Genomic DNA, 70,496 nt, shown 5'->3' with positions numbered 1-70,496 from the left:
ATTACAGCAGGTTTTTTGTGTATGTATGTGTGTTCACATATTGTACCAGGAAGTACAGTAACTGTGTTTTTCTGACATTTGTAGCATGTAGTCAGTAAATATTTGGTTTGATTCTCTCATATACAACAACACTGTGCTATCACAGCAGTTAGATTGTTGTGTATGTATAGGTGGCGGTCCAAATTACATCCACATTTCCTGCGATCAATAAAACATCCCTGTGTGTGTGTGTGTTTCAGAATCAGAGACTCCACTGAGTGACCTGCCAGAGCAGTTCATAGATTCAGGACTGATTTCCCTGTTGAGAGCGGAGCTGGGCTTATCGTCCTCTGACCTCTTTTCCATGACCGTAACGGACTACGACATGAAACCTGATGTGAGAACTTTTTCTGTCCTTTTACTTGAACATAGCTTAGCATTCTGCTCCTTTTCAGCACCATTTTTAAACATGCTCACATCTGGAAGCTGTATAGTTTTATAGGTGCAGAATTTTCACCTCCTCTGCAAAGACTGTTCAAACTATTCTTTCACATGAGTGTGATTAAAGTCAAAGCCAGAGCCAGTACCATCCTTAAATTGTGAGCAACTACAGCGTCATTGAATCCAAACGAGATTGTATTTTGTATTATTTTTACCAAATAATTAAATAAAATAATGAATTGATCCCCATTCTAAACATTTTATATTCCATTGTCTATCCTTTCCAGCGGGGTGATAGGTGCTCAATGTGTCTCTTCCCCTCTTTTCACTTATATCTCTCCCTTTAAATTGTCTAACTATTTATCTTCCCCCAGAGAGTATTTGAAGCTCCTCCATCAAGCCCTGCACTGTTTGAATACATAGACAACTTTCCCTCAAGGCTCTCAGAAAAAGAAAAAGAGAGGAAGAGTCCTGGAGTCTGCTCCAAAGACAAACAGCCTGGAGCTGAGAATTCCCTGCTCAGGTAAAGCACTGCAATTCAGTGCTCATTATTATCTAGTGTCCTTGAGGCAACACTGTCTGGAGCCTTTCTTGCTAATATGAAATCAAAACAGCACTGTTGACTAAAAGTAAACATTTATCATTCTGATTTATTTATGTGTGTATGCTATCGGCACACACAAAAAGTTTTACCATAAAAAGTGCCTATAGGTAAATTTGAATGCTTGAATGTTATTGGTCTTCTACCATGTGAGACATGTAGAGAAAATGTCTGACTGAAAGGCATGAGTTTGACTGACTTACACCAAAATTCAATCGTGAATCACCTTTCTTATGGATGTTTAGGTTCATGTCTAAAAGGAGACTGCTGCTCATCTCTGCTCCCTCTGAGGATGACTACTCTTTCCAACAGCAGCTCTCTGCACTCAGTGGACAAGAGTGTCACCTGGGTAAGTAGCACGCCACACAAACAAAGTACTTTCTGTCTGCTCTGGAGGTTTTGGTAAAATATGCAAAAGTTTCAACAGAGGCAGGCTTCCCCTCTCACCTGGCTGGGAAAGGAAACCCAAGTAAATGTTATATCATTATATAATGAATGTCTAAAGAGGTGATACATGTACTTAATGTACTGTAAATAATTGTAGAATGCTGTCTTTCAATTCAAACATTTTACAGTGTTTTAGTTAGTGATGGTGATGATTTTTGATTATTTGAATCCATGAGCTGGTTGATGTTCTATTCGAAGCTCTTACTGCTACAATACACATATTTGGGTCTTTCCTCAGGTATTCGTCACTTTGCTATGTTAAAGCTGATTGGAACCGGAGACAAAGCCTCAGGAACTGTTGAGTTATTTCCGCTAAATGGTGAGTCACAGTAACGAGGGGCAGTCCAGGTACATGGGGCAGTACTGGAACCAGTAACTAGGAAGTTATTGTCAATGCCTCTGCTGTGGTTTGTTAAATGCGCTGCTTAGTTTTCACTCTGTCATCCCTCTTCCAGGTCGAAGTCAGAGTGAAGTCGAGCCATTACCCCGCGACATGGTCAACAATCTGAGAGAACAGTTGAAGATCAGTAAGGACTACTTCAGCATGTTAGTTGTGGGGAAGGACAGCGATGTCAAGGCATGGTTTCCCTCACCTATGTGGTCCCTGGATAACATCTATGACCTGGTGGACTCCATGGAGCTTCGCCTCCAGGAAGAGAAGCTGCAGAAGAGACTGGGCATCCACTGCCCTGAAGACAAAGGAAGAGGAGGCAGTGAGGAAGGACACTATCATGGCTATGACGACGACAGAGTGGAGGAGACATACTTATATCACCAATCAGAGGAATGATGATAAGGAAAAAGGAAGAGGAAAGAGCAGTGGAGTGAGGAAGACCTACTTAAATTGTTGAGATGAGAGAGAACTACCTGAACACATGGACCTAAAATACTAATCTACAGGACTTACAGCATTCAATGTATAAATTCTAAATAACTGATGAAGATATATCTGTTGGATACCACAATAATAAGCTGGATATTTTTTTGTTTGCAAGTAATAAATTTGAAATGTGGTGCAGAAAATAGTTGAATCGTTTCATTCAAGAGTCTTAATGAAAGCATATGGGCACTCCTAAGTAAGTTGGTGGTCTGTTATTATTTTGCTGATTGCTGCAACAGTGGAAGAGGAAGAATGTCCATTCAAGGCCGAGCAGATTGTGCTTTTTGGCAACACTTCTGTCATCATCAATCATTTTCAAAAACATCCAGTCTGTAGTACAAATATACTATGAATGGAAAGTTCCTGGTTAAGAGACAGTGAAATCGAAAACTATTTCAACAAAACAAATGTTTTTTATTTTATTTTATTTTTACTCTGAGCTAAACATCTGTTTTTAAAGGGCTGCAGTCTGTAGACACCTCAGGGTCAGTTAAACAATGAGTTATTGATGCCAGACTCTGTGTGGCCAAGGACACTCTTTTATAATATTTCTTTGAACAATGTGATTTAACTTGTCTCCAAAGTTTTGCAGTTGTTAGAAAAGCATATCTTGAATGTATGAAAGAATGGTACCAGAATATCTAAGGTTACTTTAATTTAACTGTGCTACGGCTGCAACGATTAGAAAACAGGAGAGAGTGATTTATCTAATCTAGCCTTCATTTGGTTAAAAAATATACACATTTCTAACACAAGAACTTAAATCCTTTTAAAAGACATCGATGTAGTTCTTGACCAGTCCAGATTCCAGGAAAAAGATTATCACTGACATATCAACACAGGAAATATCCTGATGCAAAGATAAATTTTGAATAAACAATATGATAAGGCATGCAGACTTCTATAGAAGTTTATCTCAATCAGAACTAATACACGCCATATATACATAAATAAGGATGTTAGTTTCGGCAAGTTCAGCAGCATCTTACAATAAGAAAGAGGGAAGTAGAGTTTTGAGAAGTTTGTAAAATGCAAAAATAGAATTTTTTTAAGCATATTTTCATAGACTATTTATACATAATAATGGCAAATGCAGGTAAATATCATATGGCAAAGTGACAGACTGAAGATCTGGCATCCTACATTAATAACAGTAACACTGTTGTGAGGAATGTGAAGGTAAGTCAGTGAAAACCTGACCTAGAGTAAATCTTTACAGCAGAGGGTGAAAGAACTGAGGCAAAGGAGGAACGGGAATATAAATATGAAATATGGCAACATAACAGGCTTCAAATTTCTGGAAAAAGAGAAAAATAACACATGTTCTCTGAATAACTTGTGATTTAGTGCATGGGATGCCTCAGTATGTGTCTACCGTAAATTCTGCATTCAATGGTCTAAACTACATAGAAAAGAAACAAGAGAGGCAAAGAAGAAGTAAAAAAATAAATAAGAAGAAGTGGGGAGTTGGAGTGAAACACAAAGTTGGCTCTAACTTTCTCTATGTGAGAAATTTGCACATTTGTTTGTGTAAGGTACCTCCCACAGTTTAGCAGTCAGGTGGATTAGAGACTTCAGACTGTGTCATGTTAAGGATGATGGATGGATCCCAGTGCATCCTGGGAGAGTGTGCATGCCACAGTTTCCTGCGACCCTTAGTACGTTTGTGGGTAAATAAGTCAGTGTTACTTGTCTACACACCTTCTCTCATAAACCCTAAACTATACTTTAAAATCCTGTCATAATGGCAAAAAACAGATAATCAAAAGTTTCCTTCAGCTACATTCAGACAAAACTGAGATCTGTGTTAACAGTCCTGAAAACTAAGAACTCAAGAAAAAAGTTAGCAATGTTTATACTTTTACCAAAAAAAAAATCTGCTCCAGACTTGGACTTTGCAGAACTGCAAAAATTTGTCATTTTAGGTTTGTTTCTTATCAGCTTAGCATGTATATGTACATCCTCTTTTCCTCACTTATCTCTTGTAGTTGAGAAATGGTGGCATAGCTAAAAATCTATACTTGTTATGTCTTTGTTGGATACTTTTTTTATTTTTGCTAATTAGGCCTCAGCTTTGTAAATGTAATAGCAGCACCTTTCAACCCCCTACCAGGTGCAGCACAGGTCATCAGTCTGGAGTCTACAATGATGAAAGTCTCTTGACCTTTGCTGCCAGTGCCAGAGGGTCTTAGGCTGGTTTGCAACTACAAACCATTATCTCACCTATTCTTAAACTGTGCAACAACCTACAAGCTCTGAATGTTGAAGTTAAAGTAAGAATAGCTGTAACCATTTTAATATAATTGAGAAGTATAAAGTAAAGAGTTTGCTTTGATTTGTCAATAAATTTTGCATCTTTCCCTTACACCATTTGTTTTATCATACAGAGATAATACTAGGACAGCCATGACATCCACCAGGGGGACTGTTCATCTATCTTAAGGTCAAATGAGACACAAAAGGTAGAGACAGTTAGCCTTCACAAAGAAAGCACCTGTGACACCTCCTCTGCTGTGATCTGTGTCTTTCTCATCAGTCAGGGTGATCAAGGGTGAGACATGTGTCTAATGTGGCCTCAGCACAGTCAGAAAACCCACCTGAAGGTTCAGCCAAATATGGCAGTTGTATACATACAGTACATGGTCATGAGCTGGCTCACTGTGCTCACAAAGGTGATTGTGCCAACAGTCAACCACAAACACTTTAACCAAGCTGACTGCTGTGCCTGGCACAGTATAAATATATCATTAAGGCTTTATGGCTGAATATTTGTGCATGGCCCTCGATAATCTAATAAATAATTAACACATTTTAAAGTCTGATCTCGAGTCATTTGCAATTGAGTGTTTGCTTAATTTTTTCTTAATAGATTGTGGCTCTGTGAATGGCAATGTTGATCTGTCAATCACCCATGTGGTGGTGTCAGTCAGCCCAACACTTAAGTTCAGACTGAAATATCTGTTTGATTGATTACCATGAAATTTTGTACAGATGCTGATGCTTCCCAATGAAATTCAACATCAGCTATATTTTATGTTTGGTGGTAATTAGTAAATGTTATTATGTTAACATGTTAAACTAAGATGGTGAACATGGCAAACATTATATCTGTTAAAAATCAGCATGCTAACATTGTCACTGTTAGCATGTTGGCATTCTAGCATTAGCATTTAGCATTTATTTAAGTACATCCACAGAACTGATAGTATGGCTATAGATTCTTAGTCTTATTGTAATGCAGTACACACAGCTGTTGCTCATTCTGGCTGTAGCTTTTAGCATTGTCACATTATCACTGCCACAATATTCTTATAGCGTCGTATACAGTTGCTAAGAAACAACTCTTATCATAGTTTTTCTGTTGACCTGACACAAAGTGAGTGAGCATCAAGAGGGAAACTGCAGAGAGTTTGCCAGGGATAGGCAAATCCATGTGATCAAAGCACACAGATAACAGAGGCTATGAGACTCACACACACACAAAACACCTACTACTAAGAGAGGAAGTAGTCAGTTGTAGACATATGCTTATTTCAGCGACAGAACTGGAGTATACATCCTCCCACATACAAACACAGACTCACACACTCAATGTTTTGTCACACTCTTCGTCATTCACTGCGTCTAAGTATCACTCTCTCTCAGCGACAGAGGCAGAAACTCACACAGAGACACTGAACAAACACTCTCTACCAGTTTATCCACTAACCATTTGGACATAGCAGAGACCTCTGGGATTGTTGTCCTCAATATGGTGAGTACAATTCAATAATCAAACTAAAACTATTTCAAAATAATCACCTTCTAAATATTAGGATTACTGTATCATGCCCTGGAAAGATTCAGTGAAAGAAAGCTGCTACTGGAAATCTTTGTAACGGACATTTTTGAAGACTTCTTATTATCTTTGTTATTATGAATATTTCTTTTAAAAACTTCAATTCATACTTGCACACATGATTCTGACAACACCATGATTAGAGTAGAGAAGCTGTTATATTTTAATTGTAACCATGACTTCAACAGAACTCGGACAACAAAGTCACTTTAGTGATTTGTGGGCTTTTACTTATCCTAATACAGTATTTGAGACCCATAGGGCTATATTAGATAGTTTTGCGTCCGATTTTCAAGGCATGTTTTGCATTTCTTCATACATATTGTGTAAAAACAGAAGTAGCCACCATTAGGGTAGATATTTTTTGTTTTTTTGTCAACTAGATTGAGCAAGGCAACTCTGGCCTCCTCTTTACAACACAATGGAAAGAGAAATTGTGGTTCCTCTTTGCAGAAGAGTTTTCTCTGTCCTGTCTCAGCAGGTCATTAGGCTTTAAATGTACTTGTGCTTAATGACGGCAGACAATGGCATTTTTATTTTCATTTGCACTAACACCCAGAATATACACACAGTTGCCAGTTTATCAGGTATAACTAAAGCACTACATTAATCCTAAATTCATGAAGGTTGTAATGTTACAAAGTGCTGATTCATGTTTATAGCTATTTTGAAATGTGTAGTTAATGGTGTTGTTGAATTGTAGGCTGAAGCTGTAGGTTTTTACAAAATTGCAACTGCAAGAATCTTTAGAGAAGCAGTAATTGCAACTATCTGGTACAGGACATATTGAGTAATTTTTAGGTTACTGCTGGTGAAAAAACAGAAGCACAATGAGGGAACTTTCTTTCCTCTGTTTCTTTTCCTCTAATTTCATATTCAGGCACATTTCACACTTCGTTATGCCACCTCTGAAAAATGTTACTGCCACCTTTTAAGTGTCACTCCACCCAAAATATATCTCTTGAGCTCCAAAGACACAGTCTACCATTCACATAATTCCAGAGCAGATAGATTTGCCCCAGTAAGTAGGTACAAAGACTGGCTACCTGTCCAGGGTGTCTCAACTTACAAGTTCCAAAAAGATCATCATTCTGGCAAAATATTGAAGTGACACAATATAAAACATCTTTACTTTTACAACCTTTACTTTACTTTTAGAAACCAAAATCACAATCATTTCCTACAACATCTAATACAAGAGCACTTTATGGACATTTTCAGCGAATGTAATGCAGATTGCAACAGCATGTCCTTCAAAACATATAAGCCAAAAACAATTAGGTGTCTACAAACATAATTTTTAGGAGAGGGGGTTGGTAAAAGATAAGAATCTTGATTTATATGTAAATCAGTTTTTTTAACCTGTCTTAAACAGTAGACCGCATAAGACTATACAAATGAGCGTGACTTGGTTTTAACATCACTCAGCATACTGAAAATATCTTAATTACAATAACACACATGGTAGCTTCTTTTTTAAAACTGCCATTTGCATGATATGGCATACGCAATACTGTTTTTTTTTTTTTATCATTTTCAAACTGGGTTTTACTGTGTACAACATATATTAGATCTGATGTTCATTCTGGTTCAACTTCCCATTTAGTGTCATACTGCTGTACTTTCTGTTGCACAGTTTCCCCTTGCTTTTACTGCTCTGCTGTGGGAATAGCAGTGACTGTGTGTCCTCATGCCCTTATCTCCACTTCCTGGTATGGTGTCGTTGACTCCAGTCAAACCAGCCTCATTAAAATAGGTGTGGCTGCTATTTGATCACTCTGTTGTGACATTTTGTCAAACACCTGAGGTGCTGATACCGGACCAAACCTGCTATTTTGGGGCACATTTAGGGTGCAGCTTGTGGCTCGTGATGCATCTCCCCTAACATTTGATCATTGCCGATCATAGCCAAAGCAACACTATGATCATTTTTTCAGTGTGATAAATAATTAAACTGCAATACACTATAAACCATTTTGTTTCTAAGGCTATTTCAAGCTCAAAAGAAACATATTGCTGATTATCCACCTCCAGAAAAGTATCTTTTGTTTACCTACAGTTTGACATTTGCACATGGTACATAATTAACTAACAACAAAGATAAGCCAGGAAGTATATACAACCTTGGTCTGACAAGTAATAAAGTTCTTAATATACCCTTCACCTACAATGAACACTGTTAGTCAACAATTGCTCATTAGCAAATATTTTCGCACATTGTAATGTGCGAATATATTTGTATAAGTGTCATTTCATTTTATGTATCTGCACAGAAAACATGCTCTTTTCAAATTCCACATCTGCTTTTCATTTATACATTTTAATTTGTGAATTAAACCAGATACACGTGAAACTACAAACACAACAGTTTCCATATCAGAGGAAAGAGCATTTCATTTGCTAAATGCTTATTAAGTGATGAAAGAGAATTTTGTCATGCTTTACAAAAGTATTATGAGGAGCTCATAGTTTATGCAGTCTATTACTTACTGTTAAAACCAAAGAGAATGACCAAGATAGAATTAATTCATTTATTAATTTATTTTAGGACAGAGGCTAATTTGGTGTAAAGACCTAACAATTAATAACAATGTGATGGTGACACACATACACACACAGATACCAATGGCTGGCCCTGTCCTTGTCACAATGATTAATTAGGGTTCATGTGGTTTGTGTGTATGAGTGGTGTGTGACTTGCCTCGGGAAAAGGGTGAAACAAACAGATCAAAGTAACTAAAGTGAAAGCAGGAATTTCCCTGATTGGATAAAAAGTTCGGAAATAAGAGAGGGAAGTGTATTGGCAGGAAATAAGGTATTTTTGAAGTTTTGCAACTTTCTGTTCCTATGCGAACCCTTTATGTCAGGCAAGTGTGGATCTTTCATTCCTCTTTTGCTTTGTCTAGTAGTTTCTGTTTTTAGCACTTATGTTTTCTGTAGTCATTTCATATTCTAGCATGAACAGCACATCACAATATTATTTTCACTTAGTTTCTTCTTTACAGTGTAATTCTGAATCAGTTTGAAGTTTTGTATTTTGGTCATTAACACTACCTCTGATCCTCTTACATTCACTCCAGGAAAACAAGTCAGATGTAAAGGCCATCATGGCCCGCTTCCAATCGACTGGGTGGAGCACTGATGAGACGTCCTCTACACCAACTGGACGTCCCAAACAACCCCTGCATCCCACCCTCTCCTCCGGCCCAGCCATACCAACAAAGAAACCTGTCTTGGAGAGCCTCTCGGGCAGTGCAATAAATGTTCCTCCTAAACCACCTTTCCTGAAAAATACAGTATCCACTAAAAGTGACACAGAGGCACATGAGCCAAGCAAAACTAAAGCCCTGGCTAGCAGGTTTGGCAACACACAAGATGACACCACCAGCAAACCCGCAATTGGTAATAAACAGCAGATACCCTTGAAGCCACCTCTTTCACAGCCTCCTGAGTCTAAAGGCCCTGGACAGAGACCACCTTTCAACAAGCCCCCCCTTAGCTCCACCCTGTCCGATTCCAAACCTGCCTTTCTCAAACCGTCCCCAGCAGTTGGCTCTAAGCCGAGTTGGGTAAAAGAAGACAGCGGTGGGGGTGTCACATCAACTACCAGCTCCACACCCAAAATACCTCCTTTACAACAAAAACCAAGCAGCAGCATTATAAAATTACGGCAGCAAAATGAAGAACAGACAGCAGCTAGCACGGACACCGTGAACAAACCCTCACCTCTGACAAATACCACCGTTAAGTCAGCCTCCTCTAATTTTAGGACTGCTCAGAATATGTTCAACAAGGACAAGAACGAGCAGCCAGATAGCGGTGGAGCCACCAAACCACCTCTTACTGCTACTAACTCAGTCACTCCTCCCAAACCTCCAGCCAATAAAAAACCTAGCTTGAAGAAGCCGTCCAAACCCTCTCCTAAGCCCAACAGCGTTAACGGTGATGCCACTTCAGGCCCCAAGCGTAACCCCCTTCCCAACAGTTTGGCTTTGGGTCCTGCGCCTGCTAAACCTAACCGACCACCCAAAGTCAACCTGGAGAACTTTAAAAGAGCAGCTGAGGCCTCTGATGATGGTAAGTTTGACTTGGAGTTACAGCTCTGTTGATTTAACAGTGACACCTCTGATATAATGAACATAGAATGATTATGACCACAATCTGGTCAGTGAATATCACTTACTAGAATTATTATCATACAGAATAAAAGTTGCTTGTATACTAAAGTTTAGTTAGAGGCACCACAAAAATAGTTAAACCTAAACATGCAGCATATCAAAGATGTGTGATCACACGTCTGCAGTTAGGCTCAAGCATGCATTCTTCATTTAGACTAAACAGAAAGTTCTCACTTACATTTGTGCAGGCTGTAAAGAGCTCTGTTACTGACTAGTCCAGAATAGTCCCAGCATCATAAAATTCTATTCAAAACCACCGCCTTATGAATTAGTAAAAGTATTTCCACCTTTAAATTTAAGACATATAATATATAACAAATATTTACAAACTAACTGATGTTTCAACTATGGAAAAAAAAATATATTGCATTATCATAGTTAAAGACACTAAAGTTGCTGTGACTGTGACTATGCAACTAGTGGTGACTTCTTATGTGACTAAACAGGGCTACAGCCATTAGCTATTGAGGACACAGATACCATGTCCTCAATGTTGTCTTTCTACGGTGTTAAGAGAGAGAGTTTACATTGTACAGTTTCTCACTAGTCAAACATATTGGTTTTTATGCTAATTCAGGTATTTTTATAGTCAACATCCTAGACCTGGCTATTTTTTCAACCATAGCAAAAAAGGAAGTAAAGGGACTGATGTCTCCACCAGAATTATATTCCTAGCACTGTGGGGAAACAGCATGTAGAAATTTGTGTACGTACAGGGAGATTAGAGTTTGTTCCTCATCAAAATATCTTGCATCAGGGTATACATGTGGACTCATGTATTTCTAAAAATCATAGTTACAGTCACGGTCACTAACTCTTGCTGTGATGATGTGGATATGTAATGTGTTCCCATGTCTCTCTTGCAAAAGTAAGACGGTAAGACAGATAAGGAGCATTTCAAAGAGAAACATCAGGCAACCAGTAGGGTCACACATGTGGCCCCACAGGCAGGGTACCGCATTTACATAATTTGTCATGTATTTGGTGTGATAGTTTTGCTTCCCTTCTCCCAATCAGTGTGCAATAAATATAATGCATCACTTCAATTAAACAAGCCACAGCATTTTAGCTGATCTTCCTATCAGGAGGATTGAATGTTGCAAGGTAGATAACTGTTTGCATGTCTCGTGACAAAAAAGATAAAAACACAGAAGGGGTTCCTCTTATTTGGCTGTCAAGTGCATTTCCTCTCTATCACTAGTGGAGCTACTTTTGGACAGACTTTATGAACACACTTCAGAAGTGTGACAAAGGACTTGCTTCACACATTCGCAGTGTGGTTTTAGCAATGTGTAGCCTACAGTTGTTGAGTCTACTTTGGGTTATCTGACCAAACAGCAAAGCCAACAACCTTTGTTTCGTATCACAGCATTAAAAATAAGTTATTATTTCCATTTTCAATGTGTTTATGCAGTATCTGATATCATCTTTTGTACATCCTATACAAAATTGTTGCAAGGTACACAGAGGCAGCTAGACAAATGTTCAGAGCACAAGATAAGAGACCAAAGTCACAAACACTCTTGGTTCCTCTATTTCCCCCAGCCAAGTTCCCTGTCCAGTTTCTCCTTTCTCCTCCCCCTCGCTCTCCGCTCTGACAGCTCAGTTTGTTTCACCACATGAGGAAGTAAGTTCTAGCAAGCAGGGACAGTTTCATGTGAGAGGCTGTGTTTTTAGAAAACACACCTGATCTGAATTTATTTCAGAGTCAGAAGTAAAGGATGTCTGTTGGATGGTATTCATAATAAAAATGGGTACTAGGCAGACAGAAGGCAATGGCTCCACAAACTATGAATCCACTTTCACAAAAGTTGCTCTCTATACAATGTGCTCTCTCTTTGTTCCTTATTATGATTATTATGCTATCCTTTATTTTAATACTTGCCTGAAAAAATATTAAATTATTATATGAACACATGTCAGGTTTTAAGGTTTAATTTCATATATATTGCCTACTTTATTGGTTTTGCATTCTGGGAGCGTCACTCACAGTTGGCCTTTTACTCAAGACTAAGTTATTAGTTCCACGTCAGCCAACTACAACAGTAAAAAGTTGCTTACACACTGATACAATAATAATAATAATAATAATGCAATAATATAAGATGTTACACTGACAGGAGCCATTCTCTCCATAATGAGTACTTTCACTTACATTTAAGGAACATTTTTTACCATCATGTGTTTTTGTTACAGGTCCCAGCACATTTAAGAAACCCATCATCCCTACTCCTCAGTCCTCTCACACCAGTAACCACAGCAACCATGTAACCCCTCCTCCACCCCCTCAGTCTGCAGTCCCCAGTCTGCCCCCACGACACCCTGGATCCATGTAAGTGACACATTCCTGCAAGTACCCAAACACAAATACACCTGAAAATATATACTGTATATACTTTCTGGATGAATCTACTCCAGTTAACAAAAAGTAAATTCTGACTGTGCTTTTCAGGGTCCAGCAAGAGGACTTCTATGATGATGTTGATGAACTGACCAGCTCTCCTCCACCTCCACCACCCACAGGTTAAGTAATGGTCCTATTTGATCAAATGTAATGCATTAATGCCGCAAATACCACGAATACCACACTGCAAGACGCTGATGTTTTTAGCACCACAGAAAGACAGAACAGTACTATGTGATGCTGACCATCACACACATAAAAAAAAACTATATTTATCATTACTGATTATCATGCTGGTCTGTCTTACTGCAACCAATGTCTAACTTTGTGGTGGTTAATTTGGTTGTTTGCATATGATACCTGACTAAAACTGTAGTTCCTCTCCTTAGTGGTCTAGACAGTCTAGCTTGGTTATATTCATACGAAACTGAACACATTACTGTTGTTTTACATGCTGCGGTTCTGAAAAAAATCATGATTCATTGTTTCTCTGCAGGTCACCCGAGTCAGAAGGCAAAGGTGAGACACGCTGAATTTCATTTACATAAATATAGATTTGCCTGCACAGCACAGTGTGCAGGTACAGACACACACACACACACACAAACACAGAAAAGGACAAGGATGTGTGCACTTAAAGACACATGACTAATAAACCTGGTGGAATACGGACACTATAGTGAGTTATAGGTAAACTGAGAAGAGAAAAGTGCAGTCAATTAGTGTCACTTTAATAAGTTAAAGTGTATTTATAGACCAAGTGTATATTAGATTGAGCTCAGAACACAGTAAAAATGATGTGAATCAGATGAAAAAAGTAAGGATTAGTGCATTTATGTCCTCAGTAGTCCCAGCAAAATTAAGAATGCAGACTATTGTGAATATCCATGAATATGTTTTTACTTGGGCCTAGGTGGATCAGAGGTGTACACTATGTATTGTATGACAGACACACACTGAACTAATACCAGGTTTTCATTGCTGTTTTTGACTTCTGCCTTCCCTGTTCAGGAGGAAATCGATGATGATGATGGAGAGATGTATGAGGATCTTGATGAACGATGGTGAGAGAATGTTCCAGATCAAAACTTTGACAGTTTAATTTTTTATGTTTGAGTCTGATCAGGGACTTTGCATGTCTCTGCTTAGCTGAAAACATGATTTGCTCTTCTCTGATTTTAACTTTGTAAATGTGTATACAAATGTGTCACTTCAGTATTGGCCTCAGTCCCAGTACAGCTGTTTCTAACTTTACTAGTACAACCCTCTGGTGGTTGTTTTGCAATACTACAAGAAGTTATTCAATCTCACTCTGATGTAGATAAACAGATAAACTTCCATTTATGAGCAGCTATGTTTGTTCTGTCACGCCAAAATGTTTTAGGGAAGGTCAGGTATGCAGTCAATTTTTTTTGTTTTGAGTACAGTTTAAGTTTTAGTTTTTTATAAAAGTCTCATGACATCTATTGTGAATAAACTTTACAGGCTAAAATGCTATGTGGCGTTAACAAAAACATCAATAAACATCAATTAATTTACTTTTATGCTAGTACTGCATTTGAATTTTTTCATTTTGTAATCTTATGAGCGTCCAAGTAAGCCATACTCTCACTTGCAAGTGCAACCTCAACCTCAATGCTCTCTCTCTCTCTCTCTTTCAAAAGGGAAGCGGCTGAACAAAAACAAGAAAAGAAGAGAGAGAAAGATGAGAAGGAGGAGAAAAAACGACTGGAGGCTGAGAAGAAGGAGCAGAAAGAACGTGAGAAGAAGGAACAAGATGCCAGAAAGAAATTCAAAGTGAGTGGAGCGAGACAGGAGCTCCCCTGTTCCCAGTCTTCATGCTAAGCTAAGCTAAACTAAGCTAACCGTATAAAAAGAATACACCTCTCTGCTCTTAAAACCATGTCACAAATAAATGTCATATTTTACAGGGTTTTTTCTGTGTACACTTTCACATTTTGTTTGTGTGTTGCTTGTGTGTGTTAGTTGGTTGGCCCCCTAGAGGTCATCCACCAGGGGAAGGCTTGTGTGGACTGCAAAAGCAGTAAAACTGACCTTGGTCTGAAGCAGGGAGATCCTTTGGACATCATCCGTGTGCAGGGCAACCCGGAGGGCAAATGGTTGGGACGGACGCAGGATGGATCCAGTACGTTCACCTATTTATCCCTCCTTTGTCTCATTTCCAACATCTTTACCTCGGCTTATTATCTTCCACCTGTCTTCTGTCTTGTCTGCCTTGACATCCCTGTAGCCCCAACTGGAAAGACAGGATAAAACACTTAAATCAATATTTCATTCTGCTCTTTGTTTCCAACAGTTGGTTATGTAAAGACCACTTCAGTGGAAATTGACTTTAACACCCTAAAGAATCGTCAGCCTCAGCAGGCATACGAGCCTGAGGTCTACGATGACATTGATGTCGTCTCTTCAGATAACAGGTACCAGGAATGTGAAATTATATACTCTAACTCCACATCTGTTAGTTGCACTTTTGTAAAAATGTCATTTGTCATGACATTTGTTGTTAAAATTTCACTATTGTTATTGACAACTTCTGTCAGTTTGATATACTGCATATTTCCCAAAATGTTGAACTACTCCCTTGAGCTGAACTAATTTAACAAGTTCAATTTAACTGCACCATTACCAGCAGATTTAAAAGCTGAATTAGTACCACTCTTAGCTAGTCTTTAATATCTATATTACCAATTCTTCTCTCTCTACAGTGGGATTAAAGGACCAGGAGGTATGCTTATAATCTTACAATAATATCATTAATTTCATTATATTGCTTCATAAGCTGTGCATGTAATTCATGTCTAGGTTGTTTTACTGCAAGAAAATATGTCACCAATTAAAATATATTTTTGTCTTTTGTAGTTGTCCTACCTCCACTACCAGGAGAGGGAGGAGAAATATATGATGATGTTGTTGATCCAAACCTGGAAGTCAGGTGGGAACCAATTTACTGATACACAAGTAATGGGTAGAATAACTGTTCCAGCAGTAGAATCTACATAAACCTTTGAAGCTAAAAGGAAAAAAGTACACCATAGAGATTCAAAAATGACACAGAAAAAGAAATGCAAGTTTTTTCATCCTTGGTCGAATCTCTAGTCCCCTGGACACCAGGTCTTCTCTTTCGAAGCCACTTAACTTCCTGCGGATGTTTGACCGGAACAGACGTCCTGCCAGCTCTAAAGTGTAAAATACACTAAGTAGTAAGACTGATCACAGATCTTCTGTCCACTGTTGTCCCTAATCTTTCAGGCATAACTCTCCTTTTAACAGCTGAGCAGTTCCCCTTGGACGAAGTCGCCTTTGAATGTTGATTTTTCTCAGCAGATCAGCATCAGATCAACAACTTCACCTCTGTCTGAATAACACTGAAGGACACTAATTTACAAATTGCATGACCAGTCTGGGTGTTTCCGTGATTATAGTGTCATTGATTATCTGTGATTTTACTAATCCTCTCAAGTTATTTGCATGCCTTTAACTGACCTTTAACTTGACTGTTGACATAATCAGAAAATCAAGGCATCATCTGCTAACACTGTCAAAAGCATGTTTAACAAATATACTAATTCAAATAATGTATTGTAATTCGTGGATACTATTATTAATTTGCTTTGAATAATATTAATCTACTATTAATTGATAATATTTTGATATAAATTATGTAACATTTTAATATATTTCTTTTTGTCTTTTGTGCCAGAGTGCCTCCACCCAGTCAGTTTACTGCAGAGGGGAATTCAGGTATCACTCACTGTAATTATACTACCATGTTTTATGTGGATATTTGATGAAAAAAGATACTTGTCTCTTAATATTCTTCCTTCTTTGGCATTGCTTTGGACGTCTAAATTGAAAGTAGAGATGTGCTGGTTTGAAAGGTACTCTTGAGCAAGGTCCACATTTGGCCATACACAAACAAGTTTTACAGCTTTGGCCTAATTCAGTTTTGTACGACCACGAGCTCATAGACTCGTGTTTGCTAATGTTAACAAAGTTTAGATAGATATTGTTGTAAAATTACAATTACTGAGTCACTTTGACTCTATGACTCTCTTTCTCTTATGTTTCTGTTACATTACATTTTAATATTCACCATTACACTGTCATTGTAGCATGTGGCTACAGTGACTGGTATTCAGCAAAAGTCCCATAGTGTCACGTTAAAGAGCACGCCCTTGACAAATTACTAATGTCTAACAATTAACGTTTGTACTGGTCTAATTTTATTTATGGCTTTAATATGCATCTGAGCATAAACTACTGGTGTAAAGTTCCCCACACTTCCTCTGTATATTCTTTACAACTGACAATCTATTTTTTGTTATTTGTAGTCTGCCTTTGAATGAATGATAATGTCAGGTGCATGTTGTAATTTAACGTCATTGACTTTTTCCACATATTACCACAGATCAGTCAGGAGGAGCAATTGATGAGGAGATATACGATGATGTTGACTCTCAAAATGTGTCTTTACCGCCTCCCAGCAGGTACAATTACATCAGTCTCAGAACATAATAATGTCCGTCCATTTAGATTCAGGAATATATTTTACTGAAGTTTTTACCATTTTGGTTTTGTCTTCTCACTTATTTTCTTTCGGTACAGCTTTTCAATCCTAAAAGGCAAAAGCAAGACTGAGGAGATGGATCCAAAGAAACAGAAAAAGTTTGAGAAAGAGGAGAAGGACTTCAGGAAAAAGTTTAAAGTCTGTCTCTCTATTATGTTTTTAAGCATGCTTATCAATCTAGTCCTCTAACCACTGCTAGGATCATACCTACTGAAAAACCTCCTAATGTGAATTTATTGATTTCATTGGAATATTAGTGTGACAAAGTTAAACTTAAACCCTTAAATTGATTTTTGTTTTCCATATATTTATAGACCTAACGTGCTATTCAAAGTCACAAACTTAAAAATTGAGAACATCATGCTCAATCTCTTTCAGTATGATGGCGAGATTCAGGTGCTATACCAGGTGACCATCGTCCACACACTTACTAATAAGAAGTGGAGTGGGAAAGAGCTGCCAATCAAAGCAGGGGAGATGCTTGACGTCATTGTCAAAGACACGGACAACAAACTGATCTGTCGGAATGAGGAGGGCAAGTGTGAGTATCTGCTGTTTGTTTGTTTGTGTTTGATACCACAAAGATAATGAATGAGTACATGTAGGGTTTCCACACTGCTGCTTTTTCATTTTTTTCACTTCTAAACCTATATCATCCATGTGTAAACTCTTTATTTCTGTTTCTAACAGTTGGTTATGTGTCAACCAGCCACATTGTTATGGAGTAAGTACCACAAACATTCACACAGTCATACACACACAGACTAACAACATGCTGTCTGTACTGATCGTTTTGTTTTTGTTTACAGTGATGCTGATATCTACGATGACATTGGAGATGGTAGGTTCAGGTCATCTTTATTATAAATGAACAGATTTCTGCACAGTAAAATATTTGTATAATTTTTTATCAATATTATTTTTTCTTTCAGATTGCATCTATGACAACGATTGAGAAACATCCTACACTGAGTTTACTGTTTTACACTGATATTGTTCATGTTATTTATTATGTTTATCACTGGGAGTTGCTTTGAGTTGATAATCAGACTGAATTGTCATTTCATTTTCACTTCATTATTTATTAATTAATATTTGAATTACTGAAAATAAATTGGCCATGTGGGCAGCAATTCAGAGACCAAAAAAACACAACTTTTCTATGTGGTTGTGGTACTTGCAACATCTCAGAAAATTGGGAACTTGTTGAATTTGTTGGATTAACAGTATTTGCATTATTTCTGTTTTTATATTTTTGTCTGTTTTTTTTTCCTCTCTTCCACTGCCTTTGACTTTTTGCAATATTACAAGAACAGTAGCATGTTTAAATGAAAGTTTGAAAACTTGAAACATTACATGCTATTTTGCTGTCAATTGTCCATGATATGATACTGATCATAACTCTGGTTTCTTTGTCTCAGGTTTCAACATGTAGACTTAACAAATCTTTTAGTGCCAAAGTGATTTTGACATACAGTACATAAAGTTATGTTATACAAACAAATTTCCAAAAAAAAGGAGTGTTTTTGATTTGTCTTAACACCTCTTTTTTGTTCTATCTGCTATGATGGGACACATTAGTTAAGCACGTCTATCCCCAACATGCAAAATAAAGTGTTACATGATGCCTGGAAACTTGATATGTGTGCAGGTGTGTGATGCATACTCGGCTAAATGAGAACTTTCTTGACTGACTTTTTCCAAGTCAAGAAATCAGCAAATGACCACCCTTTTTTTGTGCAAGAGGGGAAGCAGTAACATCTAGTGGCAGCCATTAGGAAATACAACAAAAGCAAACCAGACCAAGATTGGGATTGCTGTCAGCTTTACATAGTACAAAATAGATCAGATCAAAGGCTGTACTGAATGACAATGTTTGGCATATCGTCCGAAGTATACTTATTTAAAACTTACTTGTTTCCACCAAAATGACACAGGAGAGGCGATGCCACAGGTGAGGTGTGAGCCATATTACAATTCATCCTCTAGACTGGAAGCAGAAAACATTGACTAAATTAGTGACATGAACATGACATGGTGAATTAATTCAGTTTTTTTCAGTATTTTCACCACAATATTCTAACTAAATAGATAATTATGACTACATATTTAGTTTTCCCTTAATTTAGCTAATTACACATTTATTTGCCAGCTGTGTAAGTATCATTACCTCGTAAAGTTTTCTGTTTCCTCGGTCCTTAGTTTGCAGGTTGAAAAGAGAGAGAGAGAGACGAAAGAAAATTTTTAAATTAAATTTAAAAGTTTAGTGGTGTAAAATTTACACCGGGACCCCCAAAGGATAGACAGTATAGCTAATGGTACAAGGGAGATTCTAGCTACACTGCTTTTGACAAAAAAAGAAGAAGAAAAAAAAATACTTCCGCTCTGGCCGGAAGTCACTCCCTCGCTTCACCATGGTTCCTCCAGTCGCAGTTTCGCCGCTCATCAAGGTAATGATACTCATTATTTGACCTGGAGATCTTTATAAATATGAATTTGTACGTCTAGAGGAAAGAGAGTAAAATAAAACTCCAGCTGCCATCTCAAGATGAGCATTTATCGGCCATCTGGTCGTCAGTGTTAGTTGTTGGGTTAGCATGTTAGCTAGTGTTTGCTAGCGGTGACATTGAGAGCCTTTACAGGTGAATCGCACTCCGCATAAACAGCTGTAAAACCTGGATCCTCCACGTCTGTCTGATGCGAAATTCGTCATCATAATGACAAAGTGTAGGGATACAATAAACCCAGTGTGTCATTTCAGGATATAGTTGCACAGCGTTAAACCACTCAGACAGAAAGGTCAAAGAAAAACTGAACTTCGCCCCAGTCACTGCTAACTGACAGTGGTTTGTGTTCAGTTATCTGGCGTAGTGTGGTCTCTCAGACGGTGACCACAGCCTGAGTTAAAATCAGAACTGCAGAAAAATCAGAAATGTTGCTCGCTCTCAGGAATCATTTTTTATAGATTTTTTAAAGTCATTATAGTGAAGTGACGCAGTGGAAATCTTCTGCACTGTTAAAGAAAACATAACCATCTATATCTCACCTTACTGGCAAGTCCCAGCTCACGCAGGTAGCTGATGACTCATAGCTGATTTACCAAGTAACACGTGTTAATCTTTTTTATTTCAGACGGCCAGGTGGTCTGCTCTGCTGCTTGGTGTCTTCTATGGCAAACAGAGGTTTGGTAAGTTGTCAGTGTGTTACTGTTAATGTCTGACCTTCTAGAGCAGTTTTGCAAAGGAATCAGTTCCCTGAACAGACACATCCACCCATATCATGAGATTCTTTAACATATAGCATATGTGGGCATGTAAGAGTAGGAAAAACACAAGGGTAAATGATAAAATTAATGTTGACTGGATTCTGGTAAGCTGCTTTGATTTCACGGTCCTTGTACTGTACACGTTGGCTCACTGTTACTCAGTAATGTTACTGGCAACACTTGTGCCTTTTCTACTGAGGCAGGTCAAAATATCTCCTGTGAAAAATGCCTCTTTTAAAGTTGCAGTGCTGTAATGCAACACACAACAAACTGTGAGAACTTCCTATATCTTGTTTTTCTGGCGAATAACCAAAAGCCAGCTCATTTTTAAAATAAAAGCTATCATCCAAAGAAATACATTACAAGCCATTGAATAGTCCTCATATCACTAAACAAACATAAAAAATAAGGAGAAGACAGTGCATCAGGACTGCACTATTCTTAAACATTTTCATTTTATTTTTGAAATGACTGGTAATATTTTCTCATGGGGTAACTCACATTTAATTGTGTGATATTGATGTGTAGCTGCTTGGATTGAGTGGATAACATAGACCTGCTCTGATCTATAAAACATATATTAATCTATAAGTATATTATCAATCCACTTACTTCTACCTGTAAGGTGTGCACATGATACTCAATGACACAGCTGTCATTAGGACATTTTCACACTTCATCAAGCTAAAATAAAAATGTTCACTGTTTGTTTTGAAATCATGACTTACTGTGGTGTTATTCTTGTTCAGACTACTTAAAGCCCATTGCTGAGGAGGAGAGGAGGGTTGAGGAGGCAGAGAAGAAGGCCAGAGAGGAGCAGGAGCGTATCTACAAACAACTGTCTGAAGGTAATACACACACACCCTCTCTTTGTTCCTGAATCTACACCCCGTCTGTCAAATAATGTCTTATTTACATATTTTCCCTCTTGTTCTCTCTTCCCTTTAGCAAATTCAGAAACCATCCTGAAATGAACAATATCTGGACCTGAGTGATGTTTCAACCTCAATAAAAACAGAAATAATTTTTCATGTAACAAGGGGTCATGTGTTACTTATTTTCTTTATCATAAAATGAAAAAAATAAACATTAAACCATTTAATATCACCTAAATATTTTTTTTTTTTTGTTGCTTGCAGTGCAAAGAACAAACAACTATAGAACACACATTTTGTGTGTGTGTGTGTGTGTGTGTGTGTGTGTGTGTGTCTGTGTGTGTGTGTACACCTGTCCTTCAGTAGGAGATGAGCCTGGGGAAAGAGCATGGTTGTAATCCTAGCCTAGTTTAGCTGCAATCCAAGGATTGGGGTCAGGGACCAGTTGTAGAAAGTGCAGTGTGGACAGAAGTGTTCCCTCAATACGCTTTTGTGTTGTGTAATGTTGTAACCTTCATTATGAACTCTGCACTGCAGTGTAGCATTACTGTATATAGTACATGCACTGCAGTATAGCATTATTATTGTGATGGCTAAGAAAATCCCAATCAGAGATGACTACATTTCAAGTTGCTGCAGGGGACTAAAACAAGATATATCTTTATTTTTAGAACGTTAAGGTCATATATATTTTATAGGAGTCAATTCCGGACTGAGTCAGTGAATAGTGAGTTATTGAACCATCACAGATGATTAATTCACTCAGATATCTCATAAAAATACATTTGCTTTATTTGGGTCATTATCGTACATGTGGAGCACAGGAAGAGGCAAGCTTTAAAATACCGACCAAGGTAAATAAAGTCTATTTAAAAATTATATTGGATATGTCCGCAGCATATTAGATACATGTATTGCCTAATACAAGTTGGTTATCTCTGATACACCCAAGCTTTTTTAACATGTGGAATACTTGTACATCAGAGAAATGAGGCAAGCGTAATAACAGTTCAATAAACGGGAAAACAAAATTACTTGACTCATTTTGCCAGTGCTTGCAAATATCTCTAACTTCCTGATTAAAAAATGAGCATCTACATTTTAACTAGAAAAATATTTTTTTAATTATATATTTACAGCGAGGGAGGAAATATGTACATGTTTTTACAAGAAGTTGAGTTACTCCCTTGTGCTGTGTCAAACAGCTCAGGTCTCTGACCTGATCCTTTTTTGTGTGAAGTTTGCATTTTCCTCCATATTTGTATTTAGTTTCCTCTCACATGAGAACACATCATTGTTACATATTATGAATGTTACGATGGCCTCAGAGGTGGAGTTAGTCCTCAGGTGGTGCATTCTGGCTGCTCTTTTTAAAGAATCCCATTAGGGTTCAAAGAGTATGAACTTCATGTAGCAGCTGGAGAAAGAAAGTTTCTCCAGCTACTGTTTAATGCTTCAAAACTTAATTCTTAACTTCATAATAACATTAATCTTATCTGGGACCAACTCATTTCCAGAGTAGTAACTGGGTTTCACTGTCCTCTATTTTGTTAAGACATTTGTAAATTTATATTCACGAAACATGGTAACATTCTCAGCTACTCTCTCATATATATGTACAGTAAGAAGGCATCATGAGTAAGCAACTACAGGCTTGTTTGCAGGCAGTAAAGTTATATTCCTATGCCATATAGTCTTCACAAATATGCATCTTTTCCTGCAGCAGCCCTGAACTCATCATCTACCATCTTTGGCTCTCTGCAGACAAGGTAAACAAACTCTCATTTGTAAATGTTTAGTGACTGGAAGAAGTGAAAATGAAATTCTCATTCTGGAATAGTGGAATATATGTACAACTGTTCAATAATATTTCTATCTACCCATTATCTAAATTTACATTCTGAAACACTAAATGATTATTGCAGTAATGTACAATATACAGTATGTTTGAAAGCATTGCTCCAAACATGATATACAATCTACAGTGATTTGGACTTAGCAGCAAATAATTACTTGTATAGAACATTCACTGTACAGTATGAGGATGAATGAAAACCAGAGATTCAAAAATCACCTTGGCTGTTGATTCATATATAAACACAAATAATATTAAGACAGGGATGGGTACTTTTGTCTTACATGTAAGCAAGTGTTACATAGAAGCAGTACTCATGACTAGCAGTTTATATTTCTGCTGCATTTTGAATTCTTTTTTATTTTTGAAATGTCTTTAATTTTTAAGCTCACCTGGTTAGTGTCCCTTCAAGATAAAACATTGATTGTCTCTCCTTGTTCGGCTTTTTCTTTTTTCATATGAACCAGTATTTCTTAAGAAATACTCTGGGGCTTTGCATTCTTTCATGTATCCATCTTCCTGACATCATTGCATTTTTATTTTTTATTTTTTGCCCTTGGCAGTGAGACTCACTGACTGGCTGTGATTCTGAAGGTAACTCTGAAGTCAGTCTGTTATGATCTCGTCCATATGCACTCCAATCATTTGCACAGCTTTTTGATCCTCTAGCATATCGAGCAGGTCTTGGAGCCAGAGCCTCCACCACCGGAATTGTTTGCAGGAGCTGGTGGGGGAAGAAGAAGAAGAAGAAATGATATATTTGTAAATCAGGAAGCAAGAACATCTTGGAATTAAAGTTAAATGTTTTTGTGCTGCGGTCAATTAATAACAAACTAATAACAAAATGGATACACAGCTTTCCAGCAATTCATTGTAGCTGTGTAATTATTCCATAGAATTACTGCACCTTTATTGCCTGTAGCCGCCTCTTTAGCAGCCTTCTCCTCCTCTAAAGCTTTGAGTTTAGCTTCATACTCCTCTTTTTTAGCATTCCACTCCTTCCTGTTATTGAGGATGCCATCAAGCATGGGCTGGATTTGTGGGTGGAAGCGAGAGAACTCCTGAACAGAAAAGGGTCAGAAACAATAAAACACTGTTAGTGGGAACTACATAATGTATTGGCCCTTATTTTTTCAGGGCCACCTTTTAAAATGGACCAGGTACCTCCCAGAAACACATTAACTAATGATTAACATTAGATAAACTAAAAAAAAAAAAAAAAAAAAAAAAAAAAAATTTGTTGCTGTCAATGTGAAACATTACCTTGTAGACAAACGTGCAGACAAAGTCAATGAAACCACATTGTAGCTTTGGAAGCTCAGCTGCCTTGGTCCTGTCCATCATGGGCTGGTGGGAGGAACAAAAACTGTTAAATCAGTGATAACTGCTACTGCTGAAGTGATTGGGAGTAGTAGAACTTGCTTCTGGCTTTGTAGCTTTGTAAAGTGCGTCTACATCTGTACCATTGCAATACAACTTTCAGCTACCACTGGCAGCATTCAAACGAGCAAGGGAGGAGGAAATTAAGCACCATCTTGAATTTTTTTGTCAATATCTGACATAAACCATTTTCTCCCAACACGTTACAAAGAGGTTCACATTCTTGAGTGAATCATTGCCCAAAATGGTAGAGTCACTAGGACTTAATCAAAACTTGGTATTTGTGTAGCTGTATGCTGGTTGAAGATACTATGACACAAATGTACTGGGTTCTGTCTTTACAGACCCACAAAAAAATGTATCACTCTGTCCATACTCCTTGCTACTGGATATGTTGATAAGGCTCAGGCCACAATCTGAAGCTACTAATTTACAACTCTACTAATTTGCAGCACAACAACAAAAATACCACATAATTAAGCAAAGAAATGAATATAAAACAATGAACATAAGCTGCAATATCCCATAGATTTCCTATAGGTTTTTGAAGTATTAGTACAAGACATTGAATGACATCACTAAGGACTCTTAGGACATGTGATGGATATTTATACTATTTTCTGACATTTAATAGACCAAATAATTGATCAAGAAAATATTTGGCAGATTATTGGATAATGAAAACTTAATTGCAGCCTACACAGTTATTTACTGACATTAATGTGCACATTTTCATACAGATACACATATTTATTCCAACAGTTTGTAAACTCACAATGGGTTGCTGTTCCAGTACTGTCCTCTCCAGATCACCCTGCTCCCAAAACTCTGCTGCTACAGACAAGGCAACCTGAAAGATGCAAACACAGCTATCTTCAGAGAAGACTCTCAGAAACACTCAGTGAATCTCTGATTTATTAATTTTTTTGTGTTCCTCACCTTGCTCTGTACCTCCCAAGGCTTGGTGATAGCAGACAAGTCACAGGCTGTCATCATCATAGCCCTGAAGTGGAAAAGAGAGATTTTGAAGAATCAGGGAAATGTCAAGGAAATAAGAACTTTGTGTATGTTCGCTGTACTCACATGACGATCTCTTTCCTGGTTGTTTCTAGCGACATGAAATCTACCCACTTCTTTTCATCCTCATATGTGTGTGAAAGGTCCACAATCTTCTGGAACATGGTTCTTTTCCTAGCAAGGTACAAGGAGAGGACCTTTTTCACAGGTGTCACTTTACTGTGTAGGCATGAAGGCAAAATGAAGCAATAAACAAGTAGGCAGAGTGAGTAAATGAGAGACTGTACTGACTTGAAATAAAGAGCCAGGTCAGTGGCGATGATGGCAATGTCCATGAGATGAATGACATGGTCGACTTGTCGCCTGTTGAGGTTCTGGTAGATATTCAGTGACTGCAGGTGGGGTGAAAGGAGAGAGGCAGGCATCAGTCAGACTTAGTGACCGGGGGACATGCCTAGGAAGAGGTTTCAGTAATGTACGAGACTGCCTCTTCATTCTCACCTCGTCAGACAAGAGGAACTTTCCAAACTCTAGATGGTGTCGTTCCAGGATGGAGGAGCCGTGCAACTTGGCCAGAGGGTTACCGGATCTGTTGGTGTGAATCAAATTCCGCAGAAATCAGCAGGATTAAAGATGAGCTAAACAACAGTTGCCATCCGTTTCAAGTGTTGACATTTTAAGTATTTTTTCTTCCAGGTAGCAACTGATTTTAGTCACAACTGAATAAAATCTGCCTGTAAAGACATCTATTACAATGAACCTCAAACCTTATTCTATTGGTGTCAAAGCTGCATTATCAGTGCATTGTCATGCTGTTGAAAGAATTAAGATGCATTAGAAAAGGTTTAAAAACAAAACTATGAGACATTTTAAAAACCCTTTAAGAAAAAAAAGCTCTTAAACAGTGCTCAGACACAGCAGTTTGATTTTTGTGCAATCACAACTGTTTTACATGGGGGCTGCACTTACTTGACTTGGTACAAGTTGTTTGTCCCTCTGTGATCGATATCATGCAGGAAGCCTGCAGTTATCATGGCCATTACCTCCAAGTCAGTGTAGTATCGCTTCAGCATTCCCGTCTGAGCACACAGAAACACACACAAAGTCGTCCAGTAAAGAAAAGTCCAGAACACAGTACAGTGCATGTATGTAGGATATGTAGGAATTTAAACAGTTTCTTTTGCAAATTGAGGCTAAAATAATGCACAAAATAATACCGTTAATAGCGTAAACATGGTCTGTCCCACGTTGAAGCCATGACGCCAGTTGTGGTAGGTGATTCGCCTGTAGCCTTTACTGACTGAGTACATGAACCGAACCAACACCTGAAAGGAAAAGAGAAGAGAACCAGTCAGTCATACACAATGTAATGCCTGGGGATTGTTGCATACAATGTGAGGATGTAATGCTTGTATGTATGTGTTTATTTGTGTGTCTAGATCACCTCTTGAGGGACCTGGAACTTCTTGACCACCCCAACCTCATAGTACATCTGGATCCCGCACTTCACCAACTCCATCTCTGTGCAGTTAAAATCCGAAAAGTGGAACTCGTAGATCTCAAACTTCTTAATCAGTGGAGGTAGGTCTTTTTTCTACAATGAAGAGAAAGCAGAGTAAGATAAAACAGCACAGAGCACATTCATGGCACTGGCACTCCCACACACTTGTGTTCTGTTGTAAAGATTAAATGCTACTTAAGGCCCACGGTAGACATTAAATTACAGTCAAGTTTTAGTATTACCAGGATAGCTAGGAGCTCATCCTCTTCACAGTCTCTGGGCTCAAGGTCATAGACCTCTCTGGTGTTCTGGAAGAGACAAGAAAACCATTGAGGGTGTATGCTTGAGCAGTCATACTGAATACAAGTTTGAATTTGAAATAAGGTCTTTTAATCAAATGCAGTTATTAGGATTGTTGATGAAGCTAAAATTTAAAAGGGTTAAAGTACTGACCAAGATATTCTGAATCTCATCATCCCGACATTTAACATGGTAGAGCACCATGTCCTGAGCAATGTCCTTCCGATTCTCGAGCTTGTTCATTTTGTCATAAGTGTCCGTGTTCAAAACTGACCAGCCCAGGAACTGGGTCAAAGCCTGAGGAACAGGGAAATCAACCACAGAAAAACAGGATCAGCACATTATGTATTGTATCTATCAGGAGAGGATGGTCCACAGTCAAATACAGATATAGAGCTTCAATTGTATAGCATAGAACTATACACAGATTGTAAAAAACTATTACCTCCATGAGATTCTCATCGTGATCATCAAAAGGCTTTCCGTCTTTTCTGTTGTAAAAGGTGGCGACACCTACTATCTCTTCTTTTTTGTTGACAATTGGCAGCGAGAGAACATTTTTTATGGTCCAACCACTGCTGTCAAGTGGCTCAGTCTGCAACAATGGAATGAAAAATGAGAATGTGATCTTTTATGAACCTCTATAAGAGCCACAGACTCTAGAAAAGTTTGGAAAATCATTTTTTACCTCCTTCTCTAGTATTTGGCCTTTGTAAGTCTCTTACCTGAAATTGGAACGTCTCATCAGAAGCTGCATTCATAATGTTACAGATCTAAAGAGCAGGAAAACAACAGATTGATCAAGGGGAAGAGTGCATAAAAAATAAAATTTGGTCTTAACTGATTCAATAGCTTGTTTTAATTTATACAATATTAAAAGAAAACTTACAAAACCACTCTCAGCAACATAAGTTGGCAGGCCGCTGCTCAAGGCCCAGTGATCTGGAGTTGGATTGCTGTATGATGAATAGACAAGTTGTCATTTCAATCCATCACCTGTGCTGCTAATAAATATGCAGACTGAGGCAAACTTGAAAGTGAAAACATCTGTACTCACGGTATTACTTTGATGTCTTCTTTTCCATGTAATATATAATCAATCACTTTGTAGAAAATTACCTCCTGGAGAAGGAATAAAACACAGAGATTAGAGAAGAAAAAAGACCAAGGGCAACATCAAGTATGTAGATATCTTCTACCAACAGAGTGCTCCAAACAATGTTTGATAAATTAAACTAAATAATGTACCCTGCCATCAGGAGTTACAGGGCCAGAGTAAGGTGGCTGCTCTCCCATCAACACAGGCCAGATGTCAAAGAACTCCTGAGAGTAGACAGACACAAAAAATACAGAGAAACAAAGTCAGAAACTTCATGGCAATACAAAATGTGGGATATTACAGGCAAAGATAAAAATGCAGGTGAAGTACCTTTTCCTTTGTCATGTCAAGTAAACCAACAGAGTAGCGGTCACAGTTGAGGTAGGCTCGGACTGTGTACAAGGCTTTGTGAAACTGTCGCTCAATGTCTGTCAGCTCTTCAAATACCTTGTTGGCAGACCACAGCAGCAGCTGGGAAACATAACACACAGTGTAAATGTAGTAGATGTAGTAAACGGTTGGCTAAGTTCCAGGTTAATGTCCTTTACCTGTCCTTTACGTGTCTCACAGCTGTGGAGGTAACTCAGATGGTAGATCTTCAAGTTCAAAGAGGCAATTTTCAGATACTTTATAAAAAGCTGAAAGGACAAATGAGACAAAAGAAAGAAAGAAACATAAAGTTGAGTGATATGGCACAGAAAAAAAAAAAAAAACTTAATAACACAAATGGTACATCATGACACAAAATAAAATGGGGTAATGTGTGATTATATGGTATACAGTGTAATCTGATGAAGACATTATATGATAAGGTGTTAAAACAAATGCTGCCCCAATAATTTGGATCAGTCAATGAAAAGATAATAATAATAATAAAAGGAAAAGAAAAATAATGTGCTTACAGGAAAAAGAGTAAAGATACAAATGAGCTTTGTGACTCATGTCTGATAAAAGGCCATTATTCCAGCCATGTTGTTAAGTATTGATTTAAAGGTAATAATGATACTGAAAACATAAATTAAAAATAGTATTTATTTATAGTCTACCTTTCTGGCTGAAGTATGTGTTATAGGAATGCTACTGGAAATAGCTTGATTCCTGCTGCTGTTATTCAGGTAACATTTTTTGTTTGATTTTGCCTGTCTAGTTATGTCATTAATCTGCTGTGGGTTCAAGTCCATGACTGTCCTGTCTTAACCTCAGGCTTATTTCCATTTTAAAGCTCAGTTTATTCTTACTTGGGATGACATCCCTGTATAAGTGACAGATTAATAACCTGACGTATACTGAACACACTCCACTCCAGCTCGTAAACACCTTCATAATCTACTGAGCAGGCTCGAAGGGAATTCCCTCCCGGCTGTAGTGACACCTTTTATAAGTGCTCTGACTGTGTGTGCTTTGCTCGTTGGTTCACATGTGGTTGGGACTCACGTCTTCATCCTCAGCAGTGAAATGTGGTCCTGTGGTCTTGTTCAGAGCCATGATCACTGCCACCATGTCTTTACCGTTGAGAATGGGTGTAGCCAGAACGTTCCTGGTCTCGTAGTCTGTGAGTTCGTCGACAAATGAGCTGAAGTACTGGTTCTAAAAGAGAGAAAATATGATGTTTTTAGCCCATGTTGAAGGCTGTTTGCAACTAGTGCACACACATACTCTGTTTCTGTTTTCAGTGCTAGTAAAGTCTGGTCTAAAATGTAATTTATTTCTAATTTAGTTAACATTTTATGTACTCTCAGTTGTTGTAGTATACATCGGTTACTTATAGTTACTTAGGCTTCCCAAAAATGTAATCTATACTCTGTATATGCATGAGTGATGTCTGAGTTATGACTGGCTTTTTTGTGTTTTTTATAAATACTATACTGTATACTGTGGGCACTCTGTATTGAGGCAGTGTGAAGTAAACTAGTTTTGATCTGTTTTAGATTCCTGCTGACTGCTGACTAAATGTCAGAGGCGTCTAATCCACAGCTAGAGCAGAAGCTGATGGGATCTGGAAATAAATGGATTATGTCTGACAAGGGGATTTGCACCCTCACTTGGTCAAGTATAGATATATGTTAATTAGCGCTTATTTTAGTTGTCTACAACCAGCAGACACTGGTTATGAAGTGTAAGCCTATTGAAATTCATGAAAACAAAGATTTATCAAGAACATGCCACTGACTAAAATCAAAACATAGCATCTGATCAGTTTTATATAATAACACCCATAAATATTATTTATTTTTTATGGCACAACACATCTCCACAGGCTGCATCATTGTATGCCTTTGTTTAAAGGTCAAAAATGTTTTCACTCACTCCCAATGAAATATAATTTGATGGTTCCTCTGTGTCTTTTGTTTTTGCTGTATTGCCTTTTCCAAATGTGAACTATCAACACTTGTCAATCACTGAAATGCTGTTTTTAGCCATGACCTACATCTATGTCAATGGGGAGAAGAACATTGGCCAGCATATTCTTTAAAAACACCCCAGTTGTCCTGAGTTTTGATTATCATTAAAACACCATCAAATTGATACAAAAATGTATAACAAGTTGAATTTACTCATAAATTTAGATTAAAGAAAAGATGCTGAAAGATTCCCGGGCACTCTCTATTGTTATGAGCTATAGTGACGTTCAAAAACTGCAAATTGCTGTGAAATTAATATTTAATTGTTAAAAAGATAAATATTAATTAATTAGTTAAAGTCACTATGTGCAGGATTTGAAAACTGGAGGCTGTGGTGCCATCTGCTGGTGCTATCATTAATTACACTGTGACCGCATAACATCTGCACTTTATTCTCACAGGGCTCCATCATCCCAAGCTTAGGTTTAGAGTTCACTGGCACATTTTCCCACCTTACCTCTTTAACATCTTTCACATTAACAGTCTTCTTGGTCAGGGCCACATTGCCAACTATTCCCATGTCCAGCGGATAGACGATCTCAGAGTCCGGTGGCACCACGCAGTCGTCAAACTCTGCCTTTGTGCTGACGTTGAAGAGCCTTGTTGCGAGCTCTCCGATGCCGTTCCGCTGCCGGTACATGAACAGGCTGCACCGGTCAGCGTGGATGAGAGCGCTGATTCTCTTCAGGATCTTGAAGACCACCTTTTCCATGTTGATGTTCTCCTGCATGTCTTTGATCAGGTCATACATGATTCGGCTTTCCTCAACCTTGAAAAAGAGATTTTACTTTCAGTAGAGAAGATTGGGTCCCTCATAAAGAATACAGAAGTTTGCCAAAGGTTATACTGGATATCCATAAGTCTATGTAAATCTGTCTGTCTCTACTTTCTCTTTCCTACCAGTATCAAAGAGAGAAATCATTTCATTTACCTGACTGAGCTCCTCAAACTGACTGAAGTCGATCTGGTTCTCTGGGAGTCCTGACGCCTTCGATACAGAGGCAGGGCTCATCTTCTTGGCAAAGTACTGTTTAGCAAACGCAGGATTCCCCTGGAGGAACTTTTCCACATCTCCCTTTTGCACACCCATGGTTCCTTCTTGCTCCTCTTCTCCTAAACCTTCCTGTCTTCTCCCTCTTTCAGCTCAGTGATGATCAGCTCCCACTCGGTCCAATGCTACTCTAAATGAGCTGTGCCCAACTTCTCAGAGTAGAAATAAAAGACAAAATAAGCAAAACAACGCCTGCAGCTGCTGGTTAATCCAGTTAATCCCCTAAAGAAAAAAAAAGAACAAACAGATCTTACCCTGGTATTACACAGAAAGGGGGAAAACACAAGCCGGCACATTCAAAAGCAGGTTAAAAAAAATGTAATAATCCCCCCTGTCAGTGGGATGAGCACACTGAGTGAGGGAGAGCCCTGAGGAGAAGGCAGAGGGCTGAATCCAAACAATCCTTGTGTCATCAGCAGATAGTGCTGAAGGTTAGCAGGGATCTACCCATGTTAAACTGGTCAGCTGATCATTTAGTAATGGATATGTGGCCAATGATACTGCACCACCAAAATGGTGCTCTCTGAAACACATTGTTATTTGCACTGAGAGTGTAATACATGCTGTAATGTATGGTATGTAGATATTAAGAAAGCACAACATTTAAGATTTAACACTCAGTAGCAAGACACTCCCCTTTTTCCTTTTAATTGCATTCAAAATAAGATTTATTGTGGACTGATTTATTTTTTTGCTCATCACATCTACAGTGTATTTTCCATATTTTCCACTGTTTATGTACCATTTACAATAAACAGTCTCTCTCACAAATGTAGGTCTACCTGCACAAGCTCTTTAAGTCCTTATTAAACAAGGCCTCCTCTGGCATAAGCCCTATTTAGATAGGACACTAGCTGATTATCTCAGCACCCCAACTCTCCCTCTTTCTCCACATGCAATCTTTATGGCACTGCCCTTCAGAGTTTCAGTTACTGTTATCATTAGATTTAGGAGACAAAGGACTGACCGTCATTGCCTTTCTAAGAAGCCTGAGGGAATGAAGCCTGCTGGAGGCTAGATACTAACTTGACAGTAATGAGATAGTGCTGTCATCAACAAACACGCAATGGGAAAAAATAAAGATGTTCTTACAGAAGATAGAAAAATTGTTTCTTACATAAGAGAAAATTAATCCTTTCATTGAGAGCAGGGAGGACCTGTCTATAATAAGGTCTCATAAACACCTTAAACAAAAGGTCAAATAGATAATCTGCTTCCACTATAATAGATTACGGCAGTTCCAGCGTGTGTGTGTGTTTGTGTGACAGAGTGAGTGAGAGTGGGAGGGCTTAGTGGTTTAGGTTGGTGAGTATGATAAGGGTGTGTATTTGATGTGTACCTGTGGTGTCTCATGGGTAAATCCACATATAATATCATGTGAACAGGGATCAGGGTGGGGTACACACTATAGCTCAGCACTGTGGTGGCCCATTTACTTGCTGCTCAGCACCAACATTTTTTCCTTAGGTCACTTGCATCCACAAATGTAACCCTCATGTTGGCACTAGAGGATCACAAAAATTCAGGGCAATCTTTTTAACATATGTTGAGATATTTTAGTTTTGACCAAAGTAGTGGACTGACCAACCAACAGACACAGGTGAGGAGTGACAAAGGCAGGGGTCAGGCAGACAGGCAAGTTAGGGGGGAATGGCAGAGACTGGTTGCAGATTTGCAGGTGGAATGGAGATCCAGCAGATGAACAGGCAGAGGTGGTGAGCGTGGATGTGGTGGGACAGCAGCACTGAAAACTCAGGAGAGACACAAGGTTAGTCAAAACACAAGCAATTCACCAGAAATATTATTGAATGATAACTCAAAGACTGACATGCAAAGCAATCTGTTACCACTGAGACAACTGGCCTGCCAAAGAATGACAGGAGAACTGGGGTTCTTATACTGGAGCTGATGGGCTGATGAGGAGCAGGTGTGGAGATGAGCAAGGTAATTGTACACACACACACACACACACACACACACACACACACAGAAGGGGGGGGGGGGGTTAAGATGCATTGTCGTAGTTACATTGCGTCAGACCCATGAGCATGTAGACGCAACAGAGCACCTGTTACCATACATGTCTGTCTGAATTTAATTCCCGTTTTATCATTATTTTAATGGCTCAATTTTCTCAATTCATTTCAAAGTTATTATATTATTAGTGTTGGACAGGAAACCCTATTGAATTGTAGCCCACAGCACTGACTTTGTCACTGTACATGTCTTCCTCCTGTTATAAATAAAGTTGCTTAAAAAAGTGTTTGAAATACAGTGATGAAAGAAAGAAACATCTCAGTTTGGTCTTTAGTCCTTACAAGTTGTAATGCTGACATACACCACAGGATGGCAGCATACCCATATTTTAGCACCCATAGAAGTCCTCACACACCCCTGGTTCATGAGGGTGCTTCCATTTCTGTGAGAATATATCAGAGGTCCCCAGTTGGACACAAACCAGAGGCATCAGCAGTTCATGGTTGCTTTACTGTTTTGACTTTACAACATAAGGCTACACCCCAAATACTCTGTGTTTTATGAGTTGTGTGTACAGTATAAGCTTAAAGCTTTAGGCAGTGGAAGTTTGCCCAGACCCTGAACGTGACGGTACCTAAATATATATAAACACAGTAGTCATGAAGATCAGCAGAGGGTGTCATCATCCTCTTAGCCTTGACCCAGGTCTATTTGGATTTTTAGCAATCAAAATCTGCTCATGCTCGTGACCTGAGGCCTGGAGAATCCTCTGTCACTGAAGCCATGTGTGGGCTCACAGGTGTCCTCAGATCAAAGGGTTAATTTATATAAATGGTTTTACAGGATCAACAGAATTACTCATCATCAATCATTCATTTCCTTATAGTAAATGGCCTTAAGAATGGATGTATCATCACAAAACAATTTTGTCTGTGTGGAAATTTTATCACTAAATCCTCATATAATTCTACTAATTCACACTAGAAATTACTCTGGCCCCTTTCATAACCTTGGCACAAATGAATATACTGGCTCTACCTTATTTATTGAAAAATAGAGGAATTGCATTTTTACACAATCCCATATTAACCTCCATATAAATGTAATTTATTACATATAGGAATCTAAAACCTAGCTATAAAAAGGTGTATAGTAAGTCTATTTCTGTCAATGATCCATTTCAGGCCATACAAGTAGGATTAGAGTACTGAGCAGCACAGTCAGAGGAAAAAATAGACTGTCTCGTTTGGCTTGTCTATCTGTATTCTCACTAAGGTTAACCATCAACATGGGGTGTGGTCTTCTAATTATTCTATTTTGTGTAGAAAGACTCTGCTGCAATAGAATAAAGAACTTTGATTAAGCAAAAACGTATGATCGTAGCACAAAGCTACACTTGAAGAAGACTCTGGACGTCATTACGTGATATATTATGCCAGCAGTAATCTCATGTGACCAGGGTTAATCCAGGAATTCACCAGTTCACTGAGGAGACTATGTGTGACTGCGTGTAGGTGTTGAACTACATTCATGCACGAGAAATTTATTGACATTACATTGAAGAATGGCTGCCATTTTGATCTTTTAAATGCTAAAAGCCTGTATGTAAGCCCTTATCTAACTGTGTTATTGGTCTTGATCTTATTGTTAGCTGATCATCCTGTTATTTGGAGAATGTAGACATGCTTACCGATTACTTCTTACAGGATTACAGATCGATTGCTCAACCAAAAGAATACAAAATAACAAGGTTGTCCAGTTCCATTTAGTCTCTCAAATGAAAGATATTATGCCATGTGGCATGAGAGGACATTGGCTACTTCATTCACTTGTAGCCTGTGTCCTTAAACTGTGCTGAATTTACTAAATATTTGAACCACATGCAGTATAGGTTTACAGTTGAAGTGCATGTGGAAATGCAGTACATTGTTTTGTTATTACTTGTATTATTCAGATAAAATAAGGAGGTCAGCTCTCCTTTTGTTGCTTTCTGTAGTAATATATCTAGTGTTGCACTTTGGGATGTACTTTAAATGCTTGTGTTATGGTTTGGACTTGAGCAACCATGTGCATGTAGTGAACTAATAACTCAAAGCAAATGCAAGGTGACTTTTTTTTTTTTAAAGCTACAGCTTATTATAAGTTAATATACTTATGTTACTCGAGTAGAAAATTCTCATTTCCATTTCTCTGTAAATTAGCCTGACATATCAAATCAAATAATGCTCTGTCAAAAAGCTCAAGTGTTGAATCTCTGAAAGTGTTGTTAGATCTTTATAGATTGAATAACTGTTTGCCATGTCAGGAAAATAAGAATGTGGGTTAATTTTTTTCTTTGAATTGTGCAGGTGTTTAAACTTGTTTTCTTGTTAGGCTTGGAAGTTTTTCAAGCCAAGTTTCACAGACGGATTAGTACCATTTTTACCGGTGCAGCCAACTGGCAGTAGCTTTTATCAGAAACACTATTGAAAATAGCTTTATGACAACAAACATTATTTCTTTCACATTATTTTTTGTTTTGTCTGCAGAAATGGCTGCACCATAACTTGTAACATATAACACTGAAAATCCCTTTCTTGATTTATCTTGTCACGTCACATGTAGATGAGTGAATATTGGTATTTTTGCATCTTAATTTTTTAACAATTATATTTTCATCTGTATAGTATTTGTGGTGGAGATACTTAGCATGTACTAAGACATGAACATATTCTGTTATCTGAGATGGTGCCTTTCCTCACAAGCAAGACGTCAGACACCAAAGCTCAAAAGTATTGACCCCATCAGCCTTAAATTAGATCTTCATGGTCTTTATTCTGTATACATGCAGGTCATTTGTCAGCCCTGCTGTGCATGTTCTTGTTTTATTGTTCTTCCAGCTAGTTACATAAAGGTCTAATTGTTTTTATGGTAAATCTTGGGCAGGTTTGAACATAGAAGCCAGATTACGGTAAGGATTTCAACCCAACAGGATTACTTCTAGATTTAAGCACCTTATTTAGACCCAAGCAATGAAAATCAGCCATAAGCTTGTCTGTGGAGCGCGTATATAAACGCAGCGTCCAACACAAGAGTCGATCTGGTGGATAACCACGCACAGCAGTAGAATTTTAATCACTGTTGCTACTTTGACTCACTACAGGTAAGAAACTGAAATTTTGACTCATTTTAAGACAGTTCACTTTTTAGTTTTAGGGTTTCTTTAGATTTTTTCAGGAGTGATCATCAGAAAGTACGTGAGATTGTATTCTCTCTATTCATCTTATTAATCATGTTACTATGTGAACTTGGCATTTGAAGAAATACTGTCATCTTTGTGACATTTCTAGAATTGACAATTTAACACACACTTACTTTTTAGACTTCATTGCTCCAACATAATGTAAGATCTTATTGGCTGTCACATACTGTAGTGCTGCTGTTTTCTTTACCTCATGTTAAATGGTTCTGTATATTGATAGTGCATTTATATTTGTATATAACAGCAGTTGGTGGACTGTTTTGACATGAGACTCAAAGATGCGATTTTGGTTGAAAACAATGAAACTTATATTTACGTTTGTCCTCTGGTCACGATTCTTAGAGTTCTACTCTATTCATTGTAGAATGGGATCCTCTAAGCTGGCCCTGCTCCTGGTCTTTGTGTCCTGCGTGGAGCGCTGTCTGTCTGCTTCCTGCGTTGTCGACAGCTTCTCAGTCAAAGAGGACTTTGACCCCAAGAGGGTGAGTTAATTCAAAACTCACACACGCAAATAGCATGTATGTTAGGAGAAAGTTTAAAACAATCTCTGACTTCCTTCCTGTTTTCATTGCCATTGCAGTATGCAGGGAAGTGGTACGCGCTGCAGAAGAAAGATCCAGAGGGCCTGTTCCTGCAGGACAATATCTCAGCTGAGTACACCATCGATGATGACGGCTCCATGACTGCCTCCTCTAAGGGACGTGTCACTCTGTTTGGGTAAGTGGCTGCTTTATATCAGTACTTGCAGATAAGAAAAATTATATAATTCACTCCAACCAAAGCAAAACCAGCTGGTCTCGCCCCTCTTTAAACCCCCTCAGGTCAGGGTGAAGGGTCAGTTTAGGCTCAAAGACCTTCTTGACTCTCCAAGATCTGGGGCCAGCTCAAAGATCCAGTTTCCAGGGTCAGAAGTTAAGATAGGTGCTCAGATTTCTGCTCATGGTCCACCTCAAGATTTAAGATAGGAACAGGTATAATTTTTTAGAAGCACATTCTCAACAGCATTAGCTACAAGCTGGGTTTTCCCTGGATTATGAAGGATTAGGGAAGAAATGCAAATAGGAGAGGTGAGGATTTTACACAGGAATGTGGACTTGAATGCACTTTTCCAAACACACTTGTATTTTGTAAAGATGTTAACGTGTATGTTGCAGCTTCTGGGTGGTGTGCGCTGACATGGCTGCCCAGTACTCTGTCCCTGACCCTGCTACCCCTGGCAAGATGTTCATGAACTACCAGGGACTGGCCAGCTACCTGTCCAGTGGAGGTCAGCTGTGCTCACACACACACACACACACACACACACACACACACACACACATCCTCCTCACATCCTTCTTAATACCGCCTCATTCTTTTTTTCATTCTAACTTCTCCCTCTCTTTCCAACCAGGTGACAACTACTGGGTGATCGACACCGACTATGACAACTACGCCATCACCTACGCCTGCCGCACCCTGAAAGATGACGGCAGCTGTGAAGATGGCTACGCCCTTGTTTTCTCCAGGAACCCCCGTGGCCTGCCTCCCGCCATCCAGCGCGTCGTGCGTCAGAAGCAGGAGGATATCTGCATGGTCGGACAGTTCCAGCCTGTCCTGCAGTCTGGAGCCTGCTAAAGAGAAGAGAAAGAAAACAGTGAGAGTGTGCCAGCTAGCTGCAGTCTAGTTGGCTTGACAGCAAGAACAGGGAAAATCAGAGAGTACATGTGAGAGAAGGTGTATATGGTGTTTATGTGAGAGTGATAAAGTAGAGTGAACGGACAGATGCAAAAAAAAAAAAAAAAAAAAAAGAATGAGAGGAGGGAAAAAAAAGAAGTGAGGCAAAGATAGTGAAAAACCTCCACATTCCACATTACAAGAACTGCATCTGTTTTCATCCATTTCCTCCTTTATCTCTCATGTTCATCTACTGTTTGTCCAAGAGAAATATCACTGCTGCTGTGGTGTTTTGAGTGAATGTGAAAATTGAAATTAAAAAAAATATTTTTCTAAACAAAATTTGGGGGATTCTGTTTTTCTTTTGTGCTGTAGCAAAGCTGTAGTATGCAATTTCACTTTTAAAGTATGTATTTGTAAAAACACAACCATGGGCAGAAAAAGAATGAAATGAAACATGGCTGTTTGACGTATAAAAACACAGTAATGCCTTGGTCAGCAGTTCAGGCTTGAAAACATGTTGCACTTTGACCATGTAAGTGGCTGTGATCCCTCCTGAGCCCAGGAAAATGCAGCCAAACCCAACACAATCCACACTGACCAGTAATGGGATTACTGGTGGCCTGATGTTTAGAGACTTTAGTCCTATTATGCCTCCACAGGTCAAGCATCATGTCAGGAGCTTTCTAAAACCATGTCTTGCGTGGATTACAGTTGTTCACAGGTTAGAAAAAGCAACATTAGGATTTGCGGTGTTTTGATGCTCAAAAGGCTCTGTTTTGTTCACTATATGGGTAAAATGTTGTCAGTGAAAGGACAGGAGAACCAAGAAAGCTGTTAGAATCATAGTACTTCAGCACTCCAAAAGAGGCAGAAACAGATGGAGACTGTTTGTTTTTATATAGCTGGTGTGTAATCTTGTTGATGTTATGTAACAAGCAGTGAAGTAATGCACTAAAGCCAATAATGGTCAAGCTTTGCTGTAAATCAACAGAATACACCTGACGTCCTGGCTTAACCCATGAAAGACAGTCAGTCAAAGAAATCTCATTTACAAAGACCTTACCTGTTCTACTTCCTGAGCCATACAAGTCAGAAAAAATAAATAGTGTCATAATCTTGGATTTCAATCTTGAACAATTCCAGAAGTAAAGCAAAATAAGACATTACATGTGTGATTTAGTCTCACCTTCACTGCAGACCCAGACCTGCTGATGAAATCCAGACTGTTTTTATGTAAAGCCTGAGGTAAGATATAAGTGGGTTTATTCGCTTGAGTTTGGTGAGGCTTGAAGGCAAAAATCCCACTGGAAAATGCTAGAGTTATGTTGTTCTCTAAAGACAACCTAAACACACAAACAAAACAACTTAGTATTCAACCTTGAAGAAAATGTAGTTGCCTTTAAACTAACCTGTGTTATTCATTAACTTCAACCTTTCTTCTCATACTGTCATATTTTCTGACATTTGGACTCTATGAGGCTTTTCTGTCTAAGCAGACATCATGCTTCTGCATTCAGACAGAAATAACCAGCTCTCCAGCATAATGAATTTTATTCTTTAATCCCTCTACTTTATATAGTGTAAATTGTTCATATTCTATATATGAATGTGAGCATTTGCTACCTTTGTTGAATAAATTACTTAAGCAAATTGCTATATCAGGAGGTGACCACTAGAGTGCAATCAAACCTCGTGGAACATTAAACACTGGGATTGCAGATCATTTGAATTTACAGTAGTTACAACACTCATGGCTGATACTATTTATAACTACATGCAGCCTTAATGTTATCAGATATATTTACTCTGAACTGCTATTACTGTATTAATTAATAGATCTCTAACCTGTTGGCCACTTATGTTGCACTAACTAAGCTGTTCCTGTCCATAGATGTCAGATGTCATCACAGTATCTAAAGTGAGATGGCAAAAGGCTTTCAGCCAGACTATTGACTGTTGCAGAACTATCTGTACACTCCTGTCTCCCAGAAATTGTGATAACAAATGTGGTTTCAGTGAGACAGGGTGGGAAAAGTTTGGTAGTATGACACCTACCTCTATGGCTTCGTCTGTCATTAGGATTAGACAGTGCCATTAGATATTTTTATTGTCTTACTGTTAAACAACTTATCAGATGTCCTGTCTCTGTTTTTACAGCTTTGTCGCTGGAATCTTCTGAGGGTCTAGACAAATCAGCCCTGTCAAACATTAAACACTGGGCTTAAAGACCATTTCTATTTACAGTAGTTTCATTAGTTATAGTTTATACTATTCATGACCGCATGCAGTCTTTAAGTTATCATGTATAGATACTATGAACTGCTGTTAAATATTTGTACTGGCTTAATGTTTAGCTCAGTAGCAATTTCTACTTAAGATTACATTCTTTACATTTATCACGTAGATGGTGTGAGATGCTAACGCTCCTCATATGGAAGAGGTGTACACCACTGTTGTTTCTGAAAGCACAGGGATTCCTGTTGGAGCTACTCCTCAGCACGTTATAAGCAGAATAAACAGGTGAAGGAACAGTGGGCGTACGGCACTAAAAGATAATTAGTGCTGTTGTGTTTTAGGTTGTGGTTTCAGGGTGGGGATGAGCGTGTTAACAATGTCACACTGTTCATGTTCACAAAACAAATAACAACCACACAAGAAATCAGGGAGGAAAACAATATGGCTCTATATTACAGTTTGATTAAACATAAACCATAAGAAGTGACTGTTTTGTTCAGATAATTGAGGCATAGTTCTCCTCTTCTAAACTTACTCTAGTGTGCAGTTCTTATTAAATTGTGTCTGTACTTGGAGAATATCTGAAGGTGCGCTTGTTTCTGAAACATCGACAGACAACTTAACCCAAATATCTGTCTGTTTCCTACTCATCTCTGTGGTCATTCTCTCTTTAATGCTTCATGATTCAGGTACTTTTTGCTTGCTAATTATTTCCCATAGAGAAACTGATAAATAACTGTAGTTTCTTTGGTGATGTTTTTTGTAAAACACTTTAAAACACTGTTACTCGGTGGTCAAGTACCTGAAAATATGTCCTTTCTGTGTGGCAGTAAATTGGCCAATGAGTGTACAGGTGGTGAAAAGTGTCTGCTTGGATTATCAAATCGATCTCTTGAAGGCTTACAGTTATCGGTTAGTCAGACTTTTGCAGCTCTTTCCAAGAAAAATAAATATATAAATGTTGCAACAAACCTTTGTTCCTCAGAACTGCCCGCAGCATTTCTTATTGTGGTCTGTAAATTTACATGTTCAAATTGATTCTCTAGAATCAGCCTCAGCCCTTTTTTTCAAAAAAGTAAATGTAAGTTAGTGAAATGTTTGATCTGTTCCCACTGCAGTTGTCCTTGTTTTAGGAATGAGTTGTTTATTCAAGAGAATGATGCCTAAGTGTTCATGAAGCATACACACACACACACACACACACACACACAAACACAAAAACACACAGACACACACACTTTCACAGGCACACAGGCGGTGGATCTAATTTTTTTTCACAGTGTATCTGACATAAATCTGGCTCTGAGCTGTACTGGCCCAGTGACTAAAACTCCTATAACTGTCAGTGGTTGTATTTTGGCTTTCATTACTCAGATACCTTCCATTTGCGGAAAATGGGATACAAAGGGCACCTATACATTATATCAGGTGTGATTCATTTAGGAAGCTAGATGTTAAAGTCACTGAAATAATAAATGCTGCTGATGCATTGTTTAAATGACTGTCATTATGATCACAGAATCATCAGTGTGAGACATTTCTCACAGTTTATGTCTGTCTCATCTGTTCTTCCAAATATCTACCTGCTGAGGTGCTTGCTAGCTTGTCGACCACCTGTCTCTGTGTTTGTGCGCTTGCCCTGACTCATCTGACTTTGCGTCTCCATTTTTATGACCCTTTGAGTTGTTCGACTGGGAATCTGCCGTGGGTCTTGACAGATCTGTCTAGCTGCTCTGTAAACAGACGGTGCCTTTATCACAGTTGTGGGGGAGGGACACTGAGGCGGATTAGGATAACCTGAGGCTGACCAGCAGTGTTTCAGGATTCACATTATGTGCTTCCATCCAAACTAAAGCACCACTGATTATATAGGAAAACTTCTCTTAAGTTTATGAGTTCTAAAATTCCAGTCTCATTTTGTATTGCAGAGTTTAAAACCACCGCTCTCTGAAAATGACCATGTGCTGTATATTTAACCTGTGATCTCAGGTATCCTGCTGGTATCTTATTGTTGTGTGTTTTTGTTGGTCCAGTGCATTCATCATGTTTGCTCTGTAAACAACAAAACGTTTGAAACCTGTGTGGTAGAAACCATTAAGAGTTGGTGGCTAAAATGGTCTGTGCAGTGCTAGAATTGCTATTGTTTTGTCTCAAGATGGATGATGGGACTTTTAGAAACAACCTGAAAATACTCCAGACCATCTAATTCATTCTTTTTGATGTGAACTTGGCCTGATTGAATCTTGCATGTAGAACTTTTCTTGTATTTTCAAGATAAATCGAGACATTCCCTTTTTTTTATTAGTTGCTTTATATTTTCCGCCTTCTTTCTGACTTTTGTTCATGAGGATTTTTGGAGCACGGTGACCCCAGTCTAAAAGGTCATGATCTTAAATTACAGGGCTGATAGAGGTCACAGCATGTCATGAAAGTGTGTGCTCAGGTAGTACGTGCTTATTAAGGGATTATCTGAGCAGAGAAGAAAGAAAATCCTACAATTACTCATAATGGAGTTACATCTCTATCTGTCTGCAGCTTTTTAGCTCATGTAACTAACTCACAGATAAACCTGTGTGTACCAAAATCATCTATGTGGACTTCAGCAATGTCAGCCAATCTGGATAATTTGCCTTAATATTTGCAGAAAATCACAACTGCATCACTCAGTGAATGAATTTATTTTACAACTCTGTCTCATTACAGTAATTTTCCTCTTAATTACCTCATTTTTACAAGCGATGTTTCAGAAGTGTCTTTGATGAAAGAGCTGCAGGAGGTTGTCTGACAGATAGAGACATTGCCTCACACCTAACCTCAGTGATGACAGACATGTTGTGTAGGGAGTTTTGACAGTACTTGTCTCTTTTTCATCCAGGTATTGTCTTTCCATTTTCCATCACAGTGGCTTCTTTTATCTTTCCAAGTTTAGTCATGATTTGTCTGTTCTTGGAAGTCCTGATGACTGACAGGTTACATGTTATGTCTAGTCAAACAATAACTGTTAACTTTGAATACAATTAAATATGACTTTATAAACTTAACATCTCTTCATTCTTTCACTGCTCGTACTGATACATCTCAAACTTAAGAGGAATTAGTTTTTTAAAAAATGAACTGAAGTATTATTGAATGAAGTAAAGGTTGATGTGAAATGTTTGTTAAGTAAGAGTAAAGAGGAAAACATGCAATGGATTAATGAAACTTTTTATTCAGACAGGGTACAAACACACATGCCGCAAAGACGATTAAATGATATTCTTGTAAAAGGAGTAAAGGCATGTATGACATTAACTACAGTAAACTTCACCACACTAAGAAATAAATATCTTGGTTAAGAACACAAAATTTTATTAGTAAAACAGCAGGAGGATACAGCACTGGTTCGTCAGCTCGTCTCACACAAACACAAATCTCTACTCAAAATTCATATAAGCATTCATAGCTAAAGCAGTTAGAGCAATACAGGACATATTTGTTTGTAGTAATGCTTGTACCGTTCTTCTCCAGAAAAAAAAAAAATCACTTTGCTTGTCTCCGATACGCTAACCTTAAAGGAACGTGTCTCACAAAACATTCATAATCATGTAATGCATCCCAAAAATGCCCAAAACTCCACGTCTTGTGTAATATTCTGACACTTATTTCTTTTCTTGTTTCATTTCTTCTCTCTCTCTTTTGGTTTTGCTGCTTTCTGTTGTAATTTTGAAAAATCTCCATTAGCTTTTTTTTCTATTTCTTGGTCTCCTCAATCTGCTCCACTTCGCTCGATTCATCCACCACTTTGCCGTTAACCATCGTCTGAGTCACCACCTTCACAATCTTTCTGGTGCGAACATCAGGCTCCTCTGTACAGAGAAATAGAGATGAAATGAAATGAGATGAGATGAGATGAGTAAAAAATTTATGGTTTGTAATGTGTTGGGTTGAAATAACAAGAAAAAATATATAACATATGAGATTTATGAGATTAGAAAAGACTGGTTTGAATGACATAATATGAGATTTACACAGATGAGCGTGTAAGCTGAAGTGTAGAAAGAAGAGATGATATGAAATTTCAGCAGAAGAGAACAGATGAAGAAAAAAGCATTTGAAATTAGAAGATGAGATCATATGAGACAGGACAAGATATTAAATAATACAGTGAGAAATGCAATGAGGAGACATGAGGTGGAAGAGGTGATGTGAGAAGAAAGGTGAGAGGGGAAATGAAGAAGAAAAAACATCAGAAGCTGTGGGATGAAATGAGAAATTATAATGAGGTTAGATAAGGTAAAACTTGGTCTGTAAAAACTGGTAATGGCTATTTAACTTTTATCTTTTGTCTCACAAAGACGTTACAGTCTGTGCTGTCTTTAGTCTTCTGATGTCGTGAGACAAGAGATGAACAGTTTGCTAAACCTGCAGCGTGAGTCAGTCAGATTAAGCCACAGTTACAACATTGGGATAAATGTTTTCACACCCACATTTGTTGCTATAGGAGTTGAGCTGTTAGTAGTGTTTGCATTGTTTGATTGATAAAACTGTCATTAGTTCTGGGCCTCCTGGGTGCGTGTGAAAGGATATACAGTATGTATGTCAGTCTCACTATGACGCTGTCTCAAATTCACATCTGAATCCATATAAGGTTGACCTATTATGCAACAGCTGCTAAATAAACATTTGTGAACAACACGCTTGACTTATCTCTATCATCATTTCAGCTTTAGTCACTCTTTACCTCGCTGACGTTTTTTTCAGGTTGTGATAAAATGCGTTCAAAATTAATAATTGACCACTCCTGTGTTGTTTGCTATGCTATTGTTCAATTATATAACACTGTGCTTGAGTGTCCTTCTGTTGTTCTGACATATAAGTATTGACTTCACTTTCTTTTAAAATGGAAAGCCAAGGACTCACTTTTTGGTGGAGGAGGAACTTCTTTCACTCTGAGGGGCAGAAAGAAAACGTGTTAGAATTAGCTTTAGGTTGAGCTGAATACAAAGGCAACACATTTAAAGGAATCATTCAACATTTAGGGAAACATGCTTATTTGCTTTCTTGCAGAGAGATAGATGAGAGAATTGATACCACTCTTATGGCATATGGTAAATATAATGGAGCCAGCAGTTAGTTTAGCTTAGCAAAAATCCTGGAAACAGGGGGATACAGTTAGCCACCAGGATCTCTACAGCTCACAAATTCATAATTTTCTCAATCTGTACCAAAACAGAAGAGGAAAAACAAAAAGTTATGGTTTTATTGGGAGTTGTGTGACCTTCAGACAGAGCTAGGCTAGCTGTTTTTACCAACTACCAGTCTTTATGCTAAGCTAAGTTAAAAGCTGCTGCCTGAAGCTTAAGTTTTGGCAGACAGATATAGGAGTGGTACTGATTTTCTCATCTAACTCTCAACTCTGAAGAAAAACAGCCAGATGATCAGACAGGTTATAAACAAGCCAAAAAATTTAGCCTGATTATCTGAAGTATTTTGCTCATAGTTAAAACCAATAAGTGTGGTAGGTCAAATTTGTGAAATTTCAACTTGGAATATGGTCTGTAAACTGTGATGGATGTTTACAATGGGCAGGTTGATGATGAATTGTATGATTGAAGTAATTATAACATATTTAGGTCAAAACTATGAAAATAATTGGAATTCCCCCTTTTAATGTCCCATTAAGCTTTTTAAAATAAAGTTTTTAAATTCTTCATGAAAACTGACGTTTCCTCTCCCTCCAGCAGGCGCCTGTAGGTGGCGATCTCCATCTCCAGGTTCTGCTTGATGCGGAGGAGCTGCTCATAGTCGGTCTTGGTGCGCTGCATGTCAAGCCTGAGCTGGGAGAGGTCATCCTCCAGCTGGTTCAGGATGGCCTGCAGCCGCTCCATCTCAGCAGAGTACTTCTGACCCGTCTCACCCAGGTTACCTTCCAGCGCTGCAATCTGAGGGGAGAAAAGCACCGATGTGTGTTTTTATTGTTGTTCATAATCATTAGATCATTTTATAAGTTAAAGGGCTGTATTGTGCTGTAAGCAGTGTGCAAAGCAGTGATTCTGTAGGTGTGGCTTCGGGTTCAACCTTGTACTGTTTCCACAGGTGTTTGCCAGTGGAAATCAAACCTCAAGAATTTCTCCTGTATTTCTGATTCTGAAATTACTTCCTAAACCATTATCAGCAAATACCTGTGAACTGACAGGGCCCTGGCATCCAAAGCAAACATTAGCTGCTCAGACATGATTGCCCATCTTGCCACAAAATCTCGCCCTCATACAATTTAGCAACTGAATCCAGTACATCCTTGCATGACTTAGCAGCGTGGGAGAACATGCTGACTGTCAACACAGGATTACAAGAGACAAAAACAAAACAATTTTTCCCAGACATTTATATGAAACAGTGGCATGGACGTGTACAAATGAAGAAACTGGTCTAATTGAAACTGAATCTGAGCGTCTGAAAAGATTTTCTGTGTTGTTATTTGACAAATCTCCTATAAAACTGACCTTTCTTTAACACAATACCATGACTCATTAGAGCTTTGTGAAAAGCTAATACTTGTAACTGTGTTTTTCAAATCATGGTCACGGACTTTGCAATTCTTGATGCGTATTAGATCTGGTTTTCACAGCTTCCAAGTGCAGCAGTTTTACTTGCACAATTATTTTTAAGCCAGACCACATCAGATGTCTGCCACCAGAGGGGAGAAACAACAGTTTACTAAGGCCCTCCAGGCACAACAAGCATATCATTCAGTTTCTGAATCTCAATGTCAACATTTTTACATCCTAGGCATCCAAAAGGTATCAAAACTCACACATTTGCTTTGTGTGTGGACATGAGGATACCTCTTTTATCTTATGACCCTGCAGTATGTCAACATGTCATTTCATACATACAACTTCTATGTGTGTGTGTTCATGAGATGTTTTGCTCCATATTCCCGAGGCACAGCAGCTCACCTGTTTGTGCAGACTCTCCAGCTCCACTTCTAGGGTCTGCAGGAAGCGCTGCCTCTCGGTCAGCTCGCTCTGGGCTCCTCTCAGAGCCTCGTTGCTCTCCCTCACCTCGTTCTGCACCGTCTCCAGCTGGAGAGGACCCAAAAAACCCACATCCATCTTATTTGTCTAACTTTGTTCGGACCATTTGACATAAACGGTACATTTCATTCAATCACTTGATTAAATAAAATTATCTTGTCATGGGAAAGACATTGACTTTCTCACCACACCTTTTTGCGGTACCACTGCTCTGCCTGCTCCTTGTTCTTCTTGACTATCCCCTCATACTGGGAACGTAGGTCGGCCAGAATGGTGCCCAGCTCTGGTCCACTGGCAGAGTCCACCTCCACATTCACCTCATCTCTGGCAATACGAGACTTCATCTGCTCAAGTTCCTGCAGGAGGAGGAGAAGTTTATATACTTGCTTTGCTTATTGTGTCGTGTCTTGTGTTAACTAAACTGGACTTGAAATTGTAGCATATGTGTGAGTAATAATTGTGTGTACAGGATGTGTCTGTGTTTTTTATCAGGCACCATATGGAACCAAGAGCTATTTTGTGAATCCTACACTGCAGGGCAGCAGAGAGGATGTGAGGGCATCTTAATTATTTAGATGTTCTCCATCAATAGTTGATGGGGCAGAGCTCACCTTACCCCAGGCTTTTCAGCTCACACACACACACACACACACACTGTCCATGCATACTTGATGGATCTCTTTCACTCTCTCTTCTCTGTGGCATTGTGTTTTGTCACATGCAGTTTGTTTTAAGTGATGTGGCCTGTTATTAATGTTCTTGACATATATTCATACACAATTTTCCAGCCTCTGTTGGGGGATAAGGTAAAATGATATTCTTTATTTTATGTACAGTGATCCTAGCTTAGCTTGGGAAGGGGAAGAATGATAGGTAACAGAGTGATCTAGTTTTCTACTAAACCCCCATAGATGCTACCTTTCTGTTTCAGTGCAAGTAAAAGTTGATATTTTCATGCTAAAGACTTTAGGAGAGAATATCCTTCACACATAGTCAAATAAAAAGTATATATATATCAGTAATTTACATGGTAAATTTTCATAATGTATTCCAGGATTCACCAACAGCAAAATCAAAAGGTCATTCTTTCATTCTCAATATCTGCGCTTGGTCACCGTTTGAGTGTAAAACTGAAAATTTAGCCTGTTTGACACCAGATCTAACAAACACTGAGACTGTATACTTTGCTACTCTCTTTGCACCACATTATTGTAGTGTAATGTTAGTGGCCTCCAATATCTTAATTGAACTGGATCTGTATAATCTTGTTTCAGTAAGAGTGAGATCAATACCTCCTTTGGTGATAGGGGGTAAGTTTATCTTAGTTTCTCTTCCCCCCCAGAGGACAGCAGCCTGGGCGCCTCGGATCAGCTGATTGGACAGAAAGAGCAGGTTTTGGAAACCAGATCTACCTGCTTCTTTTGTCCGTAGTAACCAGAGGACCACCCCTCTCTCTCTCCCCCCACCTCCCTACACTACTCTTTTTCTGTCCACTCTAAAAAAGACCTTGTGAGCACATTGAACTGGGTCAGTCTGATATCAAACAACTTGTTGTTTTGCAGTTTGCAGGTTGGAGAATAAGAGTAAGGGCCAAAAGGAAATTGAGACAAAATGTCAAGTGACAGAGAGGTAAGAGGGAAAAAAATGAGGACAGAGAGATACAAGTGACTTACCTCCTCATGGTTTTTCTTGAGGAAGTAAAGTTCTTCTTTCAGGCTGTCCAGATCTCCCCTCAGAGAGGCAATGATCTGCTCGTGGTCGGTCTTGGCCTTTTTTAGAGCAACGCAGTCTCGCTCCACAGACTGACACATCACCAGCTCAGTCTCCCACCTTAAGCAAAAATAGCAGAGAAAAGCCCCATTGTATAGTACAGTGAGAGAGCGTTAGAATGATCGCTCAAAGTTTGCACTTAACCTCTGCAGACAGATTGCTCAGTGTTAATCTGCAATCACTCTACTTTGTCCTTTTATTTATATATATATATAGTGAAGCATTTCCACTAATAATCAGAATTAATAATCAATTAATTAACAATCAGATTTTTAATTTTCTAATTGAAATTAAATACCAGACTGTTACAAATGTGCCAAGTGCCTGTTACATGTACTAAATATAAAGATTTGGATTGAACTCTGAAGGGCTCAGTAAGTCACATCAAAGAGGACAAACAACCAAAACTGGTTTCATTTTGCCATCTCCATCATATAATCATTAATCACTCACTTGATTCTGAAGTCATCAGCAGCCAGTTTAGCATTATCGATCTCCAGCATGAGACGAGCATTCTCCAAAGTCTTCTTCCTCACCTGACAAATATTAACAGGGTTGTAATAGATATCCAGCATCCTTCATTAACGTCTGTCCTCACATTGAACTTCTTCTACATGTCATGCTTTATGTGTTATGTTTATACTAGATTTGGTGCGCTGACAGGAACACAGTGTTTATTCAGGTGAATTAAAAGACATCTGAAAATTTGAATCTTCCAATAAACTCACACAAGTCAATGTCACTAAACCGTAACTATTTCTGTTTAGTCAAAATAGGTAAAATAATTATTAACTTCACCTTGGCTCTGTTTGGTTTAGAATTAACTCGAAAATCAAATGCAGGTGAAATTTGGCCTGTGAGGAATGATGCAGCTCCTCCTATAAGATGCCACATATTTGCATGAATGTTTTGTCTATGTAAAATAACAAAAGTCATCATAACCTTGAGCTTTGTTCACTGACATTTACAAAACTCTGAATTTGCAGTCTGGCTGTTCAAATGGACCGGTCTATAATATGTATGTTTGTGTGGTTGGTTGCTCCCTCACATACCCACCTCTTGCTCAACAGCATGGGCCTGGGCCATCATGGAATCGAGGTCATGGCCTTTGGGAATGCGGTCGAGCATCAGCTGCTTGATCTTCATCTCCAGGTCTGCATTGGAGCGCTCCAGTGACCGCACCTGCAGGAAGTCAAAAACAAAGAGAGAGTTTAATGATCAAAGTATTTCAGCTTGCTGCTAATAGTATCATTTCCTTGTCTGCGTGCTGCAGTGCTGAGATATATCCATCACATATTTGGCTGCAGACCAACAGGCCTAACAGTGCACTACTGTGTAATGTATCCAACCTTGTCCAGGTAGTTGGCCAGACGGCTGTTGAGGCTCTGCATAGCCTCCTTCTCGTTGGTGCTATTGCCGTGCAGGCCATTAAGTTGGAGGCTGATGGACCCGTTGAGATCCTGGCTGATGGAAGCTGAACGGGCCAGAGGGCTGGCTGCCGCAAAAGAGACCGAAGCACGGGAGCGAGCACGGCTGGTGTCCATCAGGGAACGACTGGAAAAGGAGGGCTGACGGCTCATAGAGAAACTCCTCACCGACATGCTGGAGGTCATGATGGGTGGCTGTGAGGGCTGGAGACACAAGGAGTAACACATAGAGTCATGGAATTAGACAATGCTGTGTTGTGTGAACTTGTAAAGACAAGATGGAGGTATGAAGAGAGAAACAGAACAAGAGCACAATCACAGATGTTACATCTATTACAGCTCTTGTGGGTCCATTTCTCTGAAGAGAGAGTGGAAGGATGTTTAAATTACAGATGTCACAAGGAAAATACATACGTTAAAAAGCCAGACTGTTTGACCTATTGCAGTCATTTGAAGCTAGTGTTACATGAGATCTGGCTGCAGAAAAGCTCTTTTGTGGCCCTTAAGTAAATGTGTTTTATTCTAGCATTTGGCCAGACTTTAATGGAAATACAAGTAGGGCCTAATATTCAAGACCACTGAACGCCCACTGGAAATGATGAAAGGAGCCTTTAAATGAGTGCATGGCTGGTTAGTGGCTATTCAAGCTAACCATCTGCATGGAAGAGATGACTGACTTTATGGTCAGAGCCACTTCAGTCTGTCATTCTCAGCTCTGTTCAAATGCAACTTCAACTCAAGTCAGCGCAAAATCAAAATGTAAATGAGTACGGCTCAACCCTGGGTCATAGAAGAGCCTCTCTCCGGGACTGAGAACACTCTCATGTAGTCTATTACTATGATAATAAGATGCATTTTACATTTAAGAGGAGACTAATGGAGGATTCATAAAAACAGAAACAAACAGAGAAGATCAAAGTGGCTCTGTATCCTTCATAAACTATTATTACTGGTTATGTTATTTAAAAAGTTGACATTCTCCAATTTAAATTTATGTTTCATGAATGTTTCTTTTTATATCCACTTCATATGCAAAGAACATTTTTAATTGACACAACTTTACATATACAATACACTCCCATTTGACATCTGTCCTCCTTTTTTAACCTCATTTGAGTTTAACGTGTTCTCATTGCTTCTGGGACATCAAGCATGTCTAGCTGGTGTTTGGATGTCAAACATAGTACAGGACAGAGTATCCTTGTCTGTCTGTGTGTGTGTGTGTGTGTGTGTGTGTGTGTGTGGTGTGCGTGCGTGTGCGTGTGCATGAGGTTTTGCGCATGCTTGCTCTTGTGTGTTTCTCAGCAGGGCTTCAGTGGCAGATTAGCAGTCAAGGGAACCTCTCTGTCTCTCTGTCACTTGATCCCTGCAACACCGTTCCCACAACACTACAAAGGACCCAGCAGGAGACAGACGCTCCTTGTTCAGATGAAAGATAGAGCTTGGGAAAATGATGGGGAAAATATTCAGAACGAATTCCAGGCTTCACAAGGAGGCACTTTGTTCAGCAGGAAATGGACTTTCATTTCATTTTTTTATCATCTCACTGACAGTTGATAGGAAGATGTGCTGACAACTTTGAATGTAAGTGAACAAGAAAATAAGATTCCTTTGCTTCAGGATAATGGTGACAGCTTTTTCACCAAATTATAATTTTGATTTAGATAACTGCTTCAGTTTTCATGATATCAACTAACTAAATAAAAGGACAAAGTAGAGTGATTGCAGATTAATCAAATAATCAGTTGTAGGATAGTCTAATTACTGAACATTTTTAATTTCTTTACAAAAAAACAAAAACAAAAAACATCCAACTTACCAGGATTTTCTTCAGGTAGAATAAGGATGGGATCCAGAGGAATGCAGCAGGTTCTGAGCTGCTGGTGCTACAGGTGAGCTTATATGCAGGTGTGCGAGAAGTGGGAGGAGCTAACTCTACTATGAGGTGTGTTTACTCCACCTGAAGGTCCTGAGAAAGATACATGAAGATGAGTGTGGTAATGAAAATATTGCATGTATGTTGTTGATAACCTTATTATTTTAACTTAACCTACTTGAAAATGTTTAGCTACTGCATACAAAATGTCTCCTGCTAATGAAAACTCCATTCCCACTGTGCTCTAAAGTTTCAAGTCTCCACATCAGAATTGTGTAAGTTGCATTTTGAACCACAATTGGCTTCTAAATCATGCTCATAAGTCAAATGTTATGACAGTGTCGAATGACAATAAACAAAACCCATTTTGAGCTGTGACTACATGTTAAATATGTTAGCAAACAATTACCTATTTAACATTTAGGCATTTCTGGTCATGTGACGCACATATTTGCTCTCCTTTCTGCTCCGTTTTGGTCTCTACTAGGTCGTAAGGGAACTATCTAGCTAGCTATTTGCTAACTGTTTTGGTCTGCTACCAGACACATAGCATACAATTGTTTTATCAGAATGTTTTCACTGAAAACAGCTACCTGTGCCTGTTAACAACAGCGGTGACGCTGAACCAAAAGTTGCGGCCCTAAAACCAAAACAATGATCTGAAAGACACTTAAATGCTCTGAAGAACTGAGGAAAACTGTAGAGATTGTTGACCATTTTCTGCAGGATTATCACTATGAGCAACTCCTTTCACAGTACACTTAGTCATTTTTTCAATTGTTAATATAAAAAGGTGCAGCTTTAAATACTATTCTTACAAAAGGAGACAATTTTGCACAAGCTGCTGACATCATTCTTCACTGACATTTGGTGAGTGAAGTGAGCATGCATCTCTGATCACAATAAAGCGTGCCCTCTCATGTATCTGTGTGATTAAATAGCTCATTATCATCATCATCCCTTTACCTGTGTATATGGGTAGGAGTTGCCCTGTCTGCTATTCTGTGGTGCCCTCCTGTCAGTCACCTTGCTGTAACGTGACCCTCCTTCTACCTGCTGGAGATAAAATATTCAACAAGTCACTCTGAGACAGGAAACCTGCTGGTCAGAGCAATATCATTACCTACTTAACTGTCCTCAGAACAGTTTACATGCTGACACAAAATATGTTAAAGTTTAAATTGTGCATCGCCAAAAAATTTTGCAAGTGTTAAAGTTGCGACTCTGTATGATGAGGATGCTGCATTTGTGCAACAGGTAGAAACCTTAGACTGACCAAATGTTTACTGACATTAATTTACTCTGTGCAATGTTGGTGTGGTCAATATTTACTTCCATCTACTGGCCTCACACACACACACACTGTCATTCAGTGATGAACAAGGGCTGATGATGTAGTTCTCTTTTCCACTCCCACTACTCTTGTGAACTTTGTCCATGCAAAGTCTTACAGAAACATAGTGATGTGTGTGATATTTTAAAAGTGTGGGAGAAGCATCTGTTTCCCATGTATTATCATATTCAAATTCAAGTGAAATGAAAATATTCTTAGTGTCTCTCAGCATTGCAAATGTCTCCATTTGCATTACACCCACAAACATTGTGCATTTTGTTCCTGCCAGTGTAATATGAGCAATCAGTGACTAGCTTCATTGTTATCATTATTATCATCATCATTATTATTGTATTAGTTAATCACTTTTATTTTTCTTGTTTACTCCAGAATCATTGATAAACTGGTCATTACAGTTCTCTGCAACGTATCTGTGTTTTTTTTATGTCTTATAAGGTGCTGTCAACACCCACCTCCACCCTTGCCCCTCAAAGTCACAAAAATATTTCAATGACCATATTGTTTTTCACCATAGTGATCATAACCTGGTGTGTATGAGGGTTAATATTTGCAATAACCAGTTACATGCAATGATTAGATTACGTTGAAGGAATGATGTCACTCTTGGTGCTCTGATGAAGGCTTGATGGCGTCAGCCTAAAAGTCAAAAACTGAGGCTATCCTAGTTGATGTTGCTGTGACTTGAGCAGTGAGTCTCTTGCAATTGAATCAACGAGGCAACAAGGTAGCTATCTCCACTATGTGGTGAAGCCTGGTAAATACAACCTGAGTGTATAGTAAAACTGGTACCACTACTTTCCAAAAGAGGGCAGCAACAAGCTGTGCTATTAGAGCACTTATACTGCACTTTACTTTCTATTACACGTAAACGTCTAAATGTACTTATTCTAATGGTAAAAAGAAAATGAGCTTTAGAAGGGGGATTCTGAGTAGGAATTCAAATACCAAGATTTACATAATTTCAACCCAGTTTTGTGTTTTTGTTTGCCTTAAAGTATTCTTATCATACCATCCAGAGATGTCACATATATATTCTAAATGAACTTGATTAAACTTTTTCTCAAGCTAAACTATGTTTACGCTGAGTGACATTTTATATGCCATTAAATAAGATGGAAATGTTCTCAATCATTTTATATACATTTATATACTTTTACAATTATACGGCACAATTATGCAATGACTGATCCACAGCTCTACAAGGAGACATTTAAATTTAACAGCAAACAAGGTATGCTTAGTGAACCAAAGATACTGCTGAATATGGACTAATATGTCCCTAAAGGAGATCCATCAGCTGAACCTTAATCAACCTTCTCCTCATACTTTCACTTTCTCACCTTCTCTCTCCTCTCACTCTCTCCGTCCTTCAGTCAATTTGGATCAGAGTTTGGTTGTTAAATAAATAAACAGGTGATTAGACTGGCAGGATGTCAGGATACTACTCGTGACCCCACTTGACCCCTCGTGACCCCTGTCACAAGCGTTCATGTGACCACACCGGCAAAACACACAAAACCGGCACGAGGAAGAGTGCTTTCGTTGTGGTACTGAAGGTGTCCAGGCCAGGTCATCACTTTCATGGCCTCGAAAAATAATAAACCACACAGACAGAAAATTTTATGGTTTATTTGGGTGCTGAAAAATGAGTGTGAATATGACATTTACACTAAAATCAGCATGACAGCTTAGGACATGACCACAGAAGGGAAATACTGTAATGTAAGTTGATGACACAAAGTAATGCAGAGGGAAGAAGTAACCAAGTCATTACAGAGCACAAATACAGAAATGTGACAGCCATAGCTAATATAAGTATTTAAAGAACCAAATCTAATATGGAGACTAACTGTCTAATTATATAAGCTGCTTGTCGTGTTGTATCAGGTAAACTCCTGAAAAAAGGGAGTTCATGGAAAAACAAACTTCAAATGACTCAAGCATCAAGCTGCATCAAGCTGTGCAAAATCCTTGCTGCTTTGGCCATGAATGTGACTGATGCCTCTCAATAGTCATTTTGCTCCTGAAGTGATTGCTTCCTGTTGTAATTCTGGTGCTGGCAGGACTCACTAGCATTCATGCTGTCCGGCTGACAGACTGACAGACAAACAAACACAGACACACAGAGAGGCAGACAAACAGACAGACAGACAGACAGACAAACAGACAGACAGAATCAGTCACGAATGAGCAAGAATAGGTTCCATAACTTTTACTCCTAGTAGTAATCTTTATTTCCCAAGTTGATTGAAAAACTGAAAAATAAAAAGTCCTGATTCTCAAATAGAAAGGTAATATTATTTCAAGTTCACAAAGTTCAATTACTGGTTTCAGTGGCTAATCCAGGTAATGCCAGTTATGTAAGCGAGACAGCAGAAATGTTGCATCGCTGTTCCGAAACCACATGTATCCAAAACAGGCCTGTTTTCAGTTGTGTGATGGTGGATTTATTTAGCTTTAGAAGTGTGAAAATTTCTTATAGTTTTTCTCAGAAATGAATCAGTCAGATTTAGAGATGCTTTGTTTTCACTGGGCAGTGATTATAGAATTTGTGAAGTGATGGATGTGCTGATGAAGCACACATTCCTTTACTGAGGGTATTGAATGTGTAAAAGTCATCTAAATTAACCACAGCTGGCAGAATGTTGTATCTTCCATAAACAACCTCCTGATCCTTTCTCCTACAGAATTCATCATTTCCATCTTTCAGCTATTTTTTTAGTACTGAAGAAAAAAGATGCAGAGGCAGAACACACTTCATTTGATCTCAGCATGATCAAAAATCAAGTCCACAGAGGTACAAATTCTGTCTTCCTACTGTCGCTGTGTCACTGCTGTAGAGTGGGGTAGCCTTATGGGACCTATAAGTCATTTTGACATGTCACAGTAGGAAAAGCTCAGGTATAAATGATAAAATAAATGATGGCTTAATTCCATTTAGCTGCTTCAGTTTGAGGGTCCTGCTACTGTGCATTGTGACTCACTGTCACACTGTCATATCACACCGGGGCACTTGAATAGAACAGAGCCATTGTTATAAGTGCTTTTCCTGCTATAATGAGTTAAAATGTCTGCTGTCAGAGAGGCCTATACCAGTCAAGTGACTTTTTTGTCTGCAGTGTTTATTCATTGCTGTGCTCTTCCATATTTATTTTCCACTGACTGCTGTGTGTAAGCCGAGTTGCCTCTTGGGGACATTAAAGATTTATTCTACTCCACTCTAATAGATGTATGTACTGCATGTATTGTATTATCTACACTTAACTAAGAAAATCTGAATGGGATCACTGCAGATCATAGAAGTACGATATTATACCCCAAAGCTTGTCTACTGGCCAACAGAGGTTTTGTCGTACTCTTTCTTGAGCCTTTAAATGATGCCTGATGGCAAAGGGAGATGATAAGATGGGGTGTGAGGAATTCTGGAGATCCATTTGACTCCTTTAAAGTTTTTTTTTTTTTAAACAAGTAATGTGACAACATTAAAGCATGTTAAATTCTTTGAGGCAGCAACAAGCTATACATGCAAACAGACCATGGTCTTACCCAGAGGCTTTAGTATTTTTCAACTCAGTATATCTACAATTTATTCATTGCCTTTGCTCCGTTTCTCACAGTTCCCCATCAAAAGTTTAAATCTAAGGTAAAGAAAAGGAAGTAGATCTGTTATTCCACCAATTTAAGGAACTCAAAATGCGGCTCCACTCCAGACCCTGATTGATGCAATTTGGGCCCCAAGTCACTGTTTGATGGGCGGACTTCAGTCCACCAGCCGCTCTCTGATAAGCAGATAAGAATCTGCAGCAGAGAAATTACACACAGATAACGACATATGTGAGCAACTCTGGAGGTCAGCACCTGCATGCTCTCTTTTCTTTTCTTTTGCTTTAAATATCAGTTTCTTTTTTCCCTCTCCATTTGGGTTTTCCTCCTCTCCCTCCCCCACTGCCTGAGTGCAGGTTGCTTTTGTGTGACAGAAACCACTCGGTGTGTGTGTGTGTGTGTGTATGTGTGTGTGTGTGTGTGTGGAGATTATTATCAGGGAGTTTGGTAATATTTAAGATATAGATCTATATGCATAGCTGGTGAGTGTATGAAAAGTTGAAAGGGAGAGAAGTCTCTCTCTGTGTGTTGTGTGTGTGTGTGTGTATGTGTGTGTGTGTGTGTGTTAACTTGGCTATGAACACACTCTTATCCTGTTCACAGCCTGGGGAAGTAGAAGCATAAGGAGGGAGGGCAGCACCTTTGGGAGCTGCTTAGTGTTTCAACTGCAGTCCTGTTGACAGCTGAGCCACTGTAACAGTTATGAACAGTGCTTTGCTCAGCAGAACCTCGGCAGCACTTCCAATGAACGTTTTCCTTCGAACTTCCAGTGTGTGGATTCAAACTGTTGAGGTTTCTACTTTTATGCTCCAGGGTCACTGTGTGTGTTTGGAAATTTGTACCAGTGAAGTACAATATCAACTAAGACAGGTTCTGCATTGTTAGGGTAATTTTGTGGCTGTGCCTTGTATGTTTCAAAATCTAGTTTTAAAGGCCCTGAAAACCAATTTTCTCGGGTATCAGCTTCTCCCTCCATGAACAAATATTTTTCTGCTAAAGTTGGAAGAGTTTTAGCTAAAGACATTTTTTGTGCTTGTATGATTTGTGTCGTTTTTTTTTTTTTTTTTTAGATTAACTATGGCTGTCCTTCCCCAAGCTTATTTAGTGAACAGATTTAACTGCAACCTGAAACTGAAGTTATGGCTGTTTACCACTTGGTAAAGGTTGTTTTAAAGTGAGATTTAGTTGTATGTATATCTTTGTTTGTAAATTGTGCCTATACTTCAGGAATCATTTTGGCTCACTACTTGGGGCCAAGTGAGCACAGAAATGAGGTTAGGACCAGTCAAAAAAAAAAAAAAAAAAAATCAAATCATTTTGAAAATTTGACACTCCACACAGTGAGTTTTTGTCATTTCAATTTCTTTTTTTTTTCAAAAGTGAAAATGACTGAGGCTGAGTCTCTAAACTACACAAGACACCCAAGACAATAATGACACAGTTCCGTGATCCATCGCTAATGTGATCATTGGATGTTTGTTTTGAGGGAGAGAGCTCGAAATCCGATGTTGCTCAGCTTTCCTTCATTTGGTCCCATTAACCGCTGGCAGCACTCTTGTTTTTCCGTTGTTGCTGAAAGAAGCCCTTTCATATTCATAATCCATGTTCTGAAGTCTGCACTCTGTGTGTGTATGTGTGTGTGTGTGTGTGTGTGTGTCCTCAGGAATGACTCCATACTCCAAAATATCATTTGCATAAATTTTTAACTAAAGCAGGAGAACTTAACACTGATACTGACACACTGAGGGTTAAATACAGATTTGAAATAACAGGGTAAGAGAAGGTGTATGCTAACAGCATGAAAACAGGAAAAACACTTGTCACTTTAACACAGCCCCTTATGAACAGCTATTATTATAATGACATAATTCTGACTTTCAAAGACTAATGACACGTGAAAACTAAGTGAAACTGAACTAATCTTTGATAGGCGTAAATGGTGTTAAGTCAATTTGGAAAAAATGAATCGCATTTAATACTTCACCTCATTTTGTGTGATATAAATTACAAAATAAATCTATAAAAACTGAAATATTTGCCAAAATAAGACAAAACTTAAAGCTGCATGTCAGTACCAGGGGCCGTGACCTTTAAGTGCAGTTAATTAGGTAAAGTACTAGCAGGAATTAATATTTGAATTAACACTATTTCCTAATGAATGACATGTTTTGTCACATCTTTCAGAATGTAACATATTAGCAATTAGCCTATATCTGAGCCTGATTAAAATAAATACTCCTTACATAGTTAAAGGGCTTGTCCTATTGGATATTACTGTGTCGATTCTGACAACAAGGAAAAGAGAGTGTGGTTTTTTTAGCACTGACTGAGCAACATGATACATTTTTTAGTGCTTCTTGCTTGAAGTAAGTTGTTGATCAATATGCCCAGCGGGTGCGATGAATATGCACGAGGCGTCCGCCGCGGCGGCCCGGTAATTGCCGGTCGTCAGGGGTGGCAGGCACGGTAATTTGCATCTTGGGGATCCTGCAATCAGCGTTCTATTCATTAGCGTGCCAGCCGCTTCATCTGCTGGCCACTCAGAGCTGCCAATCTCCCCTCAGCAGCCAAAGCATCTGAAAAAAAAAAAAAAAAACAGAATGGAAAAGTTTCAATTACAAGCCCTGGCTGCGGGTAGTGGTGTAACAAGTCTTAAACCCTGTATTTAGGCTGTTTTATGCAGGTGATTGACTGTTACTTCATTGTGAAAGAGAATTGGTGGAAAAGCTCAATGAAGCAACCTTAATCTCATGTATTTTATATCACCTTTATCTCGGGTTGACTGTCTGCATTCACAGGGGGAGGGGACGGTGGCTGAGGCGTCTTTGCCTGTCTGAAGTGGGCCTTCAGTGCATCCATTGCCACAGAGGGGGAAGGGTTACAAGCAAAGAGAGATTATTATACCTCAATGAGAGAACGCTGGCATTCAAGCCTATTGTCTCAAGAAGTCTGCACACAGTCAGCAGGCTATAGGCTACCGCCAGACACTGGAGATCTATCATTTTCTTTGCAACAATAATGTAGTGATTTCCAGTATGGCTGCATGTGATATAGCTTATCAGAGCAGGAAAGGACAGTTAGCTGATATAGGAGGGCAACACACACAGCTGACACTTCTCTCTTTCTCTTCTCATGGCCATAATCTCATAAATAAATCTGACAGCTCGAACGTGGATGTACAAGACTTTTCACATTTATTTCCTGTATCCTCTGTTTGCTGTCTCCCTTGTGCTTTATTTCTTCTTTTTTTTACCCTTACTTTTGAAAAGAGGATGCAGGACTGTTGGAGCTTCATCCTGATGACTTGTGTGCCCAGTGGGATGTGTCTCTCAGTCTGTGTGTGTGTGTGTGTGTGTGTTTGTGTGTGTGTGTGTGTTTCTGCCAGCACTGCAGCAGGAAGGGAGTTCCTTGTGGTCGACGGAGAAGGGTCTCAGGAGAAGTGAGTGCCAAAAGAGTGCATGTGTGTGTGTTTTGCAGTAGTGCTGTGAATCTTCTATTGTTTCACAGTGACATAGTCGCTGTTTCCTGCATCATAAATCTATGTTCACGTACACATAAGATAATTTATAATTTTATAAACATAAAAGGCACATAATTATGCACAAAATCCACAAATGTGCATAGATACCAAAACATGGAAATTATACATATACAGATGCTACTAATAGCTTACAACACATGTACATTTGCAAATAAACAGGCACGCACACAAACACACCTCTGTGAACACACAGCTACTTTGCCCTGCCATTGTCTTACAGAGGAAGCCTGCGAATGGAGGAGGAGGAGGTCGGATCTTGTCCTCAGCTGGAGGAGAGTGCAGGGCAGAGGGGGCTGATGGAGAGAAAACACCAGGATGGAAAGACGAGGGCCGAGAAAAAGCGAGGGAGGAAGAGGAAAAGGAAAAAGAGGAGGAGGCAAGATGTTCTTACGGTAAATTCAAATCTTTACTGGGACAGGGAGCATATAAGGTCCTGAGGAGGGTCCATTAGAGGTCCCTGGTTAAATAAGAAATAATTTAATTTCACTGCTAGCTTGGAAATCTTCAAGCAAAATGATGTTGGGGGACAGAACTGACACTGTGGTGTAATATGCATTTATCTAAAGATCATCAAAAGAGGAAAAATTATAAAACCTTGCAGTCTAAATTATACAAAGCTCAGTAATCTCTCACATGCACACATCCAGCTTGTATCCAGCTTGACTCTGATGGCTTTATAATAGTGTCTGCTAACTGGATAGAAATACTTTTCACTGGCACGGAGCTATTAAGTTGATTAAAGCCACCACATGAATCTATGTGTGTATACATGTGTGTGATAGATACATTATTTATATGGCCATAAAGAGCTGACAGTTACCATTCCTGATATGTGCAGCCTGGAACAAAGCAGACAGTAGTCTAATTAAAAGAATACTGTTTTTATTCAATGTTTGAATGCCTTTTTTGGGGGGGGAAACAGACTGTGTTCATGCCCCAAAACACAAATTATTTTATTACCCTCAAACCTGAATATGGGGTATACAGAAGGAAAGTGGAGCACCAGGTCAGCATTTAATTTTGTGATATTAGCACCATACATTGAAGTGTAAACCTGTGCCTGGTGTGCACAGGCAAGATAAAGTGAATCGGTTTTAAAACAAAGTAAGGTCTATGTGAAGGGTGACCAAATGGAAACAGTATTGTGAGCACAGTGGATGATGGCTGTATTATTTCTTTCAATCTGACGGCCTCATTTCAAATCCAATCACAATCACTCATACATTTCAACATTTCAACAATGACTATGTTTTGAGCTGTAGTTGTACTTTTGAGCCACAGAAACAACATGGCTCTAGGGGTAGCAATGGAGGCCTGTTGGTCGGTCCAGTGTTTTGGTTCCAGGCTAAAATATCCCTTGTCCTTTCCTCTAATACCACTTTGAGGTTGACAAGGATTAGATGAATTGCCATGAAATTTTGGTTCACCTTAGGATCAATTGTAAAAACTTTGGTGATCCCCTGACTCTCCTTTCCTAGTGATGATAATATAAATATATACACCAATTTATTGTACTTAAACCCTAACCATTACTTTGTCAGGATATAACCATTACACTTGTTTCCGTGATAGACAGGCATATTAGCAGCTTTTGTCTCATAGTCCAGTGCATTGCAGAGGATTATAATCATCAAATTATCAATATCAATGCTGCAGAATCTTAGAATTTTTGTTTTTAAAGTGTTCTATATGCTAATATATGTTCAAGGGCTGCTTATACCTGAGGTGAAATATGGCTACCTGTGCTTATAATCTGACTCAGGATGGATGACAAATTTGATTGTTGGTCTCAACCCAAACCTACAGACACAAATCTCCAACATGGACATATGAAATTATCTCACAGTATAGAACATTTAGATAAGGAGACAGATTTCTGCCACCCATTCATAATAACAACAGCTACTCCTTTGTTATCTTTGCGCCGCACCCCTATACTGTATCAGTGAAACTCAAAACTAAAAGCAACCTATTTCTGTAATCACTGAAACAACACATTTGATTTGACGTGTTGCTGTCAAATTATAGCACCTTTCCCACTTCTGCTTCGATGCATATCTTCGTTGCTCTCTCTCTTTTTCTGAAACACACACTCTCTCTCTCACACACACACAGTAACTCCCTTTCTCCAAATGACTGAAATAACACTATTACTCTTGCCATCATCACGTCAAAACCCTTTTCAGTGTCAGTCTGTCTCACCCAGCATGGATGACCAGACCTGCAGCTGTCAAAATTCCACAAAAAAGAGAAAAATAATAAAGTTGTCTGTGAAAAGACTCCTAAAGACACAAGAAAATGAGGAGAGGAACAGTTGAAAAGAAAGGTGAATTCCAGGGAAGTAAATGCTGGGAATTTATGACGCTCCTTGTCCGGTCTAGAACAACAAACCTTCTTTTTTTTTTTTCCCCTGAGAGGTGTGAGCAGTATGCCAGCACCGTCGCGCCTTCCTGGATGTGAAAAGAAAAGAAAGCCTGAGGAGCCCTCTGAAACCGCGGCAACCTCGCGGCCCTGCCCACAGAGGCACCTTGACACGCACCTGTCAGAAACGTCAATACAATTTGTGTGCACGTGCGCGAGAGAGAAAGAGAGAGAGATTGAGGGGGGAGACAGAAAGGGAGTGAGTGGAGTGTGCTACACAGCTCTGTGGGTGGCAAAGGAGAGGGATCACTGGATCTGACAGGAGCTATTTGACTAATCCAAAACAACAGCTGTAAGGTAGGAATGAGGGGATGAAGGGGGGGAGGAGCAGGTGGAGGGTAGGTACAGGAGGGGAAGGGAGGGCTGTCAGTTGAAGGAGGATTTTTTTGGGGGGGGAATCATGGAAAGGGAATATGAAAATTAATTCCGCATGTAAACCCTGAGGGGGAAAAGAACCTCAAACACCACAAATAGAATAAGAAAATGTTGGACACAACAAAAAGAAAAGTGGAGAGTGAGGTGATGTAAGATGTGCAGAAATGTGACTGTGAGAGAGACAGACAAAGGGGTGGGGGGGTGGGGGGCAGAACAAGAGGGACAGGCAGAAACTACTCCTAACGGGGTATCGCCCGGTTGCTTCCATTTGCCTCTGCTCGGGGGTTGGGGGGGTGGGGTTGTATTAGCACCCACTGCAACACAGGTGAGAATGATTATACGCACACATACACATGCACCATCCTCATGCATACGCTGGCCTTCATTACACATCTGGTTGAGGTTTGTTGAGGGAAGCTGCGTTGGGGTGGTCCACGCTCCTCTAACACGTCTGTCCTGTTAACACGGCAGGCCACGGCGAGTCCATCACCCTGAGGGGCAGCATCTTAACATCTTAACATCTCAGCATCTCCCCTCTGTGCAGTGGGGCAACAGCAGCCAAAGCTCAGTGCAGCAGAGCAATAGCAGCTAGAAAGATTGAATTATAACACCGGGGCTAGTGAAGAGATGCTGTTTTAGCTTTTTTGTTAGCGTGAGGGGTGGAAACAGGGCGAAGCAGTGAGTCTGGCTCTATCTGAGGGTTACAAAATCCATCTACTAGCTATTCTAAAGCTCACCAATTAACACACAATATATCAGTTTTGTTTCATTTATGCAAAGAACATATCGACGTGTCTGAGTAATATCTGTTAGCTGTCTAATCTGAAACCCAGGGAGTGAGAGGAACACTGGTAAACACAGGTTAAAATCCTTTGTCCATGCTAGTAAATTCTACAGATACACATTGAAGTTTTCTTTGTTTCTTTATCCACGGGTGATAAATGGGGCATTGCATTCTACTCTGTGTTTGAATTATCAAGTAAAATCAGTCAATTAAAATATGTATGTTTTCATCTTTGCTTTTCTTCATGGCATAAATGTGAAAAAACAAACATGAGGTTTAACTGGAATCCAGACCCTTCCACATACCAAGACAGAGGTCTGTGATCTGCGGTTCTGGGTTCTATTTAACCCACTGAGGTTACGTCGGTTCTGCTCGAGGACTTGGCTGTGAAGCCCAGTTCCTGTGGCTTCAGACCAAACCAGGAACAGAAACCCTTTTCCCTTTTTACAGATCTTTTCTAGATGTCTGGCTTCTCTCATCTCGCTGCTCGGCTCTCCCCTCGATCCCGTCCCAGGAAACCATGAGAGCAAAATGGCCTTCTTCTTCTTCTGCTCTCATCTCTGCGGTATATCGCTGAAGTATCTGAGGGTTTCACTGAGGTATTCCGAAGCATCACTTTGATGGGATCAGGCCATGTTTGGTCATGAATGTGGTTTTGGGTGAAGAGACGTGAATGAAAGCGAATGCAAACTGACAGAGTTAAATACTTGAGGGTGAAGGGCTGAGGCTTTGGCCAGGCTAGAGCGGCCAGCGTAACATATCCAGGTGTACCACTCGCTTTGGCCAGAGCTCTGAGAAATGAGCAACCGTCTGCATGTCAGTAATCTGATACAGAAGAAACACACACATTCTGTCCATGCACACATGCTACGAAGAAGATAAGACAGCATGAAGTCATAGAGCCTTTGTTTGAGAGACTTCCTTTAAAAAAAGATCTGAAAGTCTGAATTCTTTAGCATTAATATAGTGTTATTTTATTGAATAAAACAGAGCAACTATTTTCAAGGCTATAATTTTGATATTATTTTATAAGTTTAATTTAGACCCCATAAAATAATGGTCCATTTCCCTCACATACAGCCTCTTAACCTACCCATTAGATCTGGAGGTCTAGACCTGGACTCCTCTTTAAAGTCACTTTGAGAACTTTAAACACGCCTTCATGTCTGATTGGGTCTTAGTTCTTCAGTAACTTATACAAAACAGCTCCTGCACCGTGCGTGTGTGTGTGTGTGTGTGCGCTCATGACTGCATCTTGGACCTAAGTAGCAACAGATGCTGTGCTGACCTCAGAGGCTTCCTGGAAACACAAATTTGTCAAAATGAAGCAGGAAAAAGAGAGAGCAGCAGTTTAGGTAAATGTAACATATAGGGGGACACACACATACACACACAGACAGGACACACACACACTCCATGCAGACATACACACATGCATACACACAACATGGACACACTCATATATATGCCCCTCCACGTATTGGACAAACACACACCAAGCACAGGGTAGTGTTACATGGGACGGACACAGACAGCATCAAAAAGAGAAAATTATTACTGAGTATATGGGTGGTTGCTACAAACACAAACACACACGTACACACACAACCTTCAGTGTGCTGATGCTGCTGATGTGCATTTACATCAGCTAACTGCTTTTTCTCACAAAATGTGTCAAGAGCGTAAATCAGTTCTGCTCTTTGTTGTTGTTTTCACCCTCTGTCATTACGTCTCTCTGTTTACCACCAGGTATAAAAACTGGGGAGAAAATGTGGAGTAAAAACATTTACATGTGCCTTGAGATGACTTTTGTTGCGATTCAGTGCTATATAAATAAAACTGAATTGAACTGAATTGAATTTAGAAGAATCTAAAATAAGGCCTCCTCACATAACCTTTTATCGAATGTTATGTTTCAGGGGGCGGGTGGGGGTACAATAAATCCCTGCAGCTGAAATTTTTATCTACATTGGACACATTTTGGAGGTAAAAAATTAAGCTGTTTAGTTTAGGTTTTGATAAAAACGATTTCCTGCCAATGTAATGACAGAGCATTTAAAACAGAGCTTGTAAACTTTGGCATAGTTCCGGGGGGCAGTTTAGTTTTTTAACGATAAAATGATCTGAAATGTGATTTAATGCCACAGTGCCTCACTGAGAACCACATTGCCCCCTCATCCATCTCCCCTTTTTCTCCCATTCCTCTCTTTCTTCAGTACCGGAAGCAATCACGCTATCTCGGTGACGAACAAGCAGCCTGACCGCATGATATCACCTCTTTGGGAAAACAAGAGGAAACGCGTGCCAGTTGCTCTCACATGCGATCAATTATTTTACGGTGAGGTCGGGCTGGGGGGAAATTTTCAGCCATTAGCCCTTTAGCGTAGGGATCATACTGAGGGTAATAGTGACTAAACACTGAATAAACACATTTGGCTAATAGGTCATTCGAACCTGAAGCGGAGAAGGTGGGCCTGTTGATTTGTCAGGAGGTTGTTCTAGCATTCTAGCTTTAGCAACATGTGTATTCACTCACTCAGAAATACCTGTACCTATAAATACCTATAAGAATGGAGAAAACAAAAGGAACATTTTGTAACAAAACCCCTCATAATGTTTTTTTTTTTTTTTTTTTGTCAAGACAGTCACAAGTAATTACAGCAACTACTGTAAATCACAATTTGAAGGGAAACAAGCTACACGAGTGAGTCATGCAGCTGACTTGCAATTAGTAGCGTGTGTGTCAGCTTTAATAGAGCTTCCAAGGCAACACAAGGCAATTAAAGACAGCCATAATTTCTGGTTTGTTAGTCAAATTCTCAAAAATTATGCAACGCTGAAAGAAGAGAGTGTCTCAAAAACTGGTTAAATCTGTTAGGAATTTGTCAGTTAATGTGTCAGTTTACTTTATCACCCACAGTGACGCTGTACTTTTAAAAAGGGATACAAATTTAAAGTATCAAAATTACAAACATGCATAGGCTATCGTATACAACGCATCTCAAATCAAAAACATACTGACATATACCAGCGCTTGAAGAAGTGTTAAGATTCTTTATTTAGGAAATGTAGCTCTAATACAGTACAGTAAAAGTGAAAATCCTGTATTCAATATTGTATGTACCAAAACTATGTACTATATTATTGTAGTAGTAGTGGAGTAAAAATGTTCAGGATTCTACTAATACACAAGTAAAGTACAAATTCTTCAGACCCATAAGTAGAGTTCTTAAGTAAAAAAAACACTCACACTGATACAATCCAGCATCTCGGTCACCAAATATCCATGTCACCACAAGTATAATATGTTAAGTTACAACTGCAACATCCAAAATACATTTATTCAAAGAAAGAACGACTCTTATTCATCACTGAATGTGATCAAAACTTTCTGACACCTCTCAATAAAATCTGAATATTACGAGCTCAAACCGCAGAGTAGTTTAACTTTATTACAAGATCTTCCTATTATTTTGTCCAGCCCCTGTATGTAAACACTCGCACATATTATCATACACACAGCTTCAGGCACTGCGTGATCAGGGTGAAACTTAACTACTCACCTAATTAAGACAGGCTGAAGGTTTCCCTCCTCTAACTCCAGCATCTTTAACCTCAACATGAGAGATCCGGCTACTCACCAGAGAACCTCGACCTCAGAGTACACAGCATTTAATACAGTACAAAGATTTTCATCTACTCAAATATGGTCTCTGTACTTTTCTATTTATAGTATAGTGTTTTTTTCCCCCATTCATTGACCAATATGGGGAATTCAGTCTCTTATCTTCAATACAGATTTTTGTCTGCATGGGCTGTTTACACTAGATTCTCCCTCAGAATCATGAGATTTTGAGGAGTGTCTACAGCAGAGTGTGTGATTAGACTTTTTAAAATGTATTTGTTTTTACGGTACAAATTGAGGGACACACTGGCCATGCTCTCTCTCTCTCTCTCTCTCTCTCTCTCTCTCTCTCTCTCTCTCTTCTCATCAACCTCTCTGTCTTTCCCCGCCCCTCTCTTCCCCCCTCCCTCTGTTTATTCTTCTGGCGGTGCAGCAGGCCCCAGAGCCCAGAGGCAAGTCATGTTCTCAGGGAAACGGCAACTCTCCACAGAGCTGATATCAAAATAGTTTAAAATGTGAATTGTCTGATAGTTCCCAGTGAGTGCAGGGCCGAGCCAAACACTTCCAGATCCCCCTGCCAGCAGAATGTAAACAGAGCCCGGGGCTGGGAGAGAGCAAGTGAACCTGTTGTGTTCTTGTCACACAACAGAGCTCGGACCAGTCTGGTTGGATTAGTTGGCGGGGACCAAGGTTTTCCAAAACCTTTTTTTTTTGCCAAGTTAAAAGTAGTATGTTGTTTTTGCTCTAAAAGTCAAGGGTGTGCAGGTGGTGACTCTTGATGGGGAAATATTTTGTCAGAGCTAGAACACTGAGATGAAGCAGGCATCAGCAGAGTTATTTCTTCATGTCTAAAATTAACAACAATAAGAAAACAGATGTATTTTCCCTTGAAAGACATGATAAAATTAAAAAAAAAAAATGTTTAGTCTGGGGTATTTGGTGACCTAGGGGCACAAGATACTGACCACTCAATCCCAGTCTCTCTTGCCTCATCCTGTTTCTGCCCTCTACTACCCATCTATCTAAAAACTATGAAATATAATTTAAAAATTGCTGAAAAAATGTTAAATTATGGTCTTAGTTTGTATACAATATTTTCAGGAAGTAAAATAATATATTGCATTATGTATTTATACACAAGCCCCCACTTATGGGGTGCTTGCAGTTATAGCTATAGTACAAATACAATTCTAAACACTTCTACATAAATCACATTATAATGTGTTATAAACCATTTGTTAAGTATTTAATGCTTATGAATGCTACATATGGGAATTGGGAAAGTATTACTTAAAACTGTGATTAACATTAGAAGGAAATGCAATATAAGTCTGGGGTGCAGCTCTGCATACAGCTGTAACTGAAAAATTCTGCACATGAAACAAATGTAAGTTGTGTATTGTGTAGACAGCACAAGAATAGGTTTCACCCCATAGCTGGTATCACAGATGAACTACCTAAGCTTTGATTTCTGGTGTCCACTGCTTTCTA

The 70,496-nt window shown here is 39.0% G+C and overlaps 5 protein-coding genes and 1 long non-coding RNA gene across 8 annotated transcripts in view; 3 read left to right on the top strand and 3 right to left on the bottom strand.

The window, feature by feature from the left end:
• The window catches only part of ccdc80l2 (coiled-coil domain containing 80 like 2), a 6,460-nt gene extending 3,950 nt beyond the window's left edge, over positions 1–2,510 (top strand). The window contains exons 8-12 of the mRNA XM_018670480.2: positions 240–376; positions 795–943; positions 1,267–1,370; positions 1,707–1,787; positions 1,924–2,510. Coding sequence (XP_018525996.1) covers positions 240–376; positions 795–943; positions 1,267–1,370; positions 1,707–1,787; positions 1,924–2,258 — 806 coding nt within the window. The 3' untranslated portion in view covers positions 2,259–2,510. The remainder of the gene's footprint in view (positions 1–239; positions 377–794; positions 944–1,266; positions 1,371–1,706; positions 1,788–1,923) is intronic.
• Positions 2,511–5,876: 3,366 nt separating this feature from the next.
• fybb (FYN binding protein b) lies at positions 5,877–18,594 on the top strand. Of its 3 annotated transcripts, XM_018670499.2 has the most exons (19): positions 5,879–6,102; positions 9,267–10,263; positions 12,561–12,696; positions 12,817–12,887; positions 13,265–13,287; positions 13,780–13,832; positions 14,433–14,565; positions 14,755–14,914; positions 15,086–15,206; positions 15,495–15,514; positions 15,649–15,721; positions 15,886–15,972; positions 16,490–16,530; positions 17,198–17,276; positions 17,395–17,494; positions 17,735–17,897; positions 18,047–18,080; positions 18,166–18,197; positions 18,289–18,594. In XM_018670499.2, the coding sequence occupies exons 1-19, from the start codon at positions 6,100–6,102 to the stop codon at positions 18,309–18,311; spliced, it is 2,349 nt and encodes a 782-aa protein (XP_018526015.1). In that variant the 5' UTR covers positions 5,879–6,099; the 3' UTR covers positions 18,312–18,594. The 3 variants fall into 3 exon arrangements, 2 of the variants coding, with proteins under 2 accessions (XP_018526015.1, XP_018526016.1); XM_018670500.2 differs by lacking the exon at positions 15,886–15,972 and having other exon boundaries at positions 5,881–6,102; XR_001960315.2 differs by lacking the exons at positions 17,395–17,494; positions 17,735–17,897; positions 18,047–18,080; positions 18,166–18,197; positions 18,289–18,594 and having other exon boundaries at positions 5,877–6,102; positions 15,886–15,989.
• A 4,052-nt stretch (positions 18,595–22,646) lies between these two features.
• pde6b (phosphodiesterase 6B, cGMP-specific, rod, beta) lies at positions 22,647–32,343 on the bottom strand. Its single transcript, XM_018670495.2, has 23 exons — positions 31,982–32,343; positions 31,508–31,819; positions 30,083–30,235; positions 29,197–29,286; positions 28,979–29,119; positions 28,798–28,872; positions 28,607–28,671; positions 28,439–28,505; positions 28,275–28,322; positions 27,995–28,144; positions 27,703–27,846; positions 27,492–27,557; positions 27,193–27,342; positions 26,966–27,073; positions 26,718–26,827; positions 26,250–26,337; positions 26,040–26,140; positions 25,815–25,922; positions 25,671–25,734; positions 25,507–25,581; positions 24,615–24,698; positions 24,259–24,412; positions 22,647–24,075 (listed from the first exon to the last, which is right to left on the bottom strand). Exons 1-23 carry the CDS (start codon positions 32,138–32,140, stop codon positions 24,017–24,019), a joined length of 2,571 nt encoding a protein of 856 aa, XP_018526011.1. The 5' UTR covers positions 32,141–32,343; the 3' UTR covers positions 22,647–24,016.
• Positions 32,344–37,132: 4,789 nt separating this feature from the next.
• Positions 37,133–39,266, top strand: rbp4l (retinol binding protein 4, like). The gene is made up of 5 exons (XM_018670394.2): positions 37,133–37,220; positions 37,684–37,801; positions 37,900–38,036; positions 38,474–38,586; positions 38,713–39,266. Exons 2-5 carry the CDS (start codon positions 37,685–37,687, stop codon positions 38,934–38,936), a joined length of 591 nt encoding a protein of 196 aa, XP_018525910.1. The 5' UTR covers positions 37,133–37,220; position 37,684; the 3' UTR covers positions 38,937–39,266.
• A 5,134-nt stretch (positions 39,267–44,400) lies between these two features.
• Positions 44,401–53,337, bottom strand: si:ch211-243g18.2 (uncharacterized protein LOC559906 homolog). Its single transcript, XM_018670392.2, has 10 exons — positions 53,246–53,337; positions 51,349–51,630; positions 51,056–51,181; positions 50,453–50,535; positions 49,903–50,059; positions 48,421–48,585; positions 48,152–48,277; positions 46,917–47,134; positions 46,113–46,141; positions 44,401–45,058 (listed from the first exon to the last, which is right to left on the bottom strand). The coding sequence occupies exons 2-10, from the start codon at positions 51,610–51,612 to the stop codon at positions 44,943–44,945; spliced, it is 1,284 nt and encodes a 427-aa protein (XP_018525908.1). The 5' UTR covers positions 51,613–51,630; positions 53,246–53,337; the 3' UTR covers positions 44,401–44,942.
• Positions 53,338–59,943: 6,606 nt separating this feature from the next.
• Positions 59,944–69,057, bottom strand: LOC108879203 (uncharacterized). Its single transcript, XR_001960302.2, has 3 exons — positions 68,944–69,057; positions 61,026–61,103; positions 59,944–60,835 (listed from the first exon to the last, which is right to left on the bottom strand). It is a non-coding gene; the product is annotated as an uncharacterized LOC108879203 (long non-coding RNA).
• Positions 69,058–70,496: the final 1,439 nt, after the last annotated feature.

Source organism: Lates calcarifer, linkage group LG9 (genome assembly GCF_001640805.2).
Source record: "Lates calcarifer isolate ASB-BC8 linkage group LG9, TLL_Latcal_v3, whole genome shotgun sequence".
NCBI classification, from domain to species: domain Eukaryota; kingdom Metazoa; phylum Chordata; class Actinopteri; family Centropomidae; genus Lates; species Lates calcarifer.
Note: the sequence above shows the minus strand (reverse complement) of the source record. Positions and strands in the feature narration are given on the sequence as shown.

What these genes read in the sequence shown, in the direction of transcription:
- fybb (XM_018670499.2), top strand. An exon ending in ATGCCAGAAAGAAATTCAAA is followed by an intron (nt 14,566 to 14,754) that starts GTGAGTGGAGCG and finishes TGTGTGTGTTAG; the next exon opens with TTGGTTGGCCCCCTAGAGGT. An exon ending in TACTGCAGAGGGGAATTCAG is followed by an intron (nt 16,531 to 17,197) that starts GTATCACTCACT and finishes ATATTACCACAG; the next exon opens with ATCAGTCAGGAGGAGCAATT.
- pde6b (XM_018670495.2), bottom strand. Translation starts at nt 32,140, where the DNA reads ATGGGTGTGCAAAAGGGAGATGTGGAAAAGTTCCTCCAGGGGAATCCT. An exon ending in AGTTTGAGGAGCTCAGTCAG is followed by an intron (nt 31,820 to 31,981) that starts GTAAATGAAATG and finishes CTCTTTTTCAAG; the next exon opens with GTTGAGGAAAGCCGAATCAT. An exon ending in GAAGACATCAAAGTAATACC is followed by an intron (nt 28,506 to 28,606) that starts GTGAGTACAGAT and finishes TTCATCATACAG; the next exon opens with CAATCCAACTCCAGATCACT.
- rbp4l (XM_018670394.2), top strand. Translation starts at nt 37,685, where the DNA reads ATGGGATCCTCTAAGCTGGCCCTGCTCCTGGTCTTTGTGTCCTGCGTG. An exon ending in GGACGTGTCACTCTGTTTGG is followed by an intron (nt 38,037 to 38,473) that starts GTAAGTGGCTGC and finishes TGTATGTTGCAG; the next exon opens with CTTCTGGGTGGTGTGCGCTG. An exon ending in CAGCTACCTGTCCAGTGGAG is followed by an intron (nt 38,587 to 38,712) that starts GTCAGCTGTGCT and finishes CTTTCCAACCAG; the next exon opens with GTGACAACTACTGGGTGATC.
- si:ch211-243g18.2 (XM_018670392.2), bottom strand. Translation starts at nt 51,612, where the DNA reads ATGACCTCCAGCATGTCGGTGAGGAGTTTCTCTATGAGCCGTCAGCCC. An exon ending in AGCAGTGGTACCGCAAAAAG is followed by an intron (nt 48,278 to 48,420) that starts GTGTGGTGAGAA and finishes GGTCCTCTCCAG; the next exon opens with CTGGAGACGGTGCAGAACGA. An exon ending in CTGCTGGAGGGAGAGGAAAC is followed by an intron (nt 46,142 to 46,916) that starts GTCAGTTTTCAT and finishes TCTGCCCCTCAG; the next exon opens with AGTGAAAGAAGTTCCTCCTC.